General features: G+C 58.4%; 3 protein-coding genes, 8 long non-coding RNA genes and 1 pseudogene across 17 annotated transcripts; 6 read left to right on the top strand and 6 right to left on the bottom strand.

Moving 5' to 3' along the window:
* Positions 1 to 6,067: 6,067 nt before the first annotated feature.
* Positions 6,068 to 7,812, top strand: LOC127465206 (uncharacterized). Its single transcript, XR_007901931.1, has 3 exons — positions 6,068 to 7,060; positions 7,121 to 7,329; positions 7,684 to 7,812. It is a non-coding gene; the product is annotated as an uncharacterized LOC127465206 (long non-coding RNA).
* LOC127465203 (uncharacterized) lies at positions 7,493 to 11,342 on the bottom strand. Its single transcript, XR_007901924.1, has 4 exons — positions 10,637 to 11,342; positions 10,220 to 10,535; positions 9,862 to 10,137; positions 7,493 to 9,320 (listed from the first exon to the last, which is right to left on the bottom strand). It is a non-coding gene; the product is annotated as an uncharacterized LOC127465203 (long non-coding RNA).
* Positions 11,343 to 12,237: 895 nt separating this feature from the next.
* Positions 12,238 to 13,901, bottom strand: LOC127465205 (uncharacterized). 3 transcript variants are annotated; one of them, XR_007901929.1, is made up of 7 exons: positions 13,755 to 13,901; positions 13,593 to 13,666; positions 13,441 to 13,508; positions 13,178 to 13,255; positions 12,660 to 13,102; positions 12,394 to 12,456; positions 12,238 to 12,282 (listed from the first exon to the last, which is right to left on the bottom strand). It is a non-coding gene; the product is annotated as an uncharacterized LOC127465205 (long non-coding RNA). The 3 variants fall into 3 exon arrangements; XR_007901930.1 differs by having other exon boundaries at positions 12,394 to 12,562; positions 13,593 to 13,901; XR_007901928.1 differs by having other exon boundaries at positions 13,593 to 13,901.
* Positions 13,902 to 14,040: 139 nt separating this feature from the next.
* On the bottom strand, positions 14,041 to 16,091 carry LOC127465204 (uncharacterized). 2 transcript variants are annotated; one of them, XR_007901926.1, is made up of 4 exons: positions 16,001 to 16,091; positions 15,659 to 15,775; positions 14,771 to 14,969; positions 14,041 to 14,436 (listed from the first exon to the last, which is right to left on the bottom strand). It is a non-coding gene; the product is annotated as an uncharacterized LOC127465204 (long non-coding RNA). The 2 variants fall into 2 exon arrangements; XR_007901925.1 differs by lacking the exon at positions 16,001 to 16,091 and having other exon boundaries at positions 15,659 to 15,938.
* Positions 16,092 to 16,402: 311 nt separating this feature from the next.
* On the bottom strand, positions 16,403 to 18,499 carry LOC127465193 (uncharacterized). Its single transcript, XR_007901919.1, has 3 exons — positions 18,447 to 18,499; positions 17,830 to 18,025; positions 16,403 to 17,460 (listed from the first exon to the last, which is right to left on the bottom strand). It is a non-coding gene; the product is annotated as an uncharacterized LOC127465193 (long non-coding RNA).
* Positions 18,500 to 18,860: 361 nt separating this feature from the next.
* Positions 18,861 to 31,832, top strand: IKBKG (inhibitor of nuclear factor kappa B kinase regulatory subunit gamma). 3 transcript variants are annotated; one of them, XM_051775705.1, is made up of 12 exons: positions 18,861 to 19,150; positions 21,048 to 21,481; positions 21,873 to 21,937; positions 22,513 to 22,557; positions 23,588 to 23,690; positions 24,567 to 24,676; positions 25,367 to 25,507; positions 26,370 to 26,466; positions 27,430 to 27,558; positions 29,909 to 30,033; positions 31,534 to 31,598; positions 31,689 to 31,832. In XM_051775705.1, the coding sequence occupies exons 1-12, from the start codon at positions 19,036 to 19,038 to the stop codon at positions 31,808 to 31,810; spliced, it is 1,551 nt and encodes a 516-aa protein (XP_051631665.1). In that variant the 5' UTR covers positions 18,861 to 19,035; the 3' UTR covers positions 31,811 to 31,832. The 3 variants fall into 3 exon arrangements, with proteins under 3 accessions (XP_051631665.1, XP_051631664.1, XP_051631663.1); XM_051775704.1 differs by having other exon boundaries at positions 21,840 to 21,937; positions 24,570 to 24,676; XM_051775703.1 differs by having other exon boundaries at positions 21,840 to 21,937.
* LOC127465202 (uncharacterized) lies at positions 19,416 to 20,664 on the top strand. Its single transcript, XR_007901923.1, has 3 exons — positions 19,416 to 19,965; positions 20,050 to 20,175; positions 20,312 to 20,664. It is a non-coding gene; the product is annotated as an uncharacterized LOC127465202 (long non-coding RNA).
* A 1,387-nt stretch (positions 31,833 to 33,219) lies between the features above and the next one.
* Positions 33,220 to 37,800, top strand: LOC127465199 (uncharacterized). Its single transcript, XR_007901922.1, has 2 exons — positions 33,220 to 33,482; positions 37,229 to 37,800. It is a non-coding gene; the product is annotated as an uncharacterized LOC127465199 (long non-coding RNA).
* On the bottom strand, positions 37,508 to 49,421 carry LOC127465198 (selenide, water dikinase 1-like; annotated as a pseudogene).
* Positions 49,422 to 50,142: 721 nt separating this feature from the next.
* SLC35A2 (solute carrier family 35 member A2) lies at positions 50,143 to 55,019 on the top strand. The gene is given in 6 exon segments (XM_051775700.1): positions 50,143 to 50,351; positions 51,437 to 51,619; positions 52,712 to 52,863; positions 54,261 to 54,404; positions 54,407 to 54,608; positions 54,611 to 55,019. Coding segments are annotated over 6 exon segments (1,080 nt in total). The 5' UTR covers positions 50,143 to 50,287; the 3' UTR covers positions 54,946 to 55,019.
* A 1,430-nt stretch (positions 55,020 to 56,449) lies between these two features.
* LOC127465197 (uncharacterized) lies at positions 56,450 to 57,570 on the top strand. Its single transcript, XR_007901920.1, has 2 exons — positions 56,450 to 57,259; positions 57,308 to 57,570. It is a non-coding gene; the product is annotated as an uncharacterized LOC127465197 (long non-coding RNA).
* A 1,739-nt stretch (positions 57,571 to 59,309) lies between these two features.
* LOC127465196 (uncharacterized) lies at positions 59,310 to 62,362 on the bottom strand. Of its 2 annotated transcripts, none has more exons than XM_051775701.1 (4): positions 62,080 to 62,362; positions 61,365 to 61,726; positions 59,726 to 59,838; positions 59,310 to 59,612 (listed from the first exon to the last, which is right to left on the bottom strand). In XM_051775701.1, the coding sequence occupies exons 2-4, from the start codon at positions 61,700 to 61,702 to the stop codon at positions 59,326 to 59,328; spliced, it is 738 nt and encodes a 245-aa protein (XP_051631661.1). In that variant the 5' UTR covers positions 61,703 to 61,726; positions 62,080 to 62,362; the 3' UTR covers positions 59,310 to 59,325. The 2 variants fall into 2 exon arrangements, with proteins under 2 accessions (XP_051631661.1, XP_051631662.1); XM_051775702.1 differs by having other exon boundaries at positions 61,365 to 61,656.
* Positions 62,363 to 62,500: the final 138 nt, after the last annotated feature.

Here is a 62,500-nt window from a genome sequence, read left to right as displayed (position 1 = left end):
ATCAGGAGAAGAGTCTAAGAGAAATGAAATCAGGAAAAGAGCATAAAAAAAATTTAAATCAGGAGAAGAGCCTAAAAAAATTAAATGCAGGAAAAGAGCCTAAAAAAATTAAAATCAGGAGAAGAGTCTAAAAAAATTAAAATCAGGAGAAGAGCCTAAGAGAAATAAAATCAGGAAAAGAACCTAAAAAAATTAAAATCAGGAGAAGAGCCTAAAAAAATTAAAATCAGGACAAGAGCCTAAGAGAAATAAAAGCAGGAGAAGAGCCTAAGAAAATTAAAATCAGGACAAGAACCTAAAAAAATTAAAATCAAGAGAAGAGCCTAAGAGAAATAAAGTCAGGAAAACAGCCTAAAAAAATTAAAATCAGGGAAGAGTCTAAAAAAATTAAAATCAGGAGAAGAGCCTAAGAAAATTAAAATCAGGAGAAGAGCCTAAGAGAAATAAAAGCAGGAGAAGGGCTTAAGAGTATTAAAATCAGGAAAGGAGCCTAAAAAAATTAAAATCAGGAGAAGAGCCTAAAAGAATTAAAAACAGGAGAAGAGCCTAAAAAAATTAAAATCAGGACAAGAGCCTAAAAAAATTAAAATCAGGAGAAGAACCCAACAGAATTAAAATCAGGACAAGAGCCTAAAAAAATTAAAATCAGGACAAGAGCCTAAGAAAATTAAAATCAGGAGAAGGGCTTAAGAGTATTAAAATCAGGAGAAGAGCCTAAGAAAAAATTAAAATCAGGAGAAGAGTCTAAGAGAAATGAAATCAGGAAAAGAGCATAAAAAAATTAAAATCAGGAGTAGAGTCTAAGAGAAATAAAATCAGGAAAAGAGCCTAAGAAAATTAAAATCAGGACAAGAGCCTAAAAAAATTAAAATCAAGATAAGAGCCTAAGAGAAATAAAATCCGGAAAACAGCCTAAAAAAATTAAAATCAGGAGAAGACCCTAAGGGAAATAAAATCAGGAGAAGAGACTAAAAAAATTAAATGCAGGAAAAGAGCCTATAAAAATTAAAAACAGGAGAAGAGTCTAAAAAAATTAAAATCAGGAGAGGAGCCTAAAAAATTAAAATCAGCAAAAGAGCCTAAGAAATAAAATCAGGAGAAGAGCCTAAAAGAATTAAAATCAGGAGAAGAGTCTAAGAAAACTAAAAACAGGACAAGAGCCTAAGAGTAATTAAAATCAGGAGAAGAGCCTAAAAAAATTAAAAACAGGAGAAAACCCAAAGAGAAATAAAATCAGGAAAAGAGTCTAAAATAATTAAAATCAGGAGAGAAGCCGAAAAAAATATAAATCAGGAGAGGAGCCTAAAAACTTAAAAAAAGGAGAAGAGCCTAAGAAATAAAATCAGGAGAAGAGCCTAAGAGAATTAAAATCAGAAGAGGAGCCTAAAAAAATTAAAAACAGGAGAAGAGACTAAGAGAATTAAAATCAGGAGAACAGCCTAAGAGAATTGAAAACAGGAGAAGAGCCGAAGAGAAATAAAACCAGGAGAGGAGTTTAAAAAAAATTAAAAACAGGAAAAGAACCTAAGAGAAATTAAAATCAGGAGAGAAGCCTAAAAAATTAAAAACAGGAGAAGAGTCTAAGAGAAATAAAATCAAAAGAAGAGGCTAATAGAATTAAAAACAGGAGAAAAGCCTTAGAGAATTAAAATCAGGGGAGGAGCCTAAAAAAATTAAAATCAGGAGAGGAGGATAAAAAATTAAAATCAGGAGAAGACCTTAAGAAATGAAATCAGGAGAAGAGCCTAAAAAAAATTAAAAACACGAGAAGAGCCTAAGAGAGATAAAATCACGAGAAGAGCCAAAGAGAATTAAAAACAGGAGAGGAGCCTAAGAGAATTAAAATGACGAGAAGAGCCTAAGAGAAATAAAATGAGGAGAGGAGCCTAAAAAAATTAAAATCAGGAGAAGAGTCTAAAAAAATTAAAATCAGGAGAAGAGCCTAAAAAAATTAAAATCAGGAGAAGAGCCTAAGAGAATTAAAAAAAGGAGAAGAGCCTAAGAGAATTGAAATCAGGAGAGGAGTCTAAAAAAATTAAAATCAGGAGAGGAACCTAAAAAAATTCAAATCAGGAGAAGAGCCTAAGAGAATTAAAATACGGACAGGAGCCTAAAAAAAATAAAATCAGAAGAAGAGTCTAAAAGAAATTAAAATAAGGAGAGAAGTCTACAAAAATTAAAATCAGGAGGGGAGCCTAAAAAAATTAAAAACAGGAGAAGAGCCTAAGAGAAATAAAATCAGAAGAGCCTAAGAGAATGAAAAACAGGAGAAGAGCCTAAGAGAAATAAAACTAGGAGAAGAACGTAAAAAAGTTAAAAGCAGGAGAGGAGTCTAAAAAATAAAATCAGGAGAAGACCCTAAGAAATAAAATCAGGAGAAGAGCCTAAGAGAATTAAAATCAGGAGAAGAGCCTAAAAAAATTAAAATCAGAAGAGCCTAAGAGAATGAAAAATAGGAGAAGAGCCTAAGAGAAATAAAACCAGGACAAGAACCTAAAAAAGTTAAAATCAGGAGAAGAACCTAAAAGAATTAAAAACAGGAGAACAGCCAAAAAAAATTAAAAACAGGAAAAGAGCCTAAGAGAATTAAAACCAGGAGAAGGGTCTAAGAGAATTAAAAACTGGTGAAGAGCCTAAGAGAATTGAAATCAGGAGAGGAGCCTAAGAGAATTAAAAACAGGAGAAGAGTTAAAAAAAATTAAAATCATGAAAAGAGCCTAAGAAAATTAAAACCAGGAGAGGAGCCTAAAAAAATTAAAAACAGGAGAAGAGCCTATGAGAAATAAAATCAGGAGAAGGGCCTAAGAGAATTAAAAACTGGAGAAGAGCCTAAAAAAAATTAAAATCAGGAGAAGAGCCTAAAAAATTCAAAAGAGGAGAAGAGCCTATGGGAATTAAAATAAGGAGAGGAGTCTAAAAAAAAATAAAATCAGGAGAAGAGTCTAAGAGAAATAAAGTCAGGAAAACAGCCTAAAAAAATTAAAATCAGGAGAAGACCCTAAGGGAAATAAAATCAGGAGAAGAGCCTAAAAAATTAAAATCAGAAGAGTCTAAGAGAATGAAAAACAGGAAAAGAGTCTAAGAGAAATAAAACCAGGAGAGGAGCATAAAAAAATTAAAAACAGGAGAAGAGCCTAAGAGAATTAAAAACAGGAGAAGAGACTAAGAGAAATAAAAGCAGGAGAAGGGTCTAAGAGAATTAAAAACAGGAAAAGAGCCTAAGAGAATTGAAATCAGGAGAGGAGCCCAAAAAAATTAAAATCAGGAGAAGAGACTTAAAAAAATTAAAATCAGGAGAAGAGCCTAAAAAAATTAAAATCGGGAGAAGAGCCTAAAAAAATTCAAATCAGGAGAATAGCATAAGAGAATTAAAATAAGGAGAGGAGTCTTAAAAAAATTGAAATCAGGAGAAGAGTCTAAAAAAATTAAAATCAGGAGAAGAGCCTAAAAAAATTCAAATCAGGAGAAGAGCCTAAAAAAATTAAAAACAAAAAAAAGAACCTTAGAGAAATTAAAATCAGGAGAGAAGCCTAAAAAAATTAAAAACAGGAGAAGAGTCTAAGAGAAATAAAATCAGGAGAAGGGTCTAAGAGAATTAAAATCAGGAAAAGAGCCTAAGAGAATTTAAACCAGGAGAGAAGTTTAAAAAAATTAAAATCAGGAGAGGAGCCTAAAAAAATTAAAAACAGGAGAGGAGCATAAAAAATTAAAATCAGGAGAAGACCCTAAGAAATAAAATCAGGAGAAGAGCCTAAGAAAATTAAAATCAGGAGAAGAGCCTAAAAAAAAATTAAAAACAGGAGAAGAGCCTAAAAAAATTAAAATCAGGAAAAGAGCCTAAGAGTAATAAAATCAGAAGAGCCTAAGAGAATTAAAAACAGGAGAAGAGACTAAGAGAATTAAAAACAGAAGAGACTAAGAGAAAAAAAACCAGGAGAGGAGTCTAAAAAAATTAAAAACACAAGAAGAGCCTAAGAGAAATAAAAGCAGGAGAAGGGTCTAAGAGAATTAAAAAACAGGAAAAGAGCCTAAGAGAATTGAAATCAGGAGAGGAGCCCAAAAAAATTAAAAACACAGAGGAACCTAAAAAAATTAAAAACAGGAGAAGAACCTAAGAAATAAAATCAGGAGAAGAGCCTAAGAGAATTAAAATCAGGAGAAGAGCCTAAAAAAATTAAAATCAGGAGAGGAGCCTAAAAAATTAAAATCAGGAGAAGAGCCTAAAAAAATTCAAAACAGGAGAAGAGCCTAAGGGAATTAAAATAAGGAGAGGAGCCTAAAATACAAAAATCAGGAGAAGAGCCTAAAAAAAATTAAAATAAGGAGAGGAGCCTAAAAAAATTAAAATCAGGTGAAGAGCCTAAGAGAATTAAAATCAGGAGAAGAGCCTAAAAAAATTAAAATCAGGAGAAGAGCCTAAAAAAATTAAAATCAGGAGAAGAGGGTAAAAAAATTAAAATCAGAAGAGTCTAAGAGAATGAAAAACAGGAAAAGAGCCTAGGAGAAATAAAACCAGGAGAGGAGTCTAAAAAAATTAAAATGAGAAGAACCTTAAGAGAAATTAAAATCAGGAGAGGAGCCTAAAAAAATTAAAAACAGGAGAAGAGCCTAAGAGAATTAAAAACAGGAGAAGAGTCTATGAGAAATAAAACCAGGAGAGGAGTTTAAAAAACCTTTAAAAAGGAGAGGAGCCTAAAAAAATTAAAATCAAGAGAGGAGCATAAAAAATTAAAATCAGGAGAAGAGCCTAAAAAAATTAAAAACAGGAGAAGAGTGTAAAAAAAAATTAAAAACAGGAGAAGAGCCAAAGAGAAATTAAAATCTGGAGAGGAGCCTAAAAAAATTAAAAACAGGAGAAGAGCCTAAGAGAAATAAAACCAGGAGAGGAGCTCAAAAAAATTAAAAATAGGAGAAGAACCTAAGAGAAATTAAAATCAGGAGAGGAGCCTAAAAAAATTAAAAACAGGAGAAGAGCCTAAGAGAATTAAAAACAGGAAAAGAGACTAAGAGAATAGAAATCAGGAGAGGAGGTTAAAAAAATTATAATCTGGAGAAGAGGATAAAAAATTCAAATGAGGAGAAGACCCTAAGAAATAAAATCAGGAGAAGAGCCTAAAGGAATTAAAATCAGGAGAAGAGTCTAAGAGAAATAAAATCAGGAGAACAGCCTAAGAGAATTAAAAACAGGAGAAGAGCCTAAGAGAATTAAAATCAGGACAGTAGCCTAAAAAAATTAAAATCACGAGAGGAGCCTAAAAAAATTGCAATCAGGAAAAGAGCCTAAAAAAATTAAAATCAGGAGAAAAGTCTAAAAAAGTTCAAAACAGGAAAAGAGCCTAAGAGAATTAAAAACAGGAGAAGAGCCTAAGAGAAATAAAATCAGGAGAAGAGCCTTAGAAAAATAAAATCAGGAGAGGAGCCTAAAAAAAATTAAAAACAGGAGAAGAGCCTAAGAGAATTAAAAACAGGAGAAGAGCCTAAGAGAATTAAAATAAGGAGAGGAGCCTAAAAAATTTAAAATCAGGAGAAGAGCCTAAGAGAATTAAAATCAGGAGAAGAGCCTAAGAAAAATTAATATCAGGAGAAGAACTGAGGAACCATTAAAATCAGGAGAAGAACCGAGGAACCATTAAAATCAGGAGAAGAGCATAAAAAAATTAAAAACAGAAGAGGAGGCTAAAAAATAAAATCAGGAGAAGGCCCTAGGAAATAAAATCAGGAGAAGAGCCTAAAAAATTAAAATCAGGAGAAGAGTATAAAAAAAAAAGAAAAACAGGAGAAGAGTCTAAAAAAATTAAAAACAGGAGAAGACCCTAAAAGAATTAAAATCAGGAAAGGAGTCTAAAAAAATTAAAAACAGGAGAAGAGCCTAAAAAAATTAAAATCAGAAGAGGAGCCTAAGAGAAATAAAATCAGGAGAGGAGCCTAAAAAAATTAAAATCAGGAGAGGAGCCTAAAAAAATTAAAATCAGGAGAGGAGCCTAAGAAAATTAAAATCAGGAGAGAAGTCTAAAAAAATTAAAAACAGGAGAGGAACCTAAGAGTAATTAAAATCAGGAGAGGAGCCTAAAAAATTAAAAGCAGGAGAAGAGCCTAAGAGAAATAAAATCAGGAGAAGAGCCTAAGGGAATTAAAATCAGGAGAGGAGCTTAAAAAAATTAAAATCAGGAGAGGAGCCTAAAGAAATTAAAAACAGGAGAGGAGCCTAAAAAAATTAAAATCAGGAGAGGAGCCTGAGAAGAGAGCAAGAGAATTAAAAGCTGGAGAAGAGACTAAGACTTATAAGCAGGGGACGAGAGTGAGAGAAGTAAAAGCAGGGGACGAGTGAGAGAAGTAAAAGCAGGGGATGAGACTAAGTAAAATAAAAGCAGAAGAGACTAAGAATTGAAAGCAGGAGAAGAGACTAAGAGAATGAAAAGCAGGAGAAGTGACTAAGAGAATGAAAAGCAGAAGTGACTAAGAGAATGAAAAGCAGAAGTGACTAAGAGAATGAAAAGCAGGAGAAGAGACTAAGAGAAATAAAAGCAGGAGAAGAGACTAAGAGAAATAAAAGCAGGAGAAGAGACTAAGAGAAATAAAAGCAGAAGAAGAGAGCAAGAGAATCAAAAGCAGAATAAGAGAAGCAAGAGAAATAAAAGCAGGATAAAAGAATAAGAGAAATAAAAGCAGGATAAAAGAATAAGAGAAATAAAAGCAGGATAAAAGAATAAGAGAAATAAAAGCAGGAGAGCAAGAGAATTAAAAGGGGGAGAAGAGAGCAAGAGAATTAAAAGGAGGAGAAGAGAGCAAGAGAATTAAAAGCAAGACAAGTGACTAAGAGAAGAGATTAAGAGAAGTGACTAAGAGAAATGAAGGCAAGAGAAGAGAGATGAAGATGAGCAAGGGAAAGAAGGGAAGAGAAAAACAGAAAAGACTACATGACAGAAAATAAAGACAGGAGCCAAAGAGGGGGAAAACCCCCAAAGAGGGGAAAAGTCCCCAAACCTTTATTGCAACTTTATTGAATGACTTGTTGTGACCTTGTGAAATACACAAGGCTAGTACAGAAGTTACAACACAGGTTAGTATCCAAGTTACAGCACAGGACAGCATACAAGTTACAATACAGCTTACAACACAGGTTAGTATCCAAGTTACAACACAGGACAGCATACAAGTTACAATACAGTTTACAACACAGGTTAGTATCCAAGTTACAACACAGGACAGCATACAAGTTACAATACAGTTTACAACACAGGTTAGTACACAAGTTACAGCACTCCCTCAGGAACGTGGTTCCTGGGAAGGCTCAAAAATCAAAAAATCATCCTTTCTGGCAAAACCCGGGTCCCGGGATGGCCTGCACCCAAACTTTGGCGATGAACATTGCCTCGCAGACCGGCAGGGACCTGGGAAAAAAAACCCAGCCGGGGGGAAAAAAAAAAAATAAAAAATCCCCCAGTTGGGTTTTTTTTATTCTAAAGCTAAAATGGTGTAAAAAATCCTGAAAGAGAAACAGCACAAACAGCAGGTTAGAATACTACATTACAGGGACCCAGCCCCTCCATCCCCACACCTCCACCCCTCCCTTAAGCCGCAAGCCAGCCCTGAATATTGGTGTACACTGAAAATGCTGCCTCGGGAACGGGGTTCCCGGGAAGCCTCAAAAATCAAAAAATCATCCTGCCTGACAAAACCCAGGTCCCGAGTCGGCCTGTGCCCAAACATTGGCGATGAACATTGCCTCGCAGACCGACCGGGACCTAGGAAAAAAAACCTCAGCCGGGAGGAAAAAAAAAAATCCCCCAGCTTGGGCTTTTTTATTCTAAAGTTAAAATGGTGGAAAAAATCCTGAAAGAGAAACAAACACAAGGTTAGAGTACTACATTACACGCACCCAACCCCTCCATCACCACACCCTCACCCCTCCCTTGAGCCGCAAGCCAACCCTGAATATCGGTGCACACTCAAAATGCTGCCTTGGGAACATGCTGGTTCCTGGGAAGCCTCAAAAATGAAAAAATTGGCCTGCCTGAAACCAGGTCCCGGGTCGGCCTGTGCCCAAACCTTGGTGATGAACATCGCCTCGCAGACCGGCTGGGACCTGGGAAAAAAACCCCAGCCAGGGGAAAAAAAAAAAAAAAATCCCCCGGCTGGGGTTTTTTTATTCTAAAGCTAAAATTATCTAACAACAGCCTGAAAGAGAAACAACACAAATACAAGGTTAGAATACTACATTAAACACACCCCTCCACCACTCCCTTAAGCTGCAAGCCAGCCCTGAATATCGGCGTACGCTCAAAATGCTGCCTTGGGAACGGGGTTCCCGGGAAGCCTCAAAAATCAAAAAATCATCCTGCCTGACAAAACCCAGGTCCCGGGTCGGCCTGTGCCCAAACACTGGCGATGAACATCGCCTCGCAGACCGGCCGGGACCTAGGAAAAAAAACCCCAACAGGGGGGGAAAAAAAAAAAAACCCCCGGTTGGGGTTTTTTTATTCTAAAGCTAAAATGGTGGAAAAAATCCTGAAAGAGAAACAAACACAAGGTTAGAATACTACATTACACACACCCATCCCCTGCATTGCCACACCTCCACCATACCCCAAAGCCGCAAGCCAACCCTGAATATCAGCACACGCTCAAAACGCTCCCTTGGGAACGTGGTTCCCGTGGAGCCTCAAAAAAAAACTCCAAAAAGAAACAAATTGCCAAGCCTGACAAAACACGCATGCCGCTCATGCCCGAGCACACCCCTCACAGCATTACAAGACAGTATCAATGGCAGAATATCAAAAGCAAAACAAAGTAAGGTACAAAGCTATACAATTCCTAACTGATGCACAGCAATACAACACTATGACATTCACATACAGAGCAATACAATTGCAAATATAGAAGTATACCAGACAGAACATTACATGGTAATACAAGTGACACGACATAAAAACTGCTACAAACAAAGGCGCAACGATACACAATTCCTGACACACGGAACGCGACGCCGTGACGTTCAGATACGGACCGATACGACTACAACTATACAAGTGTATGATACAGAGTGGTACAAGGCAATACAAATGACAACATAAACGGCGGCTGGACTTTTCCTATTCTGGTTGTAAAATACAATAACTACGCCTAAGAAGCAACCTGCAACACTAAATAAACAGATACGATGCTACACGATGCAGTCCAGAAGTCATTGGGCAGGGACTCCCCGTGGCTCTCAGAAGTTTCCATCGATGATCGCTCGGCCGATCTCTCCCCGGTCGCCGGAAGTTCCGGGAAAACCGATGCCGTCTTTCACCCCAGGAACCTGAGTCTCCTTTGGGTGGCTGTAAGACAAAAGGGAAGGGACTCTGAAGTGTGCCTTCTGTGACGTTGCACTTACCCCCAAACTGAGCCTATACATTTTATAAGCCCAAAGACCCCTGACAAATGCCCATACCATAGACACTGTTTGCTACTCTACCTAGCTGTGACTCTATACACCCAAGCGGGGCATCGCAAGACAATCCTGCTCACAGGCTGTACAGCCATAGGCTCAACTGTCTGAGGGAACTGACATGTTGATGTGAGACTGAGCAATATTCTATCTACCCACTGATCCACGTAGCAGGGCAGAGCAGTTCCAGGCTGACCCCAAGTGAGACACCCCATACCTGTGATGACACACACCATGTGACACAATTAAGAGACGAAGGACACAAACATGGAGGAGACAAAGGACGTGACACAGATCGGAACTGCTCTGCCCTGCACACGGGAATCCAATGATACAAAGTAAGCCCTTCCTTTGAGGTCTCTAAATAACCTGCTACAGGACACCCATTGCACCATACTAATTGCAAAAATCCCTCCGGGCAATGCACATACTTGCCCCGACTCCCAACCCCTCTCTGGGTCTTTGCCCTGCACTTATCCTTCCGAGACCCGGGGCTGTGAATCCATCTTCAATGCACGGGAGGGGCACCTGGGTTGGCTCAGAGGTTCCTGTTGTCATGAGAGTACTCGAAGTCAACTGTGAAAAAGAAAACCATACACAATATCTGAGTAGTGTGGCACGGGGCTGGAACCCCAGTGATCCCCCTACTCACCATCACCGAGGCCCTGACCGGAGTCCAACACTGTGGCTGTCACCTTCCGGGATACCTGAGTGAGTGAGACACAAAATTTGAAGGCATCTCTAAAGCTGCAGTGAATCCCCGCTCCTCCTGCTGCCTCCCCAACTCACCTAGACAGCTCCTCTCTCTTCAGCTGCTCCCAAGATCACCCCTGCAAATGAAATGGGTAAATGCTCAAACACTGAGCTCTCAAACATTAGGGATGGCTCACAAGGAAAGCCAAAAACCTCTAAACCTCATCAGACTGCACGCCGAAGCGTTGCTACACACTGTGAAGTGGACAGATGGCCGCTGCAAGACAACCCAGATATGGAGGCTTGTGCTGATGTACTGCCTCATACTGGCTATCTCGGGTTCCTTTAGCTTGACCTCTGATCGGATGGACCTTCGGCACCTTCAGCAGACGGGTAAAGGGTTGTGCATCGCCTAGAAAAAAATTAAACAGTTACAACATATATGCAGAGATTGACCACATAGATGACATCCTAAAACTAACTCCAAATTCGGCTGGGGAGTAAAATTCTCACCTCGCTCGTCTCCCTGCTGAGCCGCTACGCCTTGAGACCGATTGGGCCCCATCTGGAAAATAAAGAACAAAAAGGCACAAGATAAAGGACTCCTACAGCTAAAACTGACATCCTTCATCCAACACCCAAGACAACCTTCTTCCCAGGCTGCTTCAACTCGTCTCCGTCTGGGGTACACTGTGTACACTTATCTGAAAAAAACCAACAAAAAACAAAGGGTTAGTCAGGTCACCCACATGGTCTCTGAGACCTTAACCACTTCAAAGAACTCATTTCCACTGAGCGAGTGAGAACTCTGACCGCAGCATACAAGAATACAAATGACAACCCAGCTTCAAGGCCCTGCTATCCAAGTACCATCAGCTCCACAACACTCAGCTGTAATGATTGCACACGAGTTATGGACACCTGCTCCATCCGGCAGGACCGTACAGCCATCGGTTCGACTGTCTGAGGGAACTGACATGTTGATGTGGGACCCTGAGCAATATTCTATCTACCCACTGATCCACGTAGCAGGGCAGAGCAGTTCCAGGCTGACCCCAAGTGAGACACCCCATACCTGTGATGACACACACCATGTGACACAATTAAGAGACGAAGGACACAAAACATGGAGGAGACAAAGGACGTGACACAGACCGGAACTGCTCTGCCCTGCACACGGGAATCCAATGATACAAAGTAAGCCCTTCCTTTGAGGTCTCCAAATAACCTGCTACAGGACACCCATTGCACCATACTAATTGCAACAATCCCTCCGGGCAATGCACACACTTGCCCCGACTCCCAACCACTCTCTGGGTCTTTGCCCTGCACTTATCTTTCCGAGACCCGGGGATGTGAATCCATCTTTGATGCAGAGGAGGGGCACCTGGGCTGGCTCAGAGGTTCCTGTCATCCTGAGAGTACTCGGAGTCAACTGCAAGAAAGAAAACCAGACACCGTATCTGAGTAGTGTGGCACGTGGCCCCAGCCCCGACGATCCCTCTACTCACTGGCACCGAGGCAGGTCCTCATGTCACTGGCTCTGACCAGACTTGGACAATGTGCTGTCATCTTCTGGGATACCTGAGCGAGAGAGAGAAACAATTAGAGGGCATTTCTAAAGCTGCAGTGGATCCCTGCTCCTCCTGCCTCCCTCCCCGACTCACCTCCAATGCTCATCTGCTCCCAAAGGTTACCCGGATGGCACCTGCAATCAGAAAAGCTCAGTGCTTCATTGCTGATCCTTTTAATACTCAGAGATTACCTACAAGGACAGCTCCAGGGGACCAAACCGTGTCCATCTCCTCATTGTGAGTTGCCTTCGGCCCTGTCAGGCTGTCTACATCTCCTGCAAAAAAACCCCAGAGGCAAATGTGAGTACTGAGATACTGCCCAAGAGTTTGCTGCCCCCATGGCAGTTTCTGTCTGACACCCCTTGACCGTGACCTCTTACAGGCAGGGTCCCCATCACGTTGGACTGCACGTCAGAAGTCGGTGCACTGCCTGGAAAACAAAAAAACAAGTATGTACACAGATTCACCACAAGCACACCGCCTGCAAAAAAGCATCTAGTTTTGTCCTGCAGTCCCTGCTCACCTTCCTCACCAGGCTCACCTTCCCTCTAGTGCCTATCGTCTGCTGGGCCAGTGGCTCTGCATCTTGAAAAAAAAAAACAAAAAAACAAAACTAAAACACCAAACCATCCAAATGATCAAGTAAACCTAGGACCAAAAGTCATGTCTTGGCTCTGACCTCACATGAGAACCCACCTTCTGACTCTGCTCCTCCAGCCTCTTCTGTTTATCTCTGCTTTACATCCAGTCCCTCTGACGCTGCATAGAAATGAGTTACCAAAGTCAGTCATATAGATGGAGGGACCTTAACTGCTGTGCAATTCTAATTTCTCCTTAGACAAGCCATCTGGGGTCCAAAGACAGCCTGCACAAACAAACACTGCCCTAACTTTAAGGCCCTGCCCTCAGTGGCTAAGCCTATCCATAGGTTAACTGGAAAGTCTCCTTTCTACTCCACCTACCCCCAAGTCTGCACTGCAGGGCAGAGCAGTTCCAGGCCCAACACAAACTCCAAGGACACATTTCCCGACAAGTGCTCTGGTGCAACGAGGAGAGAGAACTCTGAGAAAGGACACCGTGATTGTGAATTTTAAGACACAAAACACAGACTGGACAAAGGACACGACACAGACCTGAACGGCTCTGCCCTGCACATTCTACTCCAGTGATGAAAAGTAAACTGCTCCTCCTATGTGTGCCAAGGGCCTCTTAGGGCAGACCCTTTCCCCTGTGCTCATTTGAAAATCCCTCCCTCCTAACCATAAAACTGGACCCAGCTCTCATCCCCTCTCCAGGTGATAGTCCTCCACTTATCTTTCCCACAGCTGGGGATGTGAATCCATCTTCCATGTAAAGGAAGGACACCTGGCTGGCTCAGAGGGTCCTGTGATCCCTGACTTGGTTGCTGTGAGAAAGAAAACTGGAATTGAGACAAGAGTTCAGCAGCACGTGGGAGATAACCCCGCAATTGGCTACTCACCATCCCCTGAGCTGAGAGGTTCTCGGGCCACTGGCTCCGACCCCAGTTGGAGGCTGCTGCCGTCACCGTGTGCCGTACCTGGGGGAGTGAGAAAAAAAGTTACGTGGTGTGTTTGAAAGTAAGGGAGACCCCAGCACCTCCTCACTACCTCCCCGACTCAACCTCAATGCTCCTCCTTTGCCAAACACAGGCTGGATGGCACCTGTAACTGGAAAAGGTCCAGCCTTAATTGATGACCCTCGTAGTACTAGGAGATTGCTCACAAGGACAGCTGAAGACCATCAAACCTAACTGGCAGGTGGCTGTGGCCCTCTGAGGCTGCACACATTCTCTGCAAAGTAAAAAAGCCAAAGGCAAATGTACACACTGAGATACTGCCTGAAAGGATGGTTTTCCTGGGGTAGCTCCTACCTACCTCTCCTCCACAGTGACCTCTTACCAGCAGGGGCCCTGAAGCATTGGACTGTCTGTTAGAAGGTGGCAGAACCCCTGGAAAACACAACAAACAAAGCATGTGCACAGATTCACCACAACACCTGTAAAAGACATTTACTTCTGTCCTGGAGTCAATGCTCACCTTGCTCACCGGGACTCACCCAGATCACCTCCCCTCCGGTGCCTAGAGCCTCCTGGGGCCAGGGCTCTGCATCTGAAAACAAAGAAAAAACAAACCCAAACAACAAAATCCTTAACACAGCGAGTAAACGTGGAGCCAAAAGCCACATCTTTGTGCTGATGTCAGGTAACCACCCACCTTCTTGCTCTGCTCCTCTGGCCTCTGTTCTGTTCAACTCTGCTTTACACCCTGTCCCTCTGACATGGTAAAGAAACCCTAACTGAAGTCACCCAGATATATGGGGAGAGCTCAAAGAGTCTCCCTTCTCTTTAGGCAAACCACCCAGGGTCACTGCCTGCAGCCAAAGACTGCAGCTGTAATCGCGCAGAATATCTGGGTGAACGAGAGGAAAACTTAAGTGGCACATCTGAAAAGTCAGTGGATGCCTTCACAGGCATTTAGGGGGCTCCTGGACACTGCTTTCCACCCATACTACCTTCAAAACACCCCTGGCAATTCCTAAGCTGACACCCAAGCCCTTGCTCCATCTCTGGGCTGTAACCCCCCACTGACTACTTGCAAACCTGGGTGTCTGTAGCCATCCTCAACACAGAGCAGCTTCACCTCGGGATGGGATAACACTTGTGAAAAAATACCAAGCTGCAGTTGAAATGATCAGGAGATCTCAAAAGACGCAAGGCTCCTAAGGAAAAGAAAACAAGATAAATTACAAAAGTACCTTACCGACACAGCACACAAAATTATTAAATTTAAAAACCTTGCATTTGAGTGTAATCCTCTTCATTGCCATATATAGCTCTGCTATATATTTTAAGACTTTACTGTCTGAGAAGCATAAAGCTTTTATCATGTACATCTGACCTTCCACAGACAGCTCCTTTCCCCTTTCAGTACAAAATTATTTTCATGGAATCACTCAATAGGAAGTGCCCAGGAACCCCAGATTGTTCTTTCCAGAACAGAAAATAAACAGAGGAAAGGAGCTTTGCACAAGTGTAACATACTCCAGAACAGACCTGATTTTAGTTTTACTCTTTGTGTTCAAATATTCCATAGAAAAGCTTCAGCAGGAGAGCTGGCACATTCCCAAGAGTATCCTGAAAGTCCCTTTCACGAGGGGCATAGGAAAATCGCAGTTGTATGAGTCCCTTGTGCCTGCAGATGCCTGGGGATCCTCTCCATCCACCTTGTGCTCTCCCAACAGCAGAAAGGGTGCTGAGACAGGAGGAAGGAAACCTTTAGCATAAAGCTGGGGAGGAATATAAAGCTTCCTTTCCTGGGGAGCTTTGTGAAGTCTGCAGATGAGAAAGGGAAAATTTGCATCTCCTTCGGTACAGGTGTCAACAGAGGCTAAAACATTTTGCTTTTTTCAGACAACTGTGCCCTTTTTGGCTCCCTGGCAGCTCCAATGGCACCAGAACCCCCTTCCTGCACACCCACGGCTGTCACACTCAGGCACCCACACACCTTTGCTCCAGCCCACACATGGCCAACATTTCCTCACCCTGGACATCCCAAGGGGAGTATTTTTGTTAGAGAGCACAGCAACCCACCTGTCCTTGCAAACTGCCTCCCTGCAAAAAAGGAATCGTTTTTCCTGGACACTTCCCCCACAGTCAAGGTCTTTTAAAACTGTGCCGAGACCACACCAAAGATGGCGGCCGTGGCCCAGAAGTCCACCCTCACGCCACACTCAAGATGGCGCCACCAGGACCGGAACTTAGCCGAGGCCACACTTAAGATGGCGGCCTCCAAACCTGGAGGTTTGGAGGCCAAAACCTCCACCAAACCTGCTCATGGTCCCTCCCAGCTTCTGCCTGTCCTTGCATTTAAAGGCATGGGCACATTCTATCTTCCAACAGCGAACCCCAGCTCCTCACTGGGAGTATAAGCCCTGCTCTTACCTGGACAGACTCCCGGGCTCGGCACAGCTGTGGGTCATGGAGCAGCTTCCCAAGGCCGTTCTCTCTCCCAGCAGGAAGCACAACTCGCCTCCACACCAGGGGAAACCACGAGTGAGGCTGCAAATGGACACAGAACGAGCAAAAAGCATTAACGCAGCACAAAAAAACCAAGTTAAAGCAGTCTTTGCCTCATAACCCTGCACGGGGAAAGGGTTTGGAATTTCAAAGCAAAACCTGAGACACCCAGAGAGCACAGGCCCCACAGCCATGCCACGGCTCTCCCCGGCGTTACCCGGCAGGTAACGGGCTTACCCGGCCCCCGCTGTCCAGCACAACGCGCACCTAAACGCCCCCCAGCTCCCCCGGTCCATAAACCCAGCGGACAAGGCGCTCTCACCTCCGCAGCCCGGGCAGCAGCTGGGCCGCGCCCTCACACAGCCGGCCACTAAACGCCCCGCCGGCCCTTTATACCGCGGGCCGGCAGCGCTGCCCAATCAGCACTCGAGCGCCTCCGCCCAATCCCAGCCCGCCTGGCCCTGCGGCCCCGCCCCGCCCGCTCAGCCCGACCCCGCCCCTCCGCGCGGCCCCGCCCCCCGTTCCCTCCGCGCGGCTCCCGCCGCAGCCCCGGCGGGCGCTGCTGGGGCCGGGGAAGGGCGGGTGGGAGCTCCGCGGTCACGGCCCGTCTGGGAGCTCTCCCGGGACAAGGGGACCGAGGCGGGCAGCGGGGACGGCGGGGTTCTTGGGGGCGGGCAGGGCGGGGCCGGGCGGTGGGGCCGGCGCGAGCCGGGGGGCGGGCCTGGGCGAGTCTAGGGGCGGGGCCGACACGATCCCGCGGCGCTTCGCTCTGGGCTCCGGGGCTGTTCCGGGCTGGTTTTGGGTGCGGGTTTTGGGGCACTGCGCACACCCTGCCCTGGTCACAGCCCCGCCCCAGCTCGCTGCACTCCCCGCACCCCTCGCTCAGCTCCGCGGGGATTTGTGCCTCCTCTGAAGGTGGCAAATGTCTGCAAAGCCAGTGGCGAAGCCAGAGAGCTGCAGCCCCCGGGCCCCGCCGCGGCTTCCCCGCCCTCCCCCGGCCCCTCCCGCCCGTCCCGCCCCGCAGCGCCGCTCCCGCTGCCGCCCTCGAACCCAAGGAACGAACCCCGTGCCCCCAGCACAGGCCGGTCCCTCCCCGGCAGCCTCGGCAGCGCCGGGAGCGGCCGCAGCCCCCAAGGACGGGCGGGGCGCGCCGGGAGGGGCCGCGCGGGGCGGGGGCGGGTCCCGCGGCTGCGACCCCGCGGGGAAGGGACCCCCGGGCCGGCCCCGTCCGGCCCCGCCGCTGGCCCTGCTCGGCCACCGCCCCTCGCCCACAGTTTTAACGTTAGAGAGCCAAGTTTAATCCAGAGCGCTGCAAGCTCCCAAGTGCAGGGGATTTCCATAGACTTGTTATTTTTCTCTTTTTAATGACCACATGGCTAAAGTCAGGGAAATACAATCAGCATTCCCTAAACACCATCACTTCTACATCCACCTGCGATCAGGGGCCGATGGGCAGCATCCTGCCCTGGACGGGCTGCAGGGATGGTGTGAAGGCCACTGTGCCCCAGGTTTGAAGGACTCTGGCCATGATCCCCGGGCCCATGGACAGAAAGCCCAGAGCCAACGGGAACTCCAGCCAGCAGCAGGCAGATGTTACTCTGTCCCAGTTTGCCAGGGGTGGGCACGAAGGGGCCCTTCCCCGTTTGGAAGTGGAAGTCGTCCCCTGTGCACAGCCCGCTCTGATCCTCGGCCTCGTGGGAGCCAATTCCCTTGTCCCAGCCCACTTCCTGCAGAGAAGAAAGGGAAAGATTGCACAGAAGGGAGACATTCTTCCCTGGGAGGGTGGGGAGGTGGCCTGGCACAGAGAAGTTGTGGCTGCCCCATCCCTGCAAGTGGCCAAGGCCAGGCTGGAGGTCTATTAGAAGGTGTCCCTGCCTGTGGCAGGGGGTGGAAGCAGATGATCCCTGAGATCCTTTCCAACCCAAACCACTCCAGGATCCCAGGATGATTCCATGCTCTCTCTCTGCATTTATTTGGCATCATTTCCTCTCAAAAACAACATCTGCGATTTAGTTGATTGCTAAAACCATCATTTTAAAATCATCCCAGGAATCCAAAGGGACTGGAAAACACACAGAAATCATTCCTGCACCCACCAAATCAGTAGGAATTGGAACCCCATTCCCTCATCTCTCTCCTTGTTCTTCTTGGCTGGAAAACCTGATGATCCCCACTGGCTACTTTTAGGCTGCTTTTCTTCCACAGCTCCTTTTCTCCCGGCTGAAACCTCCTGGCATCTTCAGGCCTTATCTGGAGGGAAGCCCCTCTGAAGTATTTCCTCTCGTGGCAATTCTGTGGGATGAAGAAGCAAAAAAAGCACATCAAGAGCTCCTTCTCCCCCCTTCCCTCGCAAACACCCTCCCAGTTTGTCCTTGGCAGCTCCATCCCCCCGGCAGCCGCACCCGACGCTTCGGCTCCGCTGGGAAAGGGACAGCAAGTGCAGAAGCAAGTTCAGTGCTGGGCAGGAGCTCCCTGGGGAACGGCACTTCAGTGCTTTAGTCCGTGGCCTTTCCTGCTGCCCTCCCTCCTGGAGGCAGAGGATGACCCGTCCCTTGTTTCTCCCACGCTGGCAGACCCAGGTCCTGCTCCTTTGGCCCCACTTTTCTTGGCAGACCCGGTATCATTTCCCAGGGTCCCCAGGAAACTTCTGCACTCGACCCATTGCTAAGTGCAGAGCACAGGGCGAGGGAAGGACAAATTTCTCGGCACCCACCCCCTGGAATTTTCCTTCTCCGCAGCACGCTCCCGTTCCCGCTGTCTCTGGAGGTGCCCCCCTAACCCTAACCCTAACCCTAACCCCTAACGCCTAACCCTAACGCCTAACCCCTAACCCTAACCCTAACCCTTGCTAACCCTAACCCTAACCCCCGCCCCCCCCCGGACCCTCCAAAATCCCCCAAAACCCCCCAAATTTCCCCTCCCCTCCCCCCTCACCTTCGGGTGTCTCCCGCCCCTCCCCCCTCAGGCTCGCGCGGGTCCCCATTCCCCTCGCGGTGGCCCCGCCCCCCAATCAGCGCCGAGCGGCCCCTCCCTTCCGCCAATCACCGCCGGGCCGCGCCTCCCCTTAGCCAATCACCGCCCGCCGCGGGCGGGGCTCAGCGGGGAGGTGTAACCAATCAAGGCGGCGTTGCCATGGCAGCCGCCTTCCCCGAGCTAGACGTGCCCGCGCTTCCGCCGGAAGCCGGAAGTGGCGGCGCTTCCGGGAGAGCCCCGAAAGCACCCGATTTTACCCCAAAAAAAACCCCAAACTCCCCCCAAAAAACACCCCCCAAACCCCCCCGGGCGCCCCCCGGGAGCCGCCGATGAGCGGCGGGCGCTGGAGGAGGAGCGCGGACATGGTGCAGCCCGGGCACGAGGCCGAGCCCGGAGCGGCCGAGGCGCTGCTGCGGCTGCGGGCGGAGAACCGCGAGCTGAGGGGTCAGACTGGGACCCACTGGGAGGGACTGGGAGGGACTGGGAGGCGTCCTGGGATGGACGGGGGGCGGCTGGGCCTGCGGGCGGAGAACCGCGAGCTGAGGGGTCGGATTGGGATATACTGGGATGCACTGGGAGGGACTGGGAGGGACTGGGGAGAGTGGAAGTGATACTGGGGGGATTGGGAGAGACTGGGGGTGATACTGGGATATACTGGGGGTGATACTGGGAGGGATTGGGGGAGACTGGGAGTGATACTGGGATATACTGGGGGTGATACTGGGGGGCAGTGGGATATACTGGGATGTGCTGGGATATAGTGGGAGTGATATTGGGGTGTACTGGGATATCCTGAGGTATACTGGGATATACTGGGAGTGATACTGGGGGGTACTGGGATATCCTGGGGTGTGCTGGGATGTACTGGGAACAATACTGGGAGGGACTGGGATGTACTGGAATATATTGGGAGTGACACTGGGGGACAGTAGGATATACTGGGATGTACTGGGATGTATTGGGAGTGATACTGGGGGGCACTGGGATGTGCTGGGATATACTGGGAGTGACACTGGGGGACAGTAGGATATACTGGGATGTACTGGGATGTATTGGGAGTGATACTGGGGGGCACTGGGATGTGCTGGGATATACTGGGAGTGACACTGGGGGACAGTAGGATATACTGGGATGTACTGGGATGTATTGGGAGTGATACTGGGGGGCACTGGGATGTGCTGGGATATACTGGGAGTGACACTGGGGGACAGTAGGATATACTGGGATGTACTGGGATGTATTGGGAGTGATACTGGGAGGTGCTGGGATGTACTGGGCTATACTGGGAGTGACACTGGGGGATAGTAGGATATCCTGGGATATACTGGGAGTGACACTGGGAGGCACTGGGATGTACTGGGATATACTGGGAGCCATACTGGGAGGCAGTGGGATGTGCTGGGATATACTGGGAGCCATACTGGGAGGCAGTGGGATGTGCTGGGATATACTGGGAGCCATACTGGGAGGTGCTGGGATGTGCTGGGATATACTGGGAGTGACACTGGGGGACAGTAGGATATACTGGGATGTACTGGGATATATTTGGAGTGATACTGGGGGGCACTGGGGTGTGCTGGGATATACTGGGAGCCATCCTGGGAGGCACTGGGATGTGCTGGGATATACTGGGAGCCATCCTGGGAGGCACTGGGATGTACTGGGATATACTGGGAGCAATACTGAGAGACAGTAGAATATACTAGGATGTACTGGGATGTATTGGGAGTGATACTGGGAGGCACTGGGGTGTGCTGGGATATACTGGGAGTGACACTGGGGGACAGTAGGATATACTGGGATGTACTGGGATATGCTGGCAGCCATACTGGGGGGCACTGGGCCATACTGGGATATACTGGCAGCCATACTGGGAGGCCCTGAGGGTCCATGTGGAGGAGCTGCGGGAGCTACACTGGGGGGGCCGGGGGGGGTCCCCAGTGATGTCCCCACTGATGTCCCCAGTGATGTCCCACTGATGTCCCCAATGTCCCACTGATGTCCCCACTGATGTCCCCAATGATGTCCCCACTGATGTCCCCAATGATGTCCTCACTGTCCCCAATGTCCCCCCCAATGTCCCCAGCGTCCCACTGCTGTCCCACTGATGTCCCCACTGATGTCCTCACTGTCCCCAATGTCCCACTGATGTCCCCAGTGAGGTCCCAGTGATGTCCCACTGATGTCCCCAATGTCCCCACTGTCCCCATGTCCCTCCAATGCTGCACAGAGGCCCTGAGGGCCCGGCTGGATGAGCTGAGGGGCTGCAGGAGCTGCTGGGGGGGTCTGTGGGGGTCTGTGGGTGTGCCCACTGATGTCCCCACTGTCCCCATGTCCCCAGGGGCCCTCCAACGCTGCACAGAGGCCCTGAGGGCCCGGCTGGATGAGCTGAGGGGGCTGCAGGAGCTGCGCCGGGCGGAGCGGGAGCTGCTCAGGGGACACTGGGGCCAGGCCCGAGCCCTCGTGGAGAGGCTGAGGCTGGAGAGGGACCTGGCCCGAGGGGACAGCGCCGGGGACAGCACCAGGGACAGCGCCAGGGACAGCGGGGACACCCCTGGGGACAGCGGGGACAGCGCCGGGGACATCGGGGACAGCAAGGACGGCCCTGGGGACATCAAGGACGGCCCTGGGGATGTCAAGGACGGCCCTGGGGACATCAGGGACACCCTCAGGGACGTCAAGGATGGCCCTGGGGACACTGCCACGTGCCAGCTGCCACCGAGAGGGGACACCCCCGGGGACACCCCTGGGGACACCCCCGACAGCAGCGTCGAGGTACGGGTGGCCCCCCATGTCCCTCTGTGTCCCTCTGTCCCCCCACTGTCCCTCTGTGTCCCTCTGTGTCCCCAGTGTCCCTCTGTGTCCCCTCTGTGTCCTCCAGTGTCCCCAGTGTCCCCAGTGTCCCCCTGTGTCCCCAGTGTCCCCCAGTGTCCCCCCGTGTCCCCCCAGTGTCCCCGTGTCCCTCTGTGTCCCCCCAGTGTCCCCCCCGTGTCCCCAGTGTCCCCAGTGTCCCCAGTGTCTCCCTGTGTCCCCAGTGTCCCCCCAATGTCCCCCCAATGTCCCCCCCGTCCCCAATGTCCCCCCAGCCCCCTTGATGTCCCCCCAGTGTCCCCACTGTCCCCTGTCCCCACAGGCCCCCCCAGTGTCGGTGTCCCCTCCCCCTCAGGCCGAGGACGTCCCCCCTGACCTGGAGCCCCCCCGAGGCCCCCCCGGGGCCCCCCCGGAGCCCAGGTGAGCCCCTCCCCCACCCCTGCTGTCCCCAATGTCCCCTGACCCCCCCGGGGACCCCCTGGTGTCTCCAGTGTCCCCTGACCCCCCTCAATGTCCCCTGACCCCCCCAATGTCCCCTGACACCCCCCTGGTGTCCCCAATGTCCCCAATGTCCCCTGACCCCCCCGTGTCCCCCTGGGGACCCTCTGGTGTCCCCAATGTCCCCCTGACCCCCCCTGGGGACCCCTTGTTGTCCCCAATGTCCCCTGACCCCTCCAATGTCCCCAATTTCCCCTGACCCCCCCCAATGTCCCCCTGGGGACCCCTTGGTGTCCCCAATGTCTACTGACCCCCCCCAATGTCCCCTGATCCCCCCCAATGTCCGCAATGTCCCCTGACCCACCCCAATTTCCCCTTGGCGACCCCCCGGTGTCCCCAATGTCCCCTGACCCCCCCATGTCCCCAATGTCCCCCTGACCCCCCCAATGTCCCCAATGTCCCCTGACCCCCCCTGGTGTCCCCAATGTCCCCTGACCCCCCCTGGGGACTCCCTGACCCCCCCAATGTCCCCAATGTCCCCCGTTGTGTCCCCCCAGCTCGGAGGAGCAGCTGCGGCGGCGCCTGGAGGAGTCCGAGGCTGAGTGAGTGAGGGGACACCTGGGGACACCTGGGGACACTTTGGGGACACTTTGGGGACATTTGGGGACAGTTTGGAGCATTTGGGGGCAGTTTTGGGACAGTTTGGGGACACTTCAGAGCATTTGGGGGCAGTTTGGGGACAGTTTGGAGCATTTGGGGGCAGTTTGGGGACACTTGGGGACAGTTTGAGGAGACTTTGGGGACAGTTTGGAGCATTTGGGGACAATTTGGAGACATTTGGGGACAGTTTGGGGACAGTTTGGAGCATTTGGGGGCAGTTTGGGGACACTCTGGGGACACTTTGGGGACACTTTGGGGACATTTGGGGACACTTTGGGGATACCTGGGGACACTTTGGGGACACTTTGGGGACACCTGGGGACACTTCGGGGACACTTTGGGGACACCTGGGGACACTTTGGGGACACCTGGGGACACCTGGGGACACCTGGGGACACTTTGGGGACACTCTGGGGACATTTGGGGACAGTTTGGAGCATTTGCGGTCAACTGGGGAGCATTTGGGGACAGTTTGGGGACAGTTTGGAGCATTTGGGGGCAGTTTGGAGATATTTGGGGGCACTTGGGGACACCTGGGGACACTTTGGGGTCAACTGGGGACAGTTTGGGGGCATTTGGGGACAGTTTGGGGTCAACTGGGGACAGTTTGGAGACATTTGGGGGCAGTTTGGGGACACCTGGGGACAATTTGGGGACACTTGGGGACAGTTTGAGGAGACTTTGGGGACAGTTTGGAGCATTTGGGGACAATTTGGAGACATTTGGGGACAGTTTGGGGACAATTTGGGGGCATTTGGGGACAGTCTGGGGGCATTTGGGGACAGTTTGGGGGCACTTGGGGCAGTTGGGGACCCTTGGTGACCTTTGCCCCCAGGCTGGTGGCCCTCCGTGCCCGGCTGGTGGCCGCAGAGCTGAGGGGTCAGGGTGGGGTCAGTGACCCCTGGGTGACCCTGGGTGACCCTTGGTGACCTTTGGTGACCCTGGGTGACCCTTGGTGACCTTTGCCCCCAGGCTGGTGGCCCTCCGTGCCCGGCTGGTGGCCGCAGAGCTCCGCGCTCAGGACGTTTCCCGCGCGGCCGAGCAGCAGCTGCAGGGGCTGAGGAGGCAACTGGAGGTACCTGGGACACACCTGGACACACCTGGGACACACCTGGGGGGACTGGGGACACCTGGGACACACCTGGGGACACCTGGGGGGACTGGGACACACCTGGGACAGCTGGGACACACCTGGGGACACCTGGGGACAGCTGGGACAGCTGGGACACACCTGGGACACACCTGGGGGGGACTGGGACACACCTGGGACAGCTGGGACACACCTGGGACAGCTGGGACACACCTGAGACACACCTGGGACACACCTGGGACAGCTGGGACACACCTGGGACACACCTGGGGACAGCTGGGACAGCTGGGACACACCTGGGGGGACTGGGACGCACCTGGGACAGCTGGGACACACCTGGGACAGCTGGGACACACCTGGGACACACCTGGGACAGCTGGGACACACCTGGGACACACCTGGGTACATCTGGGATACCTGGGATAGCTGGGGCACACCTGGGGACACACCTGGGACAGCTGGGACACACCTGGGACAGCTGGGGGGACTGGGACACACCTGGGACACACCTGGGCACACCTGGGGACACACCTGGGACAGCTGGGACACACCTGGGACAGCTGGGGGGACTGGGACACACCTGGGACACACCTGGGCACATCTGGGGACACACCTGGGACAGCTGGGACACACCTGGGGGGACTGGGACACACCTGGGACACACCTGGGACGCGCCTGGGGGGACTGGGACACACCTGGGACACACCTGGGACAGCTGGGACACACCTGGGGACACCAGGGATGCACCTGGACACACCTGGACACACCTGGGACACATCTGGGCACACCTGGGCCCCAAGCAGGGGTGGCAGGGCTGTCAGGTGCCAGTGTCCCCCTGTCCCCCTGTCCCCCTGTCCCCAGCAGGACAAGGCCCAGGTGAAGGCCCAGGTGACGTCCCTGCTCGGGGAGCTCCGCGAGAGCCAGAGGGGGCTGGAGAGGAGCCGGGCCCAGAACGAGCACCTGGAGCGCAGGTGGGACACCTGGGGGGGCCTGGGGGGGCTGGGGACACACCTGGGGGGGTTGGGGACACACCTGGGGGGTTGGGGACACACCTGGGGACATCCCAGAGCCAGAGGGGGCTGGAGAGGAGCCGGGCCCAGAACGAGCACCTGGAGCGCAGGTGGGACACCTGGGGGGGCCTGGAGACCCACCTGGGGGGTTGGGGACACACCTGGGGGGGATTGGGGGGATTGGGGACACACCTGGGGGGGATTGGGGACACCTGGGAGAATTGGGGACACCTGGGGGGACTGGGGACACCTGGGGATGTCCCAGAGCCAGAGGGGGCTGGAGAGGAGCCGGGCCCAGAACGAGCACCTGGAGCACAGGTGGGACACCTGGGGGGATTGGGGACACCTGGGGGGCTTGAGGACACCTGGGGACACCTGATGGGGTTGGGGACACCTGGGCACACCTTGAGGATGGCGCTGGGTGACAGTTGGTGATGCTGGAGGTGCCATCGTGTCCCCAGGGCTCACAGTGACGCCGAGTGGTGCCAGCACCTGGAGGAGGTGGCCCAGGGTGACACTGGGTGACACTGGAGATGCCAGCACCTGGAGGAGGTGGCCCAGGGTGGCACTGGGTGGCACTGGGTGACAGTTGGTGACAGTTGGTGACAGTTGGTGGCAGTTGGTGACAGTGGGTGCCGTTGTCTCCCCCAGGGCCCGCAGTGACGCCGAGCGGTGCCAGCACCTGGAGGAGGTGGCCCAGGGCCACCAACTGCAGCTGGACCAGCTGAGGCTGCAGGTGACAAACCTGGAGACCGCGCTCAGGGTCGAGAGACGGGGGGCCACCGAGGAGAAGTGAGTGACATGGGGACATGGGGGGGACATGGGGACACTGGGGACACTGGGGGGACACTGGGACATGGGGGGGACACTGGACACTCCTGGGGGCCACTGAGGAGGAGTGAGTGACATGGGGACATGGGGGGGACATGGGGACACTGGGGACACTGGGGGGACACTGGGACATGGGGGGGACACTGGACACTCCTGGGGGCCACTGAGGAGGAGTGAGTGACATGGGGACAATGGGGGGGACATGGGGACACTGGGGGGACACTGGGACACCCCTGGGGGACACTGAGGAGAAGTGAGTGACAACACAGGGGACATGGGGACACTGAGGGGGTCACTGGGGGGACACTGGGACACTTCTGATGGGTCACTGAGCAGAAGTGAGTGACAACGGGGACATTGGGGGGGTTTGACACTTTGAGACAGCCCCTGATGTCCCCACTGTCCCCAATGTCCCCAGTGATGTCCCCAGTGATGTCCCCAATGTCCCCTGGTAGAAGCTGGTGCAGCTGCAGGCCGTGGTGGGGGTGTGATGTCCCCACTGGTGTCCCCAATGTCCCCAGGAGGAAGCTGGTGCAGCTGCAGGCCATGGTGGGGGTGTGATGTCCCCAGAGATGTCCCCAGAGATGTCCCCAATGTCCCCTCAGTGTCCCCTCAATGTCCCCAATGTCCCCAGGAGGAAGCTGGTGCAGCTGCAGGCCCTGGTGGGGGTGTGATGTCCTCAGAGATGTCCCCAATGTCCCCACTGATGTCTCCAATGTCCCCACTGTCCCCAGGAGGAAGCTGGTGCAGCTGCAGGCCCTGATGGGGGTTGGTGGCACCCCTGGTGTCCCCAGTGTCCCCTCAATGTCCCCACTGTCCCCAGGAGGAAGCTGGTGCAGCTGCAGGCCGCCTACCATCACCTGTTCCAGGAGTACGACGCCCACATCAAGGCCAGTCTGGAGGGGGACAAACGGAGCCAGGTGAGGGGACACCCCTGGGGGACACGGGGGGGACACTGAGACACCCCCAGGGACATTGGGACACCCCAGGGGACATTGGGACATACCCAGGGACATGGGGGGGACACTGGGACACACCCAGGGGACACTGGGACACCCCCAGGGACACGGGGGGGACATGGAGCCACCCCCAGGTGACACAGGGAGGACATTGTGACCCCCCCAGGTGACATTGGGATACTCTTTGGGACACGGGGGGGACACTGAGACACCCCCAGGTGACATTGGGACACCCCTGGGGACACTGGGACACACCCAGGGACACGGGGGGGACACTGGGACACCCCCGGGGGACACAGGGGGGACCTTGTGACCCCCCCAGGTGACATTGGGATACTCTTTGGGACACGGGGGGGTCACTGGGACACCCCCAGGTGACATTGGGACACCCCCAGGGGACATTGTGACCTTCCCAGGTGACATTGGGATACTCTTTGGGACACAGGGGGGACACTGGGACACCCCCAGGGGACATTGGGACACCCCCGGGGGACATTGGGACACCCCTGGGGACATGGGGACAGTCGGGGGGTGTGGGTGACACAGGTGACACAGGTGACCCCCAGGTGACACAGGTGACTCAGGTGACCCCCAGGTGACACAGGTGACCCTTGGGTGACTCAGGTGACCCCCAGGTGACCCCCAGGTGACAATGATCCCCTCCAGGTGACACAGGTGACCCCCAGGTGAGACAGGTGACCCCCAGGTGACCCTGCCCCCCCCAGGTGACACAGGTGACCCCCAGGTGATCCAGGTGACCCTACCCCCCCAGGTGACCCCCAGCTGACCCCCAGCTGACCCTTCCCCCCTGGTGATCCCCAGCTGACCCTGCCCCCCCCGGTGACCCCCAGATGACCCCCAGGTGACCCCCAGCTGCCCCCCAGCTGACCCCCAGCTGCCCCCCAGCTGACCCTTCCCCCCCAGGTGACGCAGGAGCAGCTCCGGGCGGCCGAGTCTGCGCTGGCCCTGAAGCAGGAGCTCATCGACCGCCTCAAGGCCGAGGCCGAGGCACAACGAGCGGCGCTGGAGACCATCCCCGTGCTCAGGGCACAGGTTTGGGGGGCTTTGGGGGGGCTTTGGGGGGGCCTGGAGGGTCCTGGAGACCATCCCCGTGCTCAGGGCACAGGTTTGGGGAGTCCTGGGGGGGCTTTGGGGGAGTTTGGGGGGATTTGGGGGGCTTTGGGGGGTCCTGGAGACCATCCCCGTGCTGAGGGCACAGGTTTGGGGGGGCCTGGGGGGATTTGGGGGGTCCTGGCGACCATCTCCGTGCTGAGGGCACAGGTTCGGGGGGTCCTGGGGGGATTTGGGGGGTCCTGGGGGGTCCTGGAGACCATCCCCGTGCTCAGGGCACAGGTGAGGGGGGGTTTGGGGGGATTTGGGGGGTCCTGGGGGGCTTTGGGGGGATTTGGAGGGATTTGGGGGGCTTTGGGGGTCCTGGAGACCATCCACGTGCTGAGGGCTCAGGTTCGGGGGGTCCTGGGGGGCTTTGGGGGGTCCTGGAGGGTCCTGGAGACCATCCCCGTGCTCAGGGTACAGGTTTGGGGGGTCCTGGGGGGGCTTTGGGGGGTCCTGGAGGGGATTTGGGGAGTCCTGGGGGGTCCTGGAGACCATCCCCGTGCTGAGGGCACAGGTGAGGGGGGATTTGGGGGGTCCTGAGGGGCTTTGGGGGGTCCTGGGGGGTCCTGGAGACCATCCCCGTGCTGAGGGCACAGGTTTGGGGGGCTTTGGGGGGGCTTTGGGGCGGTTTGGGGGGATTTGGGGGGCTTTGGGGGGTCCTGGAGACCATCCCCCTGCTGAGGGCGCAGGTTTGGGGGGTCCTGGGGGGATTTGGGGGGATTTGGGGGGTCCTGGGGGGTTCTGGAGACCATCCCCGTGCTGAGGGCACAGGTGAGGGGGGCTTTGGGGGGTCCTGGGGGGTCCTGGAGGGTCCTGGGGGGTCCTTGAGACCATCCCCGTGCTGAGGGCACAGGTTTGGGGGGTTCTGGGGGGCTCTGGGGGGGCTTTGGGGGGTCCTGGGGGGTTCTGGAGACCATCCCCGTGCTGAGGGCTCAGATGAGGGGGGTCCTGGGGGGGCTTTGGGGGGTCCTGGGGGGTCCTGGAGGGTCCTGGGGGGACCTGGAGACCATCCCCGTGCTGAGGGCACAGGTTTGGGGGGGTTTGGGGGGGTTTGGGTGGTCCTGGGGGGTCCTGAGGGGGTTTGGGGGGTCCTGGAGACCATCCCCGTGCTCCAGGCTCAGGTGGGGGGTTTGGGGGGGGTTTAGGGGGTCCTGGGGGGGTCAGTCCGATTCCCTGGGGGGGGTCCTGACCCCCGTGCCCCCCCCGTGACCCCCCCGTGAGCCCCCCCAGTCCAGGCCGACATTCCCAATGTGGATTTGGAGGTGTGTGGGGGGGTAAAGGCGGGGTCTGCACAGTCCTGGTGGAATTTGGGGGGTCGTGGGGGTCCTGGGGGGGTCAGTACGATTCCCTGGGGGGGTCCTGACTCCCGTGACCCCCCCATGACCCCCCCGTGCCCCCCCAATCCAAGCTGACATTCCAAGGCGGATTTCGAGGCGGAGTGGGTGGGGTGGGGGGTTAAAGGCAGGGTCTGTCCAGTCCTGGTGGGATTTGGGGGGGTTTGGGGGGTCAGTCCGATTCCCTGGGGGGGTCCTGACCCCCGTGACCCCCCCAACCCCCCCGTTCCCCCCCAGGCCGACATCTACAAGGCGGATTTCGAGGCGGAGTGGGCGGAGTGGGGGTGGGATTAAAGACAGGGTCTGTCCAGTCCTGGTGGGATTTGGGGCGGTTTTGGGGATCCTGGGGGGTCAGTACAATTCCCTGGGGGGGTCTTGACCCCCGTGACCCCCCAACCCCCCCGTACCCCCCCCTCCCAGGCCGACATTTCCAAGGCGGATTTCGAGGCGGAGCGGGCGGAGTGGGGGTGGGATTAAAGACAGGGTCTGTCCAGTCCTGGTGGGATCTGGGGGGGTTTTGGGGGTTCTGGGGGGTCAGTCCGATTCCCTGGGGGGGTCCTGACCCCCGTGACCCCCCCGTGACCCCCCCCACCTCCCAGGCCGACATCTACAAGGCGGATTTCGAGGCGGAGTGGGCGGAGTGGGGGTGGGATTTAAAGACGGGGTCTGTCCAGTCCTGGTGGGATTTGGGGGATTTTTTGGGGGTCCTGGGGGGGTCACTACGATTCCTTGGGGGGGTCCTGACCCCCCCGTTCCCCCCCCCCCTCCCAGGCCGACATCTACAAGGCGGATTTCGAGGCGGAGCGGGCGGCGCGGGGGTGGGATTAAAGACGGGGTCTGTACAGTGCTGATGGGATTTGGGGGGGTTTCTTGGGGTCCTGGGGGGGTCAATGTGGTTCCTTGGGGGGGTCCTGACCCCTGTGACCCCCCCAACCACCCCGTGTCCCCCCCAGGCCGACATCTACAAGGCGGATTTCGAGGCGGAGCGGGCGGCGCGGGAGCAGCTCCACGGGCAGCGCGAGGCCCTGCAGGAGGAGCTGCAGCAGCTGCGGCTGCGACTCAGCGGGGACGGGGCACGGTAACCACCCCAAAAACACCCCCAGGGACCCCAAAACCAGCCCTGACCCCCCCCAAAACACCCCCACCCACAGGGAACCCCCCAAACCCCGCTGACACCCCCCAAACCCCACTGACACCCCCCGGGAGCTGCAGCAGCTGCGGCTGCGACTGAGCGGGGACGGGGCACGGGAATGACCCCAAAAACACCCCAAAAACGGCCCTGACCCCCCCAAAAACTCCCCCACCCACAGGGACCCCCCCAAACCCCACTGACAACCCTCAGAAGCTGCAGCAGCTGTGGCTGCACCTCAGCGGGGACGGGGCACGGTAACCACCCTAAAAACACCCCAAAAACAGCCCTGACCCCCAGAAACACCCCCAAACCCCACTGACCCCCCCCAAACCCCACTGACACCCCCTGGGAGCTGCAGCAGCTGCGGCTGCGACTGAGCGGGGACGGGGCATGAGAATGACCCCAAAAACACCCCAAAAACAGCCCTGACCCCCCCAAAAACACCCCCACCCACAGGGACCCCCCCAAACCTCAATGACTCCCCAAACCCCACTGACACCCCCGGGAGCTGCAGCAGTTCTGGCTGTACCTCAGCAGGGATGGGGCACGGTAACCACCCCAAAAACACCCCAGAAACACCCCACAAAGCCCCAAAACCAACCCTGAACCCCCCAAAACCACCCCCACCCACAGGGACCCCCCAAACCCCACTGACACCCCCAAACCCCACTGACACCCCAAACCCCATTGACACCCCCCGGGAGCTGCAGCAGTTCTGGCTGTACCTCAGCGGGGACGGGGCACGGTAACCACCCCAAAAACACCCCCAGGGACCCCAAAAACGGCCCTGACCCCCCCCAGAACACACCCAGTGACCCCCCCAGAGACCCCCAAACCCCTCCAGGACCCCTCCAAAGCCCCCTATCCTCCCAAGAACCCCCAAATCTCTCCAGACCCCCAAACCCTTCCTCGACCCCCTCCAGGACCCCCCAAACCTGTCCAGGACCCCCCAAATCCCCTCCCTGACCCCCCCAGACTCCCCAATCCCTAAACTCCAACCCCCCCAAACCCCTCCAGGACCCCCCTGACCCCCCCAAACCTCTCCAGGACCCCCCCAATTCCCTCGCTGACCCCCCCAGACCCTTCAAACCCCTAAACCCCAACCCCCCCAAACCCCTCCAGGACCCCCCCAAACCCTTCCCTGAACCCCCCAGACCCCCCAAACCTCTCCAGGACCCCCCCAGACCCCTCCCTGTCCCCTCCCAGACCCCCAAAAACCCCCCTAGAACCCCCCATGTCCCCCCCCAGACCCCCCTAAACCCTTCCAGGACCCCCCCAAACCCCTCCAGGACCCCCCCATGTCCCCCCCCAGATCCCCCAAACCCCTCCAGGACCCCCCCATGTCCCCCCCCAGACCCCCCTAAACAGCTCCAGGACCCCCCCAAACCCCTCCCTGTCCCCTCCCAGACCCCCCAAACCCCCCCAAACCCCCCCGTGTCCCCCCAGGTCTCGGCTGGAGGAGATGCGGAGCCGCCACTCGGAGCTGCCCCCGGCGCCTTCCCCGGGGGGGGGTGAGTCCGGGGGGGCTCTGGGACCCCCAAATTCCCTCGGGGGGGGTCGGTCAGGGGCTGACCCCGCCCCCCTCCCCCCTTTTTGGGCAGGTTTTGGGGGGCTCGTGGGGCCCCCCCCCGAGGAGGAGCCCGACCTTTGCTGCCCCAAGTGCCAGTACAAGGCCCCCGACATGGACACGCTGCAGATCCACGTCATGGACTGCATCAAGTGATTGGGGGGGGCCAGACACCCCCCCCGGGACCCCAAAAACCCCCCCGGGACCCCAAAATCCACCCAGGCCCCCCCCCAAACCCCCTGCTCTGGGGGACCCCCAAAATCCTTTCAAACCCCCCCAGGGCTCCCCTGGCAGATCCACGTCATGGACTGCATCAAGTGATTGGGGGGGGTCAGACCCCCCCCGGGACCCCAAAAACCCCCCCTGGGACCCCAAAACCCCCCCGGGACCCCCTCCAAACCCCCTGTGCTGGGAGACCCCCCAAAACTCCCTTAAGATCCCCCCCGAGACCCCCCTTCCAGATCCACATCATGGACTGCATCAAGTGATTGGGGGGGGTCAGACACCCCCCCCGCCACCCCAAAAACCCCCCCGGGACCCCAAAACCCCCCCGGGACCCCAAAATCCCCCCCAGGGGCCCCCCCAAACCCCCTTTGCTGGGGGACCCCAAAACCCCCCAAAAGTGCCTCAAAATCTTCTCCAGACTCCCCAGGCAGATCCACGGCAGGGACTGTACCAAGAGTTTGGGGGGTCAGACCCCCCCCCGGGACCCCAAAAACTTCCCCCAGCACCCCAAAACCCACCCGGCACCCCAAAATCCCTGGGGACCCCCCCCCAAGCCTCCTGTGCTGGGAGACCCCCAAAATCCCTTCAACCCCCCCCTAGGACTCCCCTGTCAGATCCACCTCAGGGGCTGTACCAAGGGATTGGGGGGGTCCCAAAAACCCCCCAGGGACACCAGAGACCCCCCCGGACACCCCAAAATCCCCCCACAGAGGGGAGGATCCCCCAAAACCCCTCTGAGACCCCCCCACTGGGTCCACATCATGGACTGTACCAAGTGATTGGGGGGGTCCCAACCCCCTCCCGGGGGCACCAGAGACCCCCCCGGACACTCCAAAATCCCCCCCAACAGAGGGGGGATCCCCAAAATCCCCCCGGCACCCCAAAAAAAGCCCCTCCGGACCCCCCAAATCCCCCCCCGGACCCCAGCAGGGACTGTACCAAGTGATTTTAGAGGGGGGAGGGTCCAAAACCCCACCGGGTCCCCCCAAAATCCTCTCGGGGGCACCAGAGACCCCCCCCCCTCAACCCCCCCCATCGCCGAGGGGGACCCCAAAACCCCCCCTTGGAGCCCCCCCAACCTGGGGGACCCCCCAAATTCCCTCTGCCTCCCCCCCCCCCCCTTTGCTGGGGTGGCCCCCCCAACCCTCCCCTCTTGGACCCCCCCAAACCCCCCCCCAATGTTGGGGACCCCCCAAAACCCCCCCCAATGTTGGGGACCCCCCAAATCCCCCCCCCCCAATGTTGGGGACCCCCCAAACCCCCCTCCCTGCCTTGGGACCCCCCCCCCCGCGGTTTTGGGGTCTCCCCCCCCCCAAATATACGCCCCCCAAAATGCTCCAATGGCTCTTTATTGCCCCATTTCTGGGGGGTTCCCGCCGCCCCCCCCCCCAAAACCGGGACCCCCCCAACCCTCCCTCACTGAGGGGGGGTCTCGACCCCTCCCCCACCCCCACGGGGGGTTTTGGGGGGGGGCGTCACGCGGGGGGGGGAGTTTGGGGGTGCGGGGAGGGGGAGTTGGGGAGGGGCTTCGCCCGCTGCTCATCGGGCAAACCCCGGGGGGGGGGGGACGAGGATTTTGGGGGGTTCCCCCAAAAATGGGGTGGTTTTTATTTTTTTGGGAGGGGGTTCCCAAAAAAGGGGTACGGGGGGGAAGTCCTGGAGATTTAGGCCCCCCACGGGGGGAGTGATGTGTGTGGGGGGGTCTTTTTGGGGGTTCCCGGGGTGAATTTTGGGGGGGTTTGACCTCATTTTGGGGGACTTTTTGCTGCTCCTTGACAGGTTTTTTAGGCAGGTTTTTGGGGTGATTTGGGGTTTTTCGGCGGGACAGGCGGGGGGACAGGTGGGGGGACACGGCGGGACAGGCGGGGGGACAGGCGGGGGGACAGGCGGGGACAGGTGGGGGGACACGGGGGGACCCCCGGGTCCGCCCCGCGCCGGTGCCAGCGCCGCCCCCTCCGCCCCCCGCCCAGGTGCTGATCTCGGAGGGGCTCGGGCTGTTCGCCCGCGACCCCAAGTTCGTGGCGGTGGCCAAGCGGGAGATCGCGGACGCGTGTGACATGACCATGGACGAGATGGAGAGCGCGGCCGCCGACCTGCTGACCCGCCGCCGGGCCCCGCCCGCGCCCGCGCCCGCCGTGTACAGCGACGAGGAGCCGCTGCGGCCGCCGCCCGAGGAGGAGCTGGCGGACGAGATGGGCTGGGCCGGGGGCGTCTGACCGGGCACGGGCACCGCGGGCAGGGGCAGCGGGACCAGCCGGAGGGCTCCGGGACCGGCACCGGCAGCGGGTGGGCTCTGGGACCGGGACCGGGACCCACCGGGCGGGCTTTAGGACCCGGGACCGGGACCAGGACCCACCGGGCGGGCTTTAGGACCCCCGGGACCGGGACTCACCGGGCGGGCTTTAGGACCCGGGACCGGGACCAGGAGACACCCACCGGGCGGGCTTTAGGACCCGGGACCGGGACTCACCGGGCGGGCTTTAGGACCGGGACCGGGACCAGGACCCACCGGGCGGGCTTTAGGACCCGGGACCGGGACCCACCGGGCGGGCTTTAGGACCCGGGACCGGGACTGGGACCCACCGGGCGGGCTTTAGGACCCGGGACCGGGACCCGCCGGGCGGGCTTTAGGACCCGGGACCGGGACCGGGACCCGCCGGGCGGGCTTTAGGACCCGGGACCGGGACTGGGACCCGCCGGGCGGCTTTAGGACCCGGGACCGGCCTCAGTCCCTGGACCGAGACTGGGACCCACCGGGCGGGCTTTAGGACCCGGACCCGGCCTCAGTCCCAGTGTCGGGCGGGCTTTAGGACCCGGCCCCGGCCTCAGCCCCAGTCCTCGAACGGGCTTTAGGACCCGGCCTCAGCCAAGGGCCGGGCGGGCTTTAGGACCCCCCGCCCCGGCCGAGCCCCGACGATCCCGGAGCCGGAGCCGAGCCCGGTGCGAGCGGTGGGGTCACCTCAGGGAAAAGGGATTGCGGTCGAAGAAACGTTGGGGTTTTCCCTCACAAAAGGTCGGTTTTCCTCTGGAAAAGGGGTATTTGCCTCAGGGAGGGGGGGGTGGTTTCCTCAAAAAGAGGTTTCGTCCTCAGGAAAAGGGATGTTCGTCTCAATAAAGTTTTTGGTATCAAAAAAGAGAAGTGTTTTCAGTCAAATAAGCAAACCGTGTTTCCTTCAAAAAAAAAAAGGGGGGGGGAGAGAAGGAGGGAATTTCCCTCAAAAAAGGCGAATTTTACCTCAGGGAGGGTTCTTCAGAAAAAGGAGGGATTTACCTCAAAAAGAGGTTTTTTTTGCCTCTGGAAAAGGGATATTTGTCTCGGAGGGGAAGTATCATCAAAAAATGATTTTTTTTTTCCTCACGGAAAGGGATATTTACCTCAAATAATTACGTGTTTTCATCCAGAAAAAGGATTTGCCTCAAAGATGAGGGGGTGCTGTTCAAAGGAAAGTTTCCACATGGAAAGGGTATGTTTATCTCAAAAAAAAAGAGGGTTTACCTCAAAAAAGCAAGTTTTTATTAAAAAAAAAAAAAAGGAAGGGGTTTCCCTCTCTAAAGGTTTCCCTTTCTCTAAAAAGAAAAGTTTTTAAAAGTGGGAAAAAAGGTTTTCTTAAAAAAAATAATTTTTTTCTCAAAAAACCAGAGTTCTTTTCCCTGGAAAAGGAATATTTCACCTCGGGGGGTAGAAATGTCCTCAAAAAAGGAGGTTTTACCTCAGGAAAAGGGACATTTCCTAAGAAAGAAGGAGGTTTCCCCTCAAAAAAGGGGATTTTTGCCTCAAAGAGTTTTACCTCAGGAAAAGGGACATTTACCCCTGGGGAGGGGGGTTGTTCTCAAGAAAGAACACAATTATCCCCGGAAAAGGGATAATCACTCCAAAACCAGAGGGTTTCTCTTAAAAAAAAAACCCAGACGGTTTTGAGTTAAAAAAAAAAAAAAAAGAGGGGGGGGTAATTTTCCTTCGGAAAAGGGAGATTTACCTCATGAAAGGGGCTTCTCAAAAAAAAGTTTTCCTCCAAATGAAGGTTTTATACCCCAAAAAAAGAGAGTTTTCCCTCAAAAAAAAGGAGTTTTTCCTCAGGGAGGGGGAAGATTCCTCACAAAAGGACGATTACTTGTCCAAAAGGGATCTTGACTCCACGGAGGGATGTTTTACATCAGGAAAAAGGATATTTTTTTACCTCAGGAAAGGTAAATTTTGCCTTACAAAGGGGGGTTTTACCTCAGGAAAGAGAAATTTTCACCTCGAGGAGGAGGATTTTACCTCAGAAAAGGGTTTTTTACCTCAGAAAATAAGAATTTTACCTCACAGAAGAGGGTTTTACCTCATGAAAGAGCATTTCGCGCTTCAGGAAACACGTTTTACCTCAGGGGGAAGGTTTTACCTCAGAAAAGTGGATTCTTACCTCAGGAAAGGTAAATTTTACCTCACAGAAAAGGGTTTTACCTCAGGAAAGAGCATTTCTCCCCTCAGGGAAGGGTTTTTTACCTCAGAAAAGGTTTTTCTTCCCTCAGAAAAAAGGATTTTTACCTCAGGAAAGAGGTATTTTACCCCAAGGGGGAAGGTTTTACCTCAGGAAAGTGAATTTTTACCTCAGGAAAGTGGATTTTTTGCCACAGGAAAGAGGTGTTTTACCCCAGGGGGGAAGATTTTACCTCAGGAAAGTGGATTTTTCCCTCAGGAAAGTCAGATTTCCCCTCACAGAAGAGGTTTTTCCCTCACGGAAGCGCTTTTTTTTTCACAGCAGGGACTGTACCAAGTGATTTTGGACGAGGGGAGGGTCCAAAACCCCACCGGGTCCCCCCAAAATCCTCTCGGGGGCACCAGAGACCCCCCCCAGGTCCCCCCCCCATCGCCGAGGGGGACCCCAAACCCCCCCTTGGAGCCCCCCCAACCTGGGGGACCCCCCAAATCCCCTCTGCCCCCCCTTTGCTGAGGTGCCCCCCCCCCAACCCTTCCCTCTTGGACCCTCCCAGTTCCCCCCCCCAATGTTGGGGACCCCCCAAACCCCCCTCCCTGCCTTGGGACCCCCCCCCCCGCGGTTTTGGGGTCTCCCCCCCCCAAAATAAACGCCCCCCAAACTGCTCCAATGGCTCTTTATTGCCCCATTTCTGGGGGGTTCCCGCCGCCCCCCCCCCCAAAACCGGGACCCCCCCAACCCTCCCTCACTGAGGGGGGGTCTCGGCCCCTCCCCCACCCCCACGGGGGGTTTTGGGGGGGGGCGTCACGCGGGGGGGGGAGTTTGGGGGTGCGGGGGGGGGGAGTTGGGGAGGGGCTTCGCCCGCTGCTCATCGGGCAAACCCCGGGGGGGGGCGATAATTTTGGGGGGGTTTCCCCCAAAAATGGGGTAGTTTTTTTTTTTTTTTGGGAGGGGGTTCCCAAAAAAGGGGTACGGGGAGGGGGGTCCTGGAGATTTGGGCCCCCCACGGGGGGAGTGATGTGTGTGGGGGGGTCTTTTTGGGGGGTCCCCAAAGCCCCAAAGTCAGGCAGCGCTGGGGGGGGGTGTTGGGGTGATTTTGGGGGGGGAGGGTCATTTGGGGGTCCCATAGAAAGGGGGGTTTCTCTGGGGGAGGGGGTCCCCGGGGTGAATTTTGGGGGAAGTTAATGTGATTTTGGGGGGGTTGACCTCATTTTGGGGGGGTTTGACCTCATTTTGGGGGACTTTACCTGCTGCTCCTTGGTGTTTTTCTTGGATCAGTTTTTGGGGTGATTTGGGGTTTTTTTCGGGGTCTCTGAGAAAGGGGTTTGGAGGAGATTTGGGGGATCCTCCGGGGTGGATTTTGGGGAGGGGGGCGTGACCTGATTTTCGAGGGTTGACCGGATTTTGGGAGGATTTGACCTGATTTTTAGGGGCCTCTTTTGGGGAAAATACCTCTGTCCACTGGGGAGAGGAGGGGGTTTGGGGCCATTTCGGGGCTTTTTGGGGTCCCCTAAAAAAGGACCTGGGGGGACCCCCCCGGGGTGGATTTTGGTGTGGGGGGGTGGTGTTCACCTCATTTTGGGTTCTTTTTTTTGGCCAAAACTCGGGTCCAATGTGGATTTTCGGGGTGCTTTTTTTGGGGGTGCCCTGGCAGGGGGCTCGGGGAGTGTCATCGGGGGGGTCCCGGGGGCTCTTGGGGGGATCAGAACTGATTTTTGGGTGGACTCGCTGCGATTTCAGGGCTGGTTTTTTTGGGGGTGCCCTAGCAGGGGGCTCGGGGGGGGTCACCGGGGGGTCCCGGGGGGGGATCAGAACTGACTTTTTGGGTGGACTCGCTGCGATTTCAGGGCTGGTTTTTTTTGGGGGTGCCCTAGCAGGGGGCTCGGGGGGGGATCAGAACCGATATTTTTGGGCCGATTCGCTGCGATTTCAGGGCTGGTTTTTTTTTGGGGTGCCCTAGCAGGGGGCTCGGGGGGGGTCACCGGGCTGGGGGGGGTGGGGGGGGCGTGCCGGGGCTGTCGGGGTGCGGGGGGGGGAGGGGGCGCTCCCCGGGGGGGCACCTCGATGACTCGGGGCTTGTCGATGACCCGGGCCCCCCGCGGGCCCTTCTCCACCACCCCCACGATCCAGGCCTGCAGCCCCTCGGGCCGCCCGGGGGGGGCCTTGAGCTCGGCACAGAACCGCGCGGCCTGGGCACGGGGCAGCACCACCAGCAGCCCCCCTGCGGGGAAACGGGGGCGTTAGGGGGGACCCCCAAACCGGGGGACCCCAAAATTGGGGGGAAAGACCCGAAATCGGGGGGCTGGGGGGGCGGGGAGGGGGCTCAGGGGGAGGGGAAGGGAAGGTTTGGGAAGGTTTGGGAAGGTTTGGGAAGGGAAGGTTTGGGAAGGGAAGGGAAGGTTTGGGAAGGGAAAGTTTGGGAAGGGAAGGGAAGGTTTGGGAAGGTTTGGGAAGGTTTGGGAAGGGAAGGTTTGGGAAGGTTTGGGAAGGTTTGGGAAGGTTTGGGAAGGTTTGGGAAGGTTTGGGAAGGTTTGGGAAGGGAAGGGAAGGGAAGGGAAGGGAAGGGAAGGGAAGGGAAGGGAAGGGAAGGGAAGGGAAGGGAAGGGAAGGGGGGAAAGGGGGAGTTTGGGGGACTCCCCCCCCCCCTCACACTTTTTAGGGGGTGATGAGTGAGGGGACCCCAAAAATGGGGGGGTTGGGAGTGGGGAGGGGGCTCGGGGGAGTTGGGGGTGTCTGAGCCCCTTGAGAGAACCTGGGCCCGGGGCAGCACCACCAGCAGCCCCCCTGTGAGGAAACGAGGGGGTTAGGGGGGGCCCAGCCCATTTTTGGGCTCCTTTAGCCCATTTTGGGGGGTTTTCCCCCGATTTCTCCCTTTTTTTTTTCCTGACAGCGCCCCCTGCTGGCCGGGATGACCGAATACCCTCCCCTATAAATCCCCCCATTTTCGGAACCCCCTTCCCCATTTTCGGGGTCCCTCTCACCATTTCCGGGGTCTCCCATCCCATTTTCAGGCTTCTTTATCCCAGTTTTGGGTTCCTTTATCCCACTTTCGGGGTCCTTTATCTCATTTTTGTTTTCCCCCCCCATTTTTTTTTTTTTGTGACAGCGCCCCCTGCGGGCCGGGATGACTGAACACCCCCCCCATTGACCCCCTGCATTTTCGGGGTCCCCCTCTCCATTTTTGGGCTCCTTTATCCCATTTTTGGGTTCCTTTATCCCATTTCTGAGTTTTCCTCCCTCCCTTTTTTTGCTGACAGCGCCCCCTGCTGGCCGGGAGGACTGAAAGCCCTCCCCCACTGGCCCCTCCATTTCCGGGTTCCCCCTCCCCATTTTCGGGGTCCCCCGTCCCATTTCTGAGGTCCCTCATCCCATTTTTGGACTCCCTTGTCCCATTTTTGGGCTTCTTTATCCCATTTCTGGTTCCCCCCCCTCCCTTTTTTGCCGACAGCGCCCCCTGCTGGCCAGGATGACCGAACACACTCCTTCATTGACCACCCCCCATTTTCGGGGTGCCCCTCCCCAATTTCAGGGTCCCTCATCCCATTTTTGGACCCCTTTATCCCATTTTTGGACCCCTTTATCCCATTTTTGGGCTCCTTTATCCCATTTATCGGTTTTCCCCCCTCCCTTTTTTGCTGACAGCGCCCCCTGCTGGTCGGGATGACTGAACACCCACCCCCATTTTTAGGGTCCCCCTCCCCATTTTTGGGGTCCCCCTCCCCAACTCCGGGGTCCTCCATCCCATTTTTGGGGTCCCCCATCCCATTTTTGGGCTCCTTTATCCCATTTATCGGTTTTCCCCCCTCCCTTTTTATGCTGACAGCGCCCCCTGCTGGCCGGGATGACTGAACACCCACCCCCCATTTTCAGGGTCCCCCTCCCCGTTTTTGGGGTCCCCGTGCCCGTACCCGAGGTCTCGGGGGCGGTGCCCTGCAGGAGCCCCCCCCTGCCCCCGCAGGCCTTGCTCACGGCCGCCATCTTGGCGATGACGGGCAGGTTGTGGATGACGAAGGCGACGTCGAGGCGCTGCTGCGCCGCCAGCGCCCGCGCGTGGCCCAGGAGCCCGAACCCCGTCACGTCCGTGGCCGCGTGGGCACCGAAGGACCTCATCAGGCCTGCGGCTGGGGGGGGACACCGGTGTCACCAGGGGGTCACCAGTATCATTGTGGGGACACCAGTGTCACCAGTGTCACCTTGGGGACACCCAACATGGCCCCAACGTCACCAATGTCACCCCTGGGCATGGCCCAGGAGCCCCAACCCCGTGACATCCGTGGCTGGGTGGGCACTGAAGGAGCTCATCAGGCCTGCGGCTGGGAGGGGACACCAGTGTCACCAGGGTCTCACCAGGGTGTCACCAGTATCATTGTGGGGACACCAGTGTCACCAGGGCGTCACCAGTGTCATTGTGGGGACACCAGTGTCACCAGGGTATCACCAATGTCACCTTGGGGACACCCAACATGGCCCCAACGTCACCAATGTCACCCCTGGGCGTGGCCCAGGAGCCCCAAACCCGGTGACATCCATGGCTGGGTGGGCACCGAAGGACCTCATCAGGCCTGCGGCTGGGAGGGGACACCGGTGTCACCAGGGGGTCACCAATGTCACCAGTGTGACCAGGGTGTCACCAGTGTCACACCCAACATGGCCCAGGAACCCCCACAGCAGCCTTGGGGACACCCAAGGTGGTTTTGGGGTGCTCTTGGGGACATCTGAGGTGGCCTTGGGGACATCTGGGATGGCCTAAGGACCCCCCTGATAGATCTGGGGACATCTGAGGTGGCTTTGGGGACACCCTAGGGTGGTTTGGTGTTCTCCTGGGGACATCTGGGGTGACTTTGTGAACATTTGCAGTGGCTTTGGGGACACCTGGGGTGACTTTGGGGTTCCCCTGGGGACATCTGAGGTGACTCTGGGGACACCCAGAGCGTCCCCAGGATCCCAAACCCGGTGACATCCGTGGCTGGGTGGGCACCAAAGGCCCCCCTTGGACCTGCAGCTGGGGGAGGGGACACCAGAGTGTCACCAGGAGGGTCCTCGAGGTGTCCCCTCCTCCTTGGAGACACCTTTAGTGGCTTTGGGGACACCTGGGGCGGCTTTGGGGACACTGAACGTGGCCAAGGGCCACCCCATGGTGGCTGGGGAGACAGCTGGAGTGGTCTAGGGGACACGTGAGGTGGCTTTGGGGACACCGGGGATGGCCTGGGGACCCCTTAGGATGACTTTGGGGGGCTCTTGGGGACAGCTGGGGTGGCTTTGGGGACAGCTGGGTGGTTTTGGGGACAGCTGGGGTGGCTTTGGGGACAGCTGGGTGGCTTTGGGGACAGCTGGGGTAGTTTTGGGGACAGCTGGGGTGGTTTTGGGGACAGCTGGGGTGGCTTTGGGGACAGCTGGGTGGTTTTGGGGACAGCTGGGTGGTTTTGGGGACAGCTGGGTGGCTTTGGCAACATCACAAGTGGCTTTGGGGACACCTTGGGTGGCTCTGGGCGTATCTGGTGTGGCTTTAGGGACACCCACGGTGGCTTTGAGGACACCTGGGTGGCTTTGAGGACATCTGAGGTGGCTTCAGGCATGTCTGGTGTGGCTTTTAGGGACAACCATGGTGGATTTGGGGACACCTGGGGTGGCTTTGGGAACGTCTGAGGTGGTTTTGACCATGTCTGGTGTGGCTTTAGGGACACCTGGGGTGGCTTTGGGGACATCTGAGGTGGCTTTTGGTCCCATTCCGGGTGTCCCCAGTGTCACCCCCATGGTGGCCATGCTGGGTGGGGCCTCCTGATACAACAAACCCCACCCCCTGGGTCACCTCCCCTGGGTCCTTTCGTGTCCCCAGGTGTCCCTGTGTCCTCTGGGTGTCCCCAAGGTGTCCCCTGGGTGTCCCCAGGTTGTCCCTGTGTCCCCTGGGTGTCCCCTGGGTGTCCCTGTGCCCCCACAGTGTCCCCTGGGTGTCCCTGTGCCCCCACAGTGTCCCCTGGGTGTCCCCATGTCCCCACAGTGCCCCCACGGTGTCCCCTGGGTGTCCCTGTGCCCCCTCAGTGTCCCCAGGTGTCCCCTGGGTGTCCCTGTGCCCCCACAGTGTCCCCTGGGTGTCCCCTGGGTGTCCCTGTGCCCCCTCAGTGTCCCCTGGGTGTCCCTGTGCCCCCACAGTGTCCCCAGGGTGTCCCCACGTCCCCTCAGTGTCACCCACCAGTGCAGTTGAGTTCTGGCCGTGCTGGATGTGGCCTCCTGACACACCAACTGTGTCACCTCCCCTGGGTCCCCTCGTGTCCCCAGGGTGTCCCCTGGGTGTCCCTGTGTCCCCTCAGTGTCCCCAGGTGTCCCCCGGGTGTCCCTGTGTCCCCTGGGTGTCCCCTGGGTGTCCCCATGTCCCCCTGTGCCACCCCCTGGTGCAGTTCGTGGTGGCCCTGCTGGCCACGGCCTCCTGACACACCCACTGTGTCACCTCCCCTGGGTCCCCTCATGTCCCCAGGGTGTCCCTGTGTCCCCTCAGTGTCTCCAGGGTGTCCCTGTGCCCCCTCAGTGTCCCCAGGTGTCCCCTCAGTGTCCCCAGAGTGTCCCCACCTCCCCTCAGTGTCACCCCCCGGTGCAGTTCGTGGTGGCCCTGCTGGCCACGGCCTCCTGACACACCCACTGTGTCACCTCCCCCGGGTCCCCTCGTGTCCCCAGGTGTCCCCAGGGTGTCCCCAGGTCCCCTGGGTGTCACCCACCGGTGCGGTTGAGCGTGGCCATGCTGGCCACGGCCTCCTGGTAGGCCAGCTCCACCTCCTCCCGGGTCACCACCAGCTTGATCTTGTTCCAGCGCTCGGGCTGAGGGGACACGGAGGGGACACGTGTCAGGGACCCCCGCGGGGGCCTGAGGGACACCCCCAGGGGGGCCCTGGGGTCTCCTTGGGGACCTCAGTGGCAGCTCAGGGGCTACTGGGGGGGCTCTTGGCCTCCTTGGGGACATCAGGGTGGCTCTTGGTCCCATTTTGGGTCCCCTTGGGGACCCCAGGGGTGGCTCAGGGTCCCTCGGGTGACACCAGGGGTGGCTTTGGTGCCATTTTGGGTCCCCTTGGGGACACCTGGAGGTCCCCTTGTCCCATCTCAGGTGCCCTTGGTGGCACCAGCGTGGCTCTCAGTCTTCTTGGGGACACCAGGGTGGCTCAGGGTCCCCTTGGGGATACCAGGGGTGGCTCAGGGTCCCCTTGGGGACACCTGGGGTGGCTCAGGGTCCCATTTTGGTCCCCTTGGGGACACCAGGGGTGGTTCAGGGTCCTCCTGGGGACCCCAGGGGTGGCTCAGGGTCTCATTTTGGTCCCCTTGGGGACACCAGGATGGCTCAGGGTCCCCTTGGGGACACCAGGGGTGGCTCAGGGTCCCATTTCAGGTCCCTCTGGGGACACCTGGAGGTCCCCCAGCCCCACCTCAGGTGCCCCTGGTGACCCAGGGCTGGCTCTGGGCGTCCCCCCCGTGGTGTCACCGTCCCCCCCATGTCCCCCCATGTCCCCCCAGTGTCCCTCACCATGTCCAGCCACTGGTGAGCGCTGACAGCCATGTGTGTCCCCAGGGGCTTCGTCAGCACCAGCACGTCCCCGGGCACGGCGCTGTCCGGCCTGCGAGGGGCGGGGTCAGCAAGGGACACGCCCCCCTTGCCCCCAACTCCGCCCCTCATCACCAGTCCCCACCCACCCCACTCCCTGTCCCCAAGCCCCGCCCCCTCCTTGTCACTCACTGAACTCATTGGATGGACAGACCGTGGCCACACCCCCCAAACCCCACCCACCATTGTCACTCACATGAACCCACTTGATTGACAGATGACTGTGGCCACGCCCCCTCCCCAAGCTCCACCCCTTAGCTGTCACTCACATGATGAACTCACTTGATTGACAAGTGCTGTGGCCCCGCCCCCTCTCCCCACCCCACCCATCACTCACATGAACTTGATTGACAGACTGCTATGGCCACGCCCCCTCCCCAAGCCCCACCCTTTAGCTGTCCCTCCTATGAACAACTTGCTTGATTGACAGATGGCTGTGGCCACGCCCCCTCCCCAGCCCACCCATAACCCACATGATGAGCTCATTTGATTGACAGATGGCTGTGGCCACGCCCCCTCCCCAGCCCACCCATAACCCACATGATGAGCTCATTTGATTGACAGATGGCTGTGGCCACGCCCCCTCCCCAGCCCACCCATAACCCACATGATGAGCTCATTTGATTGAGAGATGGCTGTGGCCACGCCCCCTCCCCAAGCTCTGCCCCACCCATCACTCATAATGACCTCACTTGATTGACAGATGGCCACACCCCCTCACCAAGCCCCGCCCATCACTCACAGGATAAACTTGTTTGATTGGCAGACATTTGTGACCACGCCCCCTCCCCAAGCCCCGCCCCTCAGCTGTCACTCACATGATGAACTCGCTGGATTGGCAGACGGCCGTGGCCACGCCCCCCACGATGACCCAGGGGTTCAGCACCGTCTGTCCCCCCGTCACCGACGTCCCCCCGTCCTCGGCCGCGTCCCGGAACCCCTGGATGATCAGGGGCATCACCTTGTCCCGCTCCTGGGGGCACAGGGGGGGCACTGTCACCTCCCAGTGTCACTGTCACCTCCCAGTGTCACTGTCACCCCCCAGTGTCACTGTCACCCCTGTCACTGTCACCCCTGTCACTCTCACCCCTCAGTGTCACTGTCACCCCTGTCACTGTCACCTCCCAGTGTCACTGTCACCCCTCAGTGTCACTGTCACCCCCCAGTGTCACTGTCACCCCTGTCACTGTCACCCCTGTCACTGTCACCCCTGTCACTGTCACCTCCCAGTGTCACTGTCACCCCCCAGTGTCACTGTCACCCCTGTCACTGTCACCCCTCAGTGTCACTGTCACCCCTGTCACTGTCACCCCTCAGTGTCACTGTCACCCCCCTGGATGAGCAGAGCCATCACCTTGTCCCGCTCCTGGGGAGCAGAAAGGGGTCATGGGGTGTCCCCTGTGACCCCCCCATGTCCCTGTGACCCCCCCAGTGTCCCTGTGACCCCCCAGTGCCCCCCTGTCCCTGTCACCTTGTCTGTCACACTGGGTGACCCCCCCAGTGTCCCTGTGACCCCCCCAGTGTCCCCCTGTCCCTGTCACCTCGTCAGTCATGCGCTGGCTCACACTCAGCAGCATGAGCACGTTGTCACACTCGGTGACCCCCCTGTGTCCCTGTGACCCCCCAGTGTCCCTGTGACCCCCCAATGACCCTGTGACCCCCCCAGTGTCCCTGTGACCCCCCCTGTGTCCCTGTGACCCCCCCAATGTCCCCAGTGTCCCCGTGACCCCCCCAGTGTCCCCCTGTCCCTGTCACCTCGTCAGTCATGCGCTGGTTCACACTGAGCAGCATGAGCACGTTGTCACACTCGGTGACACCCTCATGTCCCTGTGACCCCCCCCGTGTCCCTGTGACCCCCCCCGTGTCCCTGTGACCCCCCCTGTGTCCCTGTGACCCCCCCAATGTCCCCAGTGTCCCTGTCACCTCATCTGTCATGCGCTGGCTCACACTCAGCAGCATGAGCACGTTGTCACACTCGGTGACCCCCATGGCGTACAGGTCACTCAGCACGTTGGCGCAGGCGATGCGGCCCTGCAACGGGGAGGGGGCTCTCAGGGGGGGCCTGAGGGCATTTGGGGGGTCCCAGCTGGGGTGTGGGGAGCACAGGAGGGGATTTGGGGGGTCCCAGGAGGGGTTTGGGGAGCACAGGAGGGGATTTGAGGGTCCCAGGTGGGGTTTGGGGAGTCCCAGGTGGGGTTTGGGGAGCCCAGGTGGGGTTTGCGGAGCACAGGAGGGGATTTGAGGTCCCAGGTGGGCATTGGGGTCACAGGAGAGGATTTGGAGGGTCCCAGGTGGGGTTTGCGGAGCACAGGAGAGGATTTGGGGGGCCCCAGGTGGGGGTTGGGGAGCCCAGGAGGGGATTTGGGGGTCCCAGGTGGGGTTTGGGGAGTCCCAGGTGGGGTGTGGGGGACCCAAGGTGGGATTTGGGGAGCACAGGAGGGGATTTGGAGGGTCCCAAGTGGGTATTGGGGTCACAGGAGAGGATTTGGGGGTCCCAGGTGGGGTTTGGGGAGCCCAAGTGGGGTTTGGGAAGCACAGGAGGGGATTTGGAGGGTCCCAGGTGGGCATTGGGGTCACAGGAGAGGATTTGGAGGGTCCCAGGTGGGGTGTGGGGAGCCCAGGAGGGGATTTGGGGGGTCCTAGGTGGGTACTGGGGGCACAGGAGGGGATTTGGGGGGTCCCAGGAGGGGTTTGGGGAGCACAGGAGGGAATTTGGGGGTCCCAGGTGGGGTTTGGGGAGTCCCAGGTGGGGTGTGGGGAGCACAGGAGGGGATTTGGGGGTCCCAGGTGGGGTTTGGGGTCACAGGAGAGGATTTGGGGAGTCCCAGGTGGGGTTTGGGGCACCCAGGAGGGAATTTGGGGGTCCCAGGTGGGGTTTGGGGGGTCCCAGGTGGGGTTTTGGGAGCCCAGGAGGGGATTTGGGGGGCCCAGGAGTGGATTTGAGGAGTCCCAGGCGGGTTTTTGGGGTGCCCCAGGAAGGATTTGGGGGATCTGAGGGAGGTCTCAGTAGTTTCCTGGGGTGTTTTGGGGAGTTCCCAAGGTGGTTTGGGGGGTCCCAGGTGGGTTTGGGAGGTCCCAGGAGCTGTTTGGAGGTTGCAGGGGGTGTTTTGGGGGGTCACGGGGGGTTTTTGGTGATCCCAGGAAGGGTTTTAAGGGCCCCAGGGGGTGTTCGGGGATCCAAGGGGGTGTTTTGGGGGTCCCAGAGTGTTTTTAGGGGTCCCAGGGGTGTTTTTGGGGGTCCCAGGGTGTTTGGGGGGGTCACAGGGCTTGTTTGGGGGTCCCAGGAGGTGGTCTTGGTGATCCCAATGTGCTTTTGGGGGGTCCCAGGGGGTGTTTGGGGGTCCTATGAGGGTTTTTAGGGGTCCCAGGGGTGTTTTTAGGGGTCCCAGGGGTGTTTTTGGGGGTCCCAGGGGTGTTTTTGGGGGTCCTAGGAGGGTTTTTAGGGGTCCCAGGGGTGTTTTTAGGGGTCCCAGGGGTGTTTTGGGGGTCCCAGGGGTGTTTTTAGGGGTCCCAGGGGTGTTTTTAGGGGTCCCAGGGGTGTTTTGGGGGTCCCAGGGGTGTTTTTAGGGGTCCCAGGGGTGTTTTTGGGGGGTCCCAGAGGTGTTTTTGGGGGTCCCAGGGGTGTTTTTGGGGTACCATCATGTAGGGGTCATCGATGATGGGGTAGAAGAAGTCGGTGGTCTGCACCAGAGACAGCCCCCCGTGCCGCAGGGGGATCACACACGAGTCCAGCCCGATGCCTGGGGGGGCACAGAGCCTGTTAGGGGGGCACTGACCCCACTGGGGGGGGCACTGACCCCATGGGGGGGGCACAGATACATCAGGGGGGCACAGACCCCATTAATGGGGGCACAGACCCCATTGGGGGGGCACAGAGCCTGTTAGGGGGGCACTGACCCCGTGGGGGGGCACTGACCCCACTGAGGGAAGCACTGACACATCAGGGGGGCACTGACCCCATTGGGGGGCACAGACCCCATTGGGGGGGGCACAGACCCCGCTGGGGGGGCACTGACCCCACTGGGGGGGGCACTGACCCCACTGAGGGAAGCACTGACACATCAGGGGGGCACAGACCCCATTGGGGGGCACAGACCCCATTGGGGGGGGCACAGACCCCGCTGGGGGGGCACTGACCCCGTTAGGTGGGGCATTGACCTGTCAGGGGGGGCCAGACCCCACTGTGGGGCCAATTGACTCATCAGAGGGGGCACAGCCCCTGTTGGGGGGGCACAGACCCCACTGGGGGAAAACTGACCCACTGGGGGGGCACAGATCACATTGATGGGGGGCACAGACCCACTGGGGGGGCACCGACCCCATTGGGGGGGGCACTGACCCCACTGGGGGGGCACTGACCCATTGGGGGGGGGCACTGACCCATCGGGGGGGTATTGACCCATTGGGGGGGCACCAACCCCTTTTTTGAGGGGTGGGCACCATTCTGGGGGGGCTCCGGTCCGGGCAGGGGGGCCCAAACCCTGCCTGGGGGGTGGGACCGGCCCCAGCGCGGGAAGGAGCCGGATGGGGGGGCCCCTCCCCCCCGAGACTCCTCCCTCTCCCTGCCCTCCCCTCCCCCCCATGCCCTTTGCCCCCCCTCTGCCCTTTGCCCCCCCTCACGTGTTGCTGAGTCCCCACAGACCCCCCCCGCCCCCTCCAGACCCCCCAAACCTCCCCAAAGCACCTCCCGGGACCCCCAAGTCCGCCCCCAAGTCCCCTCGCCCCCTCCAGATCCCCCAGACTCCCTCAAATTCCCCCCCAAACACCTCCCAGGACCCCCACACCCCCCAAGCCCTCTCAGGACTCCTCACCCCCCCTCACGTCAAGGACCCCCCCAGCTCCTCCTGAGCCCCCCTTGGACCCCCCAAAACCCTCCAGACCCCCAAGAACCCTCCCGAAGGCCCCCAAAAGCCTCTCAGCACTCCCCGCCCAGCACATTCTTGAGCCCCCCCTGGACTCCCAGAACCCCCAAAGCTCCAAGAATCCCCCCCAGGAACCCCCAAAGACTCTCAAAGATCCACACCCAGCAGCCCCTTGGCATGTTCCTGAACCTCCAGACCCCCCCCAGACCTTCCTGAAGGCCCTAAAGCCTCTCAGAACCCCGCACCCAGCGTGTTCCTGAGCCCTGCCCGGACCCCCAGCCCCCGGCAAACCCCTCCAGACTCTCAGGAAACCCCCAAACTCCTCCAAACCCTCCCCTAACCCCACCCCCCGAAACCCCCCACAGCGTGTTCCCGACCCACAAGCCCCCTCTCACCCCCCCCGCAGCCCCCCGGCTCTCACCCAGCGCCGGGGCCCCTCCGCTCTCCGCCTCAGCCCCTTCCCCTCCTCCTCCTCCTCCCGCTCCTCCGGGGCGCTGCCCCTCGAGTCCCGCCAGGAGCTTGAGCAGCGTCTCCTGCGGGACTTTGCAGCCTCAGCCGCGGAGCTCGCCGTAGGCCGTGAGGCGCCAGGCGGGGTCCAGGCCCAGCGCCGCGGGCTCGAAGCGCCGCGACCCGCCCGGCACCGCCGCCATCTTGGAATGCGCCCGACCCGCCGCCCGCCCGCGCCTCGGATTGGCCGCAGGGCCACGGGCGAAGGGCGCTGATTGGGCGGTGCACTGAGGGGAGGAGGGCGCGGATTGGTGGGTTGTGAGGGGAGGGGGGTGTGTCCGAGAGATCGGGCGGTGATTGGGCAGAAGATGGGAGGGGGCGGGGCGGAGTGAGGGGAGAGGCGGGGAAGGGCGGGAAGAGCGAGGCGGGCGCTGATTGGTCTGTGGGCGGGAGGGGGCGTGGTTTTGAGAGGGAATGCGGGAGGGGGAAGGGCAGGAGGGCGCGAGGCGGGCGCTGATTGGTTAAGGGGAAAGGGGGCGTTGCCTGTATGAGTGGAGAGGGGCGGGGAAAGGGCGGTCAGTGTGTGGAGGGGGCGGGGTTTCGTGAGGGAGAGGGGCGGAAAAGGACCGAGGCGGGTGCTGATTGATTGAGGGGCAGAGGGGCGGGGCGCCGCGAGGGGCGGAGAAAAGGGCGGGAAGCGTGTGAGGAGGGAACTGATTGGCTATGTGAGCGATGGGGGCGTGGCTCCAGAGGATAATCGGGCGGGAAAAGCGCGAGGCGGGCGCTGATTGGTCGGGAAGCAGAGGAGGCGTGGCTTCGTGAGGGAGATCGCAGGTGAAAAGGGCGGGAAGAGCGCCAGGCGGGTGCCTATTGGTTGGGATTCAGAGAGGGCGTGGCTTTGTGAGGGGAGAGGGGCGTGGTCAGCGGAGCCAGTCGAGCGCTGATTAACCGCCCGTGCGCCGGGAGGCGGGGCCTCACGCGGAAGACGCGCGCTGATTGGCCGTCCGCTCCGGGGAGGGCGGAGCCTCACCCCTCTCCCCCTTTTCGGTGGGCGGGGCCGCGTCGTGGCCGGAACCGGAAGTGCCGCAGTGCCAACATGGCGGCGCCGGCGGCGGCGGGGGACGGGGGCGGCTCCGTCGGCACCGCCGGGCCCACGAACGGTGAGAGCGGGACGGGACCGGGGGGCGCGGGGGGTCGTCACGGGGGAGCGTGGGGGACCGTCACGGGGGGGCTGTGGGGCGGGGAGGGGAGTGGAAAACGGGAGGCGACCGGAGAGGGCTCCGGGAGGGCCTCAGGGGCCCCTTGGGGAGGGACCATTGGGGTGGGGAAAGGCAGGGGAGGGGTCCCGGGGGATGGAGGAGGGGGTGCAGTGGGGGCTGGGGAGGGTCCGGGGGTCCCAAAATCCTTCGGGGGGTCTCAGGGAGGGGGGTCTCGGGGGTCTGGGGAGCGATGGAGGGCTCGGGGGGGGTCTGGGGATCCCAAAGTCTTTCTTGGGGGTCCTGGGGGCGGGATGTCTGTGGGTCCCGGGGGGGGTCGGGCAGTGTTTGGGGGTCCCGGGGGGTGGTGTCTGGGGGTCCCAGCATCGTTCTGGGGGTGCCAGGGGGGGTCAGGAGGGGCTGTGGGGCAGGGCGGGGTTTTGAGGTCCCAGAGCCCTTCTGGGGGCCCTGGAGTGGGTCTGGGGGTCCCATGGGGGGTCTCTAAGTGTCCCCCTGTCCCCCCAGTGTCGTGACGGGTGAAGCCCCCCAGCCTGGGGGTGCTGGGGCTGCAGAACTCAGTAGGGCTTGGGGGGTCCTGCTGTGGGTCTAGGGATCCCATGGTGGGTCTGGGGGTCCCGTGGTCATTCTGGGTGTACCCTGAGGGGTCTCTAAGTGCCCCCCTGTCCCCCCCAGTGTCGTGGCGGGTGAAGCCCCCCAGCCTGGGGTGCTGAGGCTGCAGAACCCAGCAGGGCTCGGGGGGTCCCCGTGATTGTTCTGGGGGTCCTGCTGTGGGTCTGGGGGTCCTGCTGTGGGTCTGGGGTGCCGTGGTCATTCTGGATGTGCTCTGGGGGGGTCTCTAAGTGCCCCCCTGTCCCCCCCAGTGTCGTGGCGGGTGAAGCCCCCCAGCCTGGGGGTGCTGGTGCTGCAGAACCCAACAGGGCTCGGGGGGTCCCGTGGTCGTTCTGGGGTCCCATGGGGGGTCTGGGGGTCCCGTGGTCATTCTGGCTGTGCCCTGGGGGGGTCTCTAAGTGCCCCCCTGTCCCCCCCAGTGTCGTGGCGGGTGAAGTACGCCAGCCTGGGGGTGCTGGTGCTGCAGAACGCGTCGCTGGTGCTGAGCATCCGCTACGTGAGGACCCTGCCCGGGGACAGGTTCCTGCCCAGCACGGCCGTGGTGATGGCTGAGGTGATGAAGGGCAGCGCCTGCCTCCTCCTCCTCCTCATCCAGCACAAAGGTAAGGACAGGACACGGCTCCTGCCTCCTCCTCCTCCTCATCCAGCACAAGGCGTGAGTGCTGGGGACACTGGGGGGGACATTGGGGGACGTGGTTCCTTCCTCCCCCTCATCCAGCACAAGGGTGAGTGTTGGGGACACTGAGGACGCTGGGGGGACATTGGGGGATACTGGGGACATTGGGGACACTGGGGACAGGTTCCTGTCTCCTTCTCCTCATCCAGCACAAGGCTGAGTGCTGGGGACACTGAGGACATTGGGGGGACATTGGGGGATACTGGGGACACTGGGGACATTGGGGACACGGCTCCTGCCTCCTGCTCCTCCTCATCCAGCACAAGGCTGAGTGCTGGGGACACTGGGGGGGACATTGGGGACACTGGGGGGGACTTTGGGACACTGGGGGGGACTTTGGGGACACTGGGGGGGGACATTGGGGACACAGAATCTGTGTTCTCTTGCTTCTCATCTGGCACAGGGGGGAGACATTGGGGACACTGGGGGCACATTGGGGGCACATTATGGACACTGGGGACACCGGGGGGGACACAACCCCTGTCTCCTCACGCCCTGTTTGGGGACAGTCCCTGACCTTTTTTCCTGTGTGGGGACAGTTTGGGGACTTGTGTCCCTCTTTGGGGCCCCCTTGACCCATGTCCCCCCCAGGCAGTGTCCAAGGCCATTTGGGGACACTCTGGGGACAGTGTGGCCCCATGTCCCTTCAGGCTGTGTGTGGCACACGGCAGTGACACTGTCTGGGGACAGTTTGGGGACATTTGGGGCCATTTGGGGACACTGCCCTGTCCCCCCAGGCAGTGTGCGGCAGACGGCGGTGACGCTGTTTGGGGACATTTGGGGATAGTTTGGGGACATTTGGTGACACTGTGCCCTGTCCCCCCAGGCAGTGTCCAGCAGACAGCGGTGATGCTGTTGGGGACATTTGGGGACATTTGGGAACAGTTTGGGGACACTGTGACCTGTTTCCCCCCCAGGCAGTGTCCGGCAGACGGCGGTGATGATGTTTGGGGACATTTGGGGACATTTGGGGACAGTTTGGGGACATTTGGTGACACTGTGCCCTGTGTCCCCCCAGGCAGTGTGCGGCAGACGGCGGTGACGCTGCACGAGGCGGTTTGGGGCCAGTTTGGGGACACCCTGCGCCTGGCCGTGCCCTCCCTCATCTACACCCTGCAGAACAACCTGCAGTACGTGGCCATCTCCAACCTGCCCGCGGCCACCTTCCAGGTGAGGCTGGGGACAGGGGGACAACAGGGGGACAACAGGGGACAGGGGGGGCACTTCAGGGACATTGGGGACAATGGGGCACAAGGGGGGGGACAACAGGGACACAAGGACAGCAGGGACAGGGTGGAATTTCGGGACATTGAAGATCTCAGGGATGTTGGGGACAGCAGGGGACAACAGGGACAAGAGGGGACAGTGGAGACACGGGGGGACAGCAGGGACAGGGTGGCACTTCAGGATGTTGGAGATCTCAGGGACATTGGGGACAGCAGGGGACAGTGGGGACCAGGTGGCATTTCAGGATATTGGAGATGTCAGGGACACTGGGGACAACAAGAGACAAGGGGGGACAACAGGGGCAAGGTGACACTTCAGGGACATTGGAGATCTCAGGGACACTGGGGACACGTGGGGACAGCAGGGACAGGGTGGCACACGAGGACCCTGGGGACACCTGGGGACACGGGGGACAGGGTGGGTGTGGGGCCATCGGGGATCTCAGGGCCATGAGGGGACAGGGTGGCACTTGGGGACACGTGGGGACATCGTGTCCTGGTCCATGGTGGTGGCCCTGTGTCTCTGTCTCCATGTCCCTCTCCCTGTGACAGTGTCCCCATCCCTGTAACGATGTCCCCCCATCCCTGTGTCCTTGTCCTTGTGACAGTGTCCCTGTCCCCATTCCTGTGTTTCTCTCTCACTGTCCTTGTCCCTGTGTCCCCATCTCTGTGACAGTGTCCCTGTCCCTGTGACAATGTCCCTGTCCCTCTGTCCCGCAAGTGATGAACCAGCTGAACATCGTAACCCTGTCCCCATGTCCCTCATGTCCTTGTTTCCCTGTCCCCATGTCCCCGTGTCCCTGTCCCTCTGTCCCCAGGTGACAAACCAGCTGAAGATCCTGTCCCTGTACCCGTGTCCCTGTCCCCTGTTCCCTCTCTGTGTCCCCAGGTGACGTACCAGCTGAAGATCCTGACCACAGCCCTGTTCTCTGTTCTGCTCCTGGGCACGTCGCTGTCCCGGCTGCAGTGGCTGTCCCTGTGTCCCTGTCCCTGTGTCCCTGTCCCTGTGTCCCTGTGTCCCTGTCCCTGTGTCCCTGTCCCTGTGTCCCTGTCCCTGTGTCACTGTCCCTGTGTCCCTGTCCTGTCCCTGTCCCTAACCCTGTCCCCTCTCCTCTCTGTCCCCCCAGGTGACGTACCAGCTGAAGATCCTGACCACAGCCCTGTTCTCTGTCCTCCTCCTGGGCACGTCCCTGTCCCGGCTGCAGTGGCTGTCCCTGTGTCCCTGTCCCCGTGTCCCTGTGTCCCTGTCCCTGTGTCCCTCTGTCCCTGTGTCCCTGTCCCCGTGTCCCTGTGTCCCTGTCCCTGTCCCTAACCCTGTCCCCTCTCTCTCTGTCCCCCCAGGTGACGTACCAGCTGAAGATCCTGACCACAGCCCTGTTCTCTGTCCTCCTCCTGGGCACGTCCCTGTCCCGGCTGCAGTGGCTGTCGCTGGCCCTGCTCTTCGCGGGCGTGGCCCTGGTCCAGGCCGAGGGCGCCCGGGGCGCGGGGGGGCGCGGGGGGGGGCGGCCCTGGCGCCCTCGGTGCCCCCCGAGGGGCCCCCCCAGAGCTACGCCGTGGGGCTGGCGGCCGTGGCCGCCTCCTGCCTGTCCTCGGGCTTCGCCGGCGTCTACTTCGAGCGGCTGCTCAAGCGCTCGGGCGGCTCCATCTGGGTGCGCAACGTGCAGCTGGGCGCCGTGGGCACGGCCGTGGGGCTGGGGCCATGCTGGCCGCCGAGGGCTCCTCCGTGGCCGCCCTGGGCTTCTTCTACGGCTACAACGGCGCCGTGTGGGCCGTGGTGGTGAACCAGGCGGCCGGGGGGCTGCTGGTGGCCGTGGTGGTCCGCTACGCCGACAACATCCTCAAGGGCTTCGCCACCGCCCTGTCCATCGTGGCCTCCACGGCCGCCTCGGCCCAGCTCTTCGGCTTCCGCCCCCGCGGGCCCTTCCTGGCCGGCACCGCCATGGTGCTGGTGGCCGTCTGCCTCTACGGGCGGCCCCGCGGCCACGACAGAGGGGCACACGCCGGGGACAAGTCAGTGGCCGCCTAGGGACGGGCCGGGGGGGGACGGGCCGGGAGCCTGGGGGGGCTGCTGGGGCTTCCTCGGGCGGTGGGGGCTCCGTGGGGCTCCTTAGGGCTGGTGGAGGACCTGCTGGGGCTCGTTAGGTCGTGGGGGCTCGTTAAGGCTCGTTGGGGCTGGTGAAGGATCTGGTGGGGCTCGTTAGGGCTGGTGAAGGACCTGGTGGGGCTCGTTAGGTCGTGGGGGCTTGTTAAGGTTCATTAGGGCTGGTGAAGGACCTGGTGGGGCTCATTAAGGCTCGTTAGGGCTGGTGAAGGACCTGGTTGGGCTCGTTAAGTCATGGGGCTTGTTAAGGCTCGTTAGGGCTGGTGAAGGACCTGGGTGGGGCTCGTTAGATCGTGGGGGCTCGTTAAGGCTCGTTAGGGCTGGTGAAGGATTTGGTGGGGCTTGTTAGGTCATGGGGGCTCGTTAAGGTTCATTAGGGCTGGTGAAGGATCTGGTGGGGCTCGTTAAGGCTCGTTAGGGCTGGTGAAGGACCTGGTGGGGCTCGTTAGATCGTGGGGGCTCGTTAAGGTTCATTAGGGCTGGTGAAGGACCTGGTGGGGCTCGTTAAGGCTTATTAGGGCTGGTGAAGGACCTGGTGGGGCTTGTTAGATTGTGGCGGCTCGTTAAGGCTCGTTAGGGCTGGTGAAGGACCTGGTGGGGCTCGTTAGGTCGTGGGGGCTCGTTGTGGGGCAGAGAACCCACCTCGGGGGGGGCAGCCCTGGGTCTGGGGGCATCCCGTGGTGGGGGCTCGCTGGGGCTTGGCAGGAGGTGCTGGGGGGGCACTGGGGGTCACTGGGGCTCACTGGGGCTCACTGGGAGTCACTGGGGGTCACTGGGATCACTGGGTCACTGGGGCTCACTGGGGGTCACTGGAGTCACCAGGGCTCACTGGGGGTCACTGGGAGTCACTGGGGGTCACTGGGGCTTGCTGGGGGTCACTGGGGCTCACTGGGGGTCACTGGGGGTCACCAGGGCTCACTGGGGGTCACTGGGGTCACTGGGGGTCACTGGGGTCACTGGGGGTCACTGGGGTCACTGGGGGTCACTGGGATCACTGGGGGTCACTGGGGGTCACTGGGGTCCAGGTTTGGGGGTCATCAAGGCTGAGGGGACTCATTAAGGCTCGTTAGGAGCTGGGGGGAGCTGGGTTTGGGGGTCCTGAGGTGGGGGGGACTCATCAGGGGGTGACAGAGGAGCTATTTGGCCTCATTAAATGGCCAGGACTCATTAAGGCTCATTAGGAGATGGAGACCTTGGTCTGGGGGGTCATCAGGTGGTGGGGGCTCATTAAGGCTCATTAGGAGGTGGGGGCTCGTTAAGGCTCCTTGGGCGATGGGGGGCCCAGGTTTTGGGGTCGTCAGGCAGTGGGGACTCATTAAGGGACTCGTTAAGGCTCATTAGGAGGTGGTGGGCTCATTAAGGCTGTTGGGTGATGAAGAAGCTGGTGGGGGGTGGGGGCCCGGGTTTGGGGGTCATCAGGGGGTGGGGACTCATTAAGGCTCATTAAGTGGTGGGGGCTCATTAAGGCTCATTAAGTGGTGGGGGCTCATTAGGGCTCGTTAGGAGGTAGTGGAGGAGCTTGTGGGCTCATTAAGCAGTGGGGACTCATTAAGGCTCATTAGCAGGTGAGGAAGGACCTGATGGGGCTCGTTAGGTCCTGGAGACCCTCATCTGGGGGTTCTTGTGTGGTGGGCTCGTTAATTAAGGCTCATTAAGGCTGATGAGGTGATGAGGGACCTGTGGGGGCTCTTTAATGGGGGGACCCAGATCTTGGGAGCTGGAGACTCATTAAGGGTCATTAATTAGTGGGACTCTGATCTTGGGGGGTCATTAGGTTGTTGGGGGCTCGTTAAGGGTTGTTAATTAGCAGGACCCAAGTTTTTGGGGTCGTTAGGCTGTGGGGGGCCTATTAAGGGTTGTTAATTAGTGGGACCCGGGTTTTGGGGCTCATTAAGGTTCGTTGGGTGATGGGGGACCCTGGGGTGGAGTTTAATGAGCTTAATGAGGTCACTGAGGTTAATGAGGTTAATGGGGCCCATGGGATTAACAAGATCAATGGGTTAATGAGCTTAATGACCTTAATGAGGTCAATGGGTTAATGATTTTAATGAAGTCAGGGGGGTTAATGGGGTTAATGAGGTTCATGGCACTATGGGGGTTAATGAGGTTAATGAGGTCAGTGGGTTAATGAGGTTAACGAGGTCGATGGGTTGGGGATAATGAGGTTAATGAGGTCAATGGGTTAATGAGGTCAGTGGGTTAATGAGGTCAACGAGGTCGATGGGTTGGGGTTAATGAGGTTGGGTTAATGAGGTCAGTGGGTTAATGAGGTCAGTGGGTTAATGAGGTTAACGAGGTTGATGGGTTGGGGTTAATGAGGTTAATGAGGTCAGTGGGTTAATGAGGTTAACGAGGTCAGTGAGTTTAATGAAGGAGCTCCCTGGGGGTCCCGGACCCTTCCTGGGGCATCCCCTCCCCCCCTCCCCTCCCCCCGGCCCCTCCCCCTCCCCGCGGGGGGCGGGGCCGATGTACAGATTTTATAGGGGGGGAGGGGCCGGCGCGTTTTTAATTAACGGCGATTTCGGGGCTAATAAAGGAGGATTTGGTTAACGGCGCCTTCGGGGGAGGGGCACTAACACACTAACACCCTCGGACACCTATGGGGGACCCCCGGGGCCCTACAGAACCCATAGGGACCCCCAGGGCCTTATGGAACCCATAGGGACCCCCTAGGGCCATATAGAATCCATAGGGACCCCCAGGGTCATAGAAACCCCCCCGGGGCTGTATAGAATCCATAGGCACCTCCCAGAACCATAGAAACACCCCCAGGGGCCTTATGGAACCCCCCAGGGCCATAGAAACGCTCCTGGGGCCATATAGGGACCTTCCAGGGCCTTATGGAACCCACAGGGACCCCCTAGGGCCGTATAGAATCCATAGGGATCCCTCAGGGCCCTATGGAACCCATGGGGACCTCTAGTGCCCTATAAGAGAGACCCCCTGGGAGCTCAGAGAACCCATTGGGGCCCCCCCTCCGGGCCATATAGAATCTATAGGGACCCACTCCAGCGCCATAGGGAATTCAAAGGGACGCCCCAGGCCATATAGAACCCATGAGGGACCCTCCCGGGGCCATATGGAATCTATAGGGGATACCCCCACAGACCTTCCCTGGGCCAGAGAGGATCCATAGGAAACCCCCCCCCGGGCTACAGGAACACTGCCAAGGGCCATATAGGATCCATAGGGACACCCCCCAACCCAGGCCATATAGAATCCATAGGGACACCCCCCCAACCCAGAATCCATAGGGGCCCACCCCAGGGCCATAGGGGCTCCACAGGGACCCCACAGGGGGTATAGAGAGACCCCAAAGGGCATAAAGGGGTCCCCTCCAGTCCCCCCCCCTCAGGGGGCCCCTGAGGACCCCCCCCAGGCCGTATGGGATCCATCAGGACCCCTCAGGGCCATACAGGAACTATAGGGATGCCTTCCCCCCAGGGGGTATTGGGGAACCCCCCAAGGCCCTTTAGGATCCATAAAGCCCCCCCCCGGCCCTATAGGATCCATAAAGCCCCCCCCCCGGCCCTATAGGATCCATAGGGGCCCCCCCCCGTGCTCTCTCTCTCTTGCAGGTCTCCCGACAAGGACAAGGGCACCTGATGGCACCGACCGACCCCCCCCCGGCCCTATAGGGACCAGATGGACCCCCAGGTCCCTATAGGAGGCATAACCCCTCCCCCCGGGCTCTATAGGGGCCATATGGGCCCCCTCCACCCCTCTTGGTTCTGTAGGGACCATATGGACCCCCCCCGGGCTCTATAGGGACCCTATGGGACCCCTGGGCTCTATAGAGACCCTATGGGCCCCCCCAGGCTCTATAGAGACCCTATGGGCCCCCCTGGGCCTCTATAGGAACCACATGCCCTCCCCCCACCCCTCCAGTCCCTATAGAGAGTGGACACGCTCCACTCCCCTCCTCAGACCCTATAACACCCATATGGACCCTTCCCTACCCCCCAGTCCCTATAGAGACCATATGGACCCCCCCCCGGCTATAGGGACTGGTCGGACCTCCCTCCCGTCCCTATAGGGGCCATATGGGCCCTCCCCAGTCCCTATAGAGACCATATGGCCCCCCCCGGGCTATAGGGACTGGTGGGACCCGGTCCCTATAGGGGCCGTATGGACCCTCCCGACTGTCGCGTTAAAAATCCCTTTTTTCCCGTGAATTTCGAGGATTTCGGGTCACGTTTCCGCTCGTCCGCCGGGGGGCGCCAAACAACCTCCCAAGAACCCCGCCCCCCCGCGCTCCCATTGGTCGGCGGGCAATGATTGACAGGAAGCACCGGGGGCGGGGCTTTATTGGTGACGGCGCGGGCAGGAACCATAGAGAGGAACTTCCGGCGGGAGGGGGGGGGGGGCGGAGCGGCCGCGCGCGGGGGCCGCCGGGTCCTCCCAGCGCTCCCAGTGCCCTCCCAGCGCTCCCAGTGCCCTCCCAGTCGCTCCCAGTGCCCCCCCGGCCCCTCCCAGGGCCCCCCGCGGGCTCAGCGCAGCAGCCGCGCCAGGAGCCAGCAGCCCAGGGTGACCCAGTGGCTCGCCCAGTGCAGCTCCGACCACTTGCGGATGGTGTAGGACATCCCATAGCCCTGGGGGGGGGGACACAGGGGGTCGGGGGGGCTCTCGAACACCGGGGGGGGGGGGGGTTTGGGCGGATTTGGGGGGTTGGGGCGGGTTTGGGGGGGTTTGAGGGGGGTCCCACCTGCTCCTCCACGGCGTCGTCGGCCCTCCACGTCGAACAGGGCGCCCAGGTAGGAGAGGTGGAACAGGGCCAGGACCCCCAGGGCGCCGTTCAGGGGCTCGCACCCACACGGTCTGGGGGGACCCCCAAACCCTTCAGGGACCCCCCCCAAACTGCCCAAGGGGACCCCCAAACCCTTCAGGGAGCCCTGAACCCCTTCAGGGACCCCCCCAAACCCTTCAAGGACCCCTGAACCCCTTCAGGGGACCCCCCCCAAACTGCCCAGAGACCCCCAACCCTTCAGGGACCCTCCCGAACTACCCAGGGACCCCCAAACCATTCAGGGCCCCCCCTTAAACTGCCCAGGGACCCCCAAACCCTTCAGGGACCCCCAAACCATTCAGGAACCCCCCAACCATTCAGGGACCCTCCTGAACCCCTTCAGGGACCCCCAAAACTGCCCAGGGACCCCCAAACCCTTCAGGGACCCCTGAACGCCTTCAGGGACCCCCCCCTCCAAACTGCCCAGGGACCCCCAACCCCCCCCCCGAGCCCCCCATTGCACTGTTCAGGGCTTGGACCCCCCCAAACTCTTCAGGGATCCCCCAAATGTCCCTGTTCAGGGTCTGGGGGAGCCAAAACACCCTCCAGGGGCCCCAAATCCCACAAACACCCCCCAAACCCCTTCCAGAGACCCCCAACACCCCCCAGACACTCTGCAAATCCCCCAACACCCCCCCAAGCACCCCAAGACTCCCCCCAACCACCCCCCCGGGAACCCACAAATCCCCCCAACAGCCCCCAAGCCCCCCAGGAACCCTAAACCCCCCCAACACCTCTCTAAACACCCCCCCAGGACCACCAACCCCCCCCCAAATCCCCCCAACACCCCATAGAGACCCCGAACCCCCCCCTAAACACCCCCCAGGACCACCAAACCCCCCCAAACACCCCCCTAAACACCCCCAGGACCACCAAATCCCCCCAACACCCCCCAAATCCCCCCAACACCCCTCAAACCCCCCCAAAATCCCCCCAGCCCCCTCCCAAACACCCCCCAGGGACCCCCCTAAACGTCCCCCAACACCCCCCAAACCCCCCCAACACCCCTCAAACCCCCCCAAAATCCCCCCAGCCCCCTCCCAAACACCCCCCAGGGACCCCCCTAAACGTCCCCCAACACCCCCCAAACCCCCCCAACACCCCTCAAACCCCCCCAAAATCCCCCAGCCCCACCCAAACACCCCCCAGGGACCCCGAACACCCCCCTAAACACCCCCCAGGACCACGAAATCCCCCACAAATCCCCCCAAACACCCCCCAGGGACCCCAAACACTCCCCTAAACACCCCCCAGGACCACCAAACCCCCCCCACCCCCCTAAACACCCCCCAGGACCACCAAATCCCCCACAAATCCCCCCAAACACCCCCCAGGGACCCCGAACACCCCCCTAAGCACCCCCCAGGACCACCAAACCCCCCCCCACCCCCCTAAACACCCCCCAGGACCACCAGATCCCCCCAACACCCCTCAACCCCCCCCCAAATCCCCGCAGCCACCTCCCAAACACCCCCCAGGGACCCCCCTAAACACCCCCCAAACCCCCCAACACCCCTCAACCCCCCCGAGCCCCCCCAGCCCCCCCGTCCCCACTGACGTCCTTGTTGCGGTGCGGGCAGCGGGGCGGGCAGCGCTTGGCGAGCACGCAGGCGTCCAGCAGCACGGCCAGGCGCTGCCGCAGCGCTGCGGGAGGGGCGGGGTCAGCGGACACGCCCACCTGGACACGCCCACCCGGCCACGCCCACCCCGGCCACGCCTCTTAAACTGGGTGTGCCCACGTGAGACCACGCCCATCCCTTCGAGCTGGACTTGCCCACTCTGACCACGCCCAGCCAGGCCACGCCCATGCCCCCTAAACTGGACACGCCCACATGGACCACGCCCATTGCCTGACCACACCCCCCAAACGATGTGCCCGTGTGAGGCCACGCCCATTCCTTCAATCTGGACTTGCCCACTCTGACCACGCCCAGCCAGGCCACGCCCATGCCCCCAAACTGGACACACTCAGGTGGACCACGCCCATCGTCTGACCACGCCCACGCCCCCCAACTGGATGTGCCCATGTGAGACCACGCCCATCCCTTCCATCTGGACTCGCCTGAATCTGACCACGCCCACCCAGGCCACGCCCATGCCCCCAAACTGGGCATGCCCACATGGACCACGCCCATTGCCCGACCACGCCCCCCGATGTGCCCGTGTGAGACACGCCCATTCCTTCAATCTGGACTTGCCCAAATCTGACCACGCCCACCCAGGCCACGCCCATGCCCCCAAACTGGCGTGCCCATACAGACCACGCCCATCACCTGGCCACACCCAACCAAGACCACACCCACTACTTTAATCTGGACACGCCCATTCAGGCCACACCCACGGCTTTTAACCTGGACATGCCCATGTGAGACCACGCCCACTCAATCTGGACAGGCCCAACCAGAGGCCACACCCACCAGGTGACCACGCCCACCTGGGACCACACCCATGTCTCTACACTGCTGTGGGGGGGTCAGCATAGACACGCCCACTGCGACCACACCCACGGCAACCTGGACACGCCCACCCAGACCACGCCCCCAACACTGGACACACCCACCCAGACCACGCCCCTTAAACTGGGCACAGCCCCTGAGACCCCGCCCACCCCTCTCAAATGGATGGCCACACCCAGACCACACCCACAGCCTTCAGCAGCCACGCCCACCCAGACTCCACCCCATCCCCCTCACC

This window comes from Manacus candei, unplaced genomic scaffold, assembly GCF_025592945.1.
Source record: "Manacus candei isolate 608988 ecotype Guabito, Panama unplaced genomic scaffold, ASM2559294v1 h1tg000336l, whole genome shotgun sequence".
NCBI classification, from domain to species: domain Eukaryota; kingdom Metazoa; phylum Chordata; class Aves; order Passeriformes; family Pipridae; genus Manacus; species Manacus candei.
This window is presented reverse-complemented; position numbering and strand designations above follow the sequence as displayed.

Excerpts from the sequence above, each read along its gene's own strand:
- IKBKG (XM_051775703.1), top strand. The coding sequence starts at position 19,036 with ATGAGCGGCGGGCGCTGGAGGAGGAGCGCGGACATGGTGCAGCCCGGG. Across the intron at positions 30,034-31,533 it reads CTCAGCGGGGACGGGGCACG|GTCTCGGCTGGAGGAGATGC; the intron begins GTAACCACCCCA and ends GTGTCCCCCCAG. Across the intron at positions 31,599-31,688 it reads GGCGCCTTCCCCGGGGGGGG|GTTTTGGGGGGCTCGTGGGG; the intron begins GTGAGTCCGGGG and ends CTTTTTGGGCAG.
- LOC127465196 (XM_051775701.1), bottom strand. The coding sequence starts at position 61,702 with ATGGGCGTGGCCTCACACGGGCACATCGTTTGGGGGGTGTGGTCAGGC. Across the intron at positions 59,839-61,364 it reads GCCCGCACCGCAACAAGGAC|ACCGTGTGGGTGCGAGCCCC; the intron begins GTCAGTGGGGAC and ends GGGTCCCCCCAG. Across the intron at positions 59,613-59,725 it reads ACGACGCCGTGGAGGAGCAG|GGCTATGGGATGTCCTACAC; the intron begins GTGGGACCCCCC and ends CCCCCCCCCCAG.